Source organism: Sardina pilchardus, chromosome 23, assembly GCF_963854185.1.
Source record: "Sardina pilchardus chromosome 23, fSarPil1.1, whole genome shotgun sequence".
In the NCBI taxonomy this organism is placed as follows: Eukaryota; Metazoa; Chordata; class Actinopteri; order Clupeiformes; family Clupeidae; genus Sardina; species Sardina pilchardus.
In genome coordinates this window covers 1017279-1089367 of record NC_085016.1, presented here as the reverse complement: position 1 = coordinate 1089367, position 72089 = coordinate 1017279, and the positions used below count along the sequence as shown (strand labels likewise).

The window sequence follows — 72089 nt, the reverse complement described above, 5'->3', positions numbered from 1 at the left end:
CCTTGGAATTCACTGGTCCTTGTCTTTATTTGCGCACAAACATACAAAATAATTTATCAGACATAGTAAAATTTATCTATCAGTACAATAGTGCTATTTTATTTCTAAATTAATTGTCTAACTGCCCTAATAGTGTTAAGAGACCATGTAAGACAGTGACATGACAAAAAACTTCGTTTGGAAATAATTATTTATTTTACATCAACCGTTCATTTTATTTTTAACAAGATGGGCTTGTGCACCACTATGGATCATACACGTTCCTTTTCGATGACTTTTGTTTTAAACTTTATCGTTTAAAAGCATGTAATATGACATTATAAAAGATAGATATTCAATTTGTTTATCAGTACCATAGCAACGCTAACTTCCTTCGGATAGGAACCGTCCGTTGCTGTCGTACGAGTTCAATTTTTTTAACGCATGCGGATGACCAACGGACTCGATTTTTTTCGCACTGCACTGTTCGGACCCATTCGCATACGGTCTGCGAATCTCCATAGGAAATGAATGACTTCCGGCCGTTTCGCAGCCGTATCTACTGTGCCAATAGGCGCGTTCAAGTTGGCTGCGCAGCACAAAAACTGCGCAGCACAAGATGCACGTCTGTCCACGATGGTCTAGATGGGCGTGTTTTCGACTCGGCAGTCGGTATCACATGGCCTCAACTTATCGCGGGAGCAAGGCGTGGCCAGGCGGCTGCTCCGCAAAAGAGCAGCCGGTCTGGAGGTACTGCGGAGAGCAGCGGAGCCTAGACCCTGCCTTCATGACGTCAGGTCTTTGCCCTAATTGGCTTTTACATCCCTGACGTGTGTGCAGGTGTTAAGATGCCTCCCCATATCCACAAGAGTCCGTGCGGGTCCGTGCCTCGTGATTCGTCACATGGTCAAGTCTAGACCACGGGAAGTAGAGAGTGTACAACTTCATAGCAGCGTTTGTATCCCTGCCCCTGCTGCCGCCGGCAAATCTCGCTGCTGCAAAAGGTCAACTTGAACGCGCCTAATGTGAAGGCGGCTTTAGGCTGGCTTCATACGTCAACGAGAGCTGCAGAGTCTTAGCAGGAGGGGCGACTAGCACACGCAGCTCATCCCGGACAGTCTGACTGAGCTATACGTAGGCTACCTGAAGTTACTCGCGAGAGACCTGGCTGGAGACCTCGCGGTAGATATCGCGGGATTTTGTTGCATGCATTTCTTAGCCTGGATGCCAGACCGAAGTTTAGCCCTGCCTACATCCTTTTTCTCAGGGAAGTTCGGTCTGGCACTTCTCCGTTCGGCTGCTACTATTCGAGATACAGATCTGTTCGGACCAATCACATTGTCAGGGCGGGCTTTACGTGATGATTGACAGATGAACAGCAGTGACGTTCACGGCTGCATGTGTCCTCGTTTGACGAGTTGGGTGTGAGACCGTGTTGGCTTAGGTTGATTTTGATTGCAACAGAAACGCTATAGCTACGAATGCATAATTTGTTCATGCAGTTTGGCCTTTCATTTAGCTTAGCTATTGAAACGGAGGTTTTATCACGGATTCACACAACTATTTCTGAACACTTAGACCAACGTGGATATGTGGGAAAACTTCAGTTTCACTTTCACCAAGTTAAAACAGCATGTTTGCGTGATGTTGTTCCCGTTTGTTTAAAAATGTCTGTTTGCTCGTTGGGTTAACGACACACTTCCCCAGCTGTTCATTGCATACAGTTTAAAGGAATTATTTTTAAAAACGAAGGAGGATGTTTTCCATATAGCATACCCTGCTACATATTTCGTTGTCTTAGAATTCGCTATCAGGTGTTGTACAAGATATACTGACAGCTCAATAACTTGTTCTGTTTGGTTTGGTCTATCCAATGAGTGCAGAGCTATCCCCCCCGCCCTGTATCTGTTGAATCACGCCCCATAATCGCGGCTGTATGGAGCAGTTTCAGACTCATATTCTGACAAGAATTGAGTATGACGTCGTCAGGCTATGCATTTCTAGCACAAAAAGGGAAATGCAGTTCAGTTTAAAAAGGTGCCGACCTGTTCAATTTGTCGCATTACTTTCATTGGTTACAGAAAATGATGGTGGGTAGTGTAGTAAATATTCAAAAAGGCCTAATGTACAGAAAACGCCATTATGAAATAGACGCAACATGTAGTGTGTGTAGGTTGGTATACATGTATGTTCCAAAAACACATGAATGAGTTTAATTCCAACCTGTTACGCAGAGGAGAAAAGGTCAAGATTGTCCTCTCTGTAGAGAAGGGCCATCTGAACACAGCAAGTGTTTGTGGTCAGAGAAACGTGTCTGTCCATCAGCTATTTATTCTCCATAAATCAGGTTTTACTAACCTCAGCCTGTCCCATCAGCTATTTATTTACCAAAACTCAAGGTTTTTATTAACAGCAGTCTGTCAGTCAGCTCTTAATTTTGCTTATCTCAGGTTTTTACGTTTGTTTTGCTGATTGCTGCCATCTGAAGAATATAGCAGTTGTGGACAGTTATTGGGGTTGTGACCGTAACTTCATGGGTATATTTGGTTAACAACAACATTAAGCAAAGTAAGAGGGCAAAAGGATATCTGAAGATTTCCATGATACCCAACATTGATGTCACATTCCTGATTGGTTTGCCAAGTCAGCTAAGATTTTGCGCATCTCAAACGGTTAAATTGGGTTAAATATTCTGCAGAATATACATTCACTCTACTGCTCAGTGTTGCATTGACTGATAGACTTAGCCAAGCTGTGTGAAAAGTTCTACTTTTGTCTCAGAGTGTTTCCTTAGGTCAAGGTTCTTTCAAGAGTGCTAGTTTGGTCTCAAAGTAAAATGGTTGGTGTGAGTCTTTCAGACACAGTAGTTTACTTATTACACTTAATTCCACTGTTCCAAAGCCCGCTTGTTGTCTGTTCAATAATCATTTACATTGATATGGAAACACGCTGATTAATTTATTTTACCAGATCTACTTCATACCAGCCCCAATATACAGAATGAATAGCCCTCTGCCAGCCAATGAGAAAATATTATTTCTTGTTTCTTTGGGATATGTTTTCAATAATATGCTTTGTAGTTTTCTTTAAAAGTTGGTATACCATGATTATTGTGTGTGTATTTTTATATTTTCAAATTACTAATTAGTTGTATTTTAAGGAAATTCATTTTTTCACATCAGTATTTTGTATTTTATTTTGATACATTTTGAGTTCTTCTTAGTTTTTGATGTATTTGTGCTCACTTCTGCTCATGCTAAAGTTGACTAAAAAGAGGAATATGCCTAGAAAATCATCTTTTGGAAATTGATCTTAATGCCTCAATCAAAAAAAAAAAAAAAAATTCAACCTTGAAGGACACCAATTTTCTTTGTGAATGAATAATGTATCGTAAATAAATTAATGTTCTTCCTTAATTTTTTTTTATTCTTAAAGGCCAGTTATTTCATGGATCCAGGGTACTATGTATCCTGATAAAGTTCCCTCAGTGGCCTATGGAATTGAAATTGCCCCACATCACCACATGCCCTTCATCATATCTCACATCTGGCATGGGGTACAAAATAAAACAATACAGTCTCTAGTTATTAGAATTATTTATTTACAATACATTATTCATTCACAAAGAAAATTGGTGTCCTTAATGTTAGGATTGTTTAAATTAAGGAATTTTAGTCCTATTTTTAGCCAACTTTAGAATGTGCATGTATGAGGTATGTAAACGTATGAGCATAACTGTATTCACAGATTATGTTGACTTAGCTTTTTAATTACAAACCTGCATTATTGATGCATTTAAAAACAAAAAAGCTATATAGCCTATTTCTTTAACCTGTATAGGAATACATTGGGTTCCCTAAAATGCCACTTTGCCTCATGGCACCACTGAGTGCTACTGATTTACAGCGTGTGTGCCACATGTCACGTTACCAAGTTTTGTAGAAGTGAAAGAACTATGTGTTGGTGTCTTTGGTGATCTCTTACAACCACATTTTTTAGCATGCTTTTTACAATGTGACCAATTTGACATTGAAGTTGGTTTCTTTTTCCCCTTCTGTTTAACAGACTCCATTTACTAGGTCTCCTCTTTCTCCTGTTGGAGCCAGGTGAGCAGGCCTGTACAAATGTCAGCAAAGCTGAAGATAATCTGCCCTTTTGCATTGTTTGATGTGTCTATTCAGTGATGAAATGCTGACTCTGGTCTGTTCTTATCTTTTGCAGTCACCTTGGAAGTGTCTGTGGAGGGATATGTGGGAGGTGACGTTGTTCTGCCATGTTCACACAGTGACTCTAATGTCAGTGTTACTTTACCTGACAAGCACATCACATTTGATTGGCGTTTAGATTTTACTGCTAAGGTTATTGTGGTTGATGGAGGGGAAACTAAGTTTGACGAACAAGACAAACAGTTTGAAAACAGGGCAGCTCTCTTAGCTCCCCAGACAGACGACTTCTCAGTGAAACTGACCAATCTTAATGAGAAGGACTTCGGGAAATACACATGCACTGTTCCGGATCTCCTAATTGAGCATGCTGTAACTCTCAAAGGTTTGTTTTAATCCTAATTGACTCACGTTTTCTCACAAAGAGGAAAGAGTTCATGGAAAAATGTCTGTGTTTCCAGATCATACTTTGTTTTCTAAAACATTAAAATGGTCAACCTGTTCACCCATGTTGTTGGCTTTAAAGGAAGCAAGAGAAGACATGCAACAGTGTGATTTGTTTCTGTGTTGAATCTAGGCTGTAGTCTAGGCAAATGCCCTATCTACAGTGCCTATAGAAAGTCATCATACCCTTTTGAAATAGTTACTTTTTTTGTCTTACAGCCTGAAATCAAAACCCATTTAAAAATATATATATTTTTCCAGTATTATTTACAAATTTAGCTGTACAACATCAAAATAATGAAAAAAAGTCAAAAAGTCTGAAAATTAATAAAAAATTAAAAACTATAATAAAATGGTTGGAAAAGTCATCATACCCCTGACTTAAAACTTTGTAGAGCTTCCTTTTGCTTTCATTACAGCCATCAATCTGTTTGGATATGTCTCTATTATAGCTTTGCACACCTAGATTGGGGAATATTTGCAGACAAAAGACAAAAGAAACTAACTATTTCAAAAGTGTATGATGACTTTCTATAGACACTGTATCATTGTGTGCAGATACATGTGAACAGGCATGTCTGCATAGACCTGGTATCCGTTAAAACGTTTAGTAGATGTTTGTGTTTGTACAAGAATGCTAATTGTTTGGCCTTTTTTTCTGCTTAAATTTTGTACAAAAAACTTTTTTGACAAAATATTCCCCAACAATGGGCAATTGCAAGTTTTCTGAGTGCCGAATTAATACTAAATATAAAGCCTGGTTGGTAACAGACCCCAAACGGTGAAATGTGTGCAGCTCTAGGCAGAGTCTTCTTCAGCATAGCAAATATTATATGTATTGTACAATGTATTTACCTTGTGTGATGACTTAGTGTGGCTATCACCATACTAAACTCAATCTTTTAAGCTTGAACATTAATCTGGGGAGTCTGCGCTTTATTTCTACTGGACAAGAGGTGTGATCAATGGGCAGTAAAAGACTGTGCGCTTTTGAATAGTCCTTCAACCAATCAGACCAAGGATCTGGGTGCGCCTTTTGGATAAGCTATTTTGTGATTGGACCCAGCAAACGTGGACAGGAAGTAGGAGAGATATGTGCAGGGCTCCAGCCTGAGCTGCAGGGCCAAATCCAAATAGCCGGCAGATCAGGCAGGGTTTACCCAGCCTAGTGATGACTGGGAGTATTGGTCTAACACACTGATGTGTGTGCTTAGGATCTTCCAAATATTAAATGAGCAAATAGATGTTGCATCATCAGAGACTCAGCTTTGTTTAGATGTTAGACTTTGCTCTCCTGAATTGGCCAGAGGGTTTTTTTTAAATCTGATGTCAAACATATAGTACGGCAGGGTGGAAATTTGAGGATGGAAAAAGTATGGAATTTTGTAATGGAAAATGCGTAGGAATCCCAAACAATCAGTTACTACAGTGTAGTTATTTTGACCATGCCATTATATGCTAACATTTTGTCTTTTCCTTGGCAGAGAAACCGTCACCAGAGCCCAAGAAAAACTCTGGAAACAGCAGCATGACGATGGGTCCACAGAAAACTCTGTGCTTGTTGAATTTAGTGTTGTTGATGATCCTGTCTGTGTTTGATCTGTCTTGGGCACTATAACTTTACTTCACATGAGTATGAATCAAAATGATCCATACCTTATGTAATAAAGCAAATCAAAATGTGGGCATATCACTATAGCTGCCTACTGCTTAAATAGAGCCATCTTACATTTCCTCCTGCGCAGACTGGTTTCATGCCCTCTGGATCATTCACACTTGCCTAGTTTTTTGTCATGGTCATACATTTTGTCTGTTAAAGGGAGTTGTAGTAATTTATATGATCATTTTTAATATGTTTTTGCACTTGCCTTGCCTGTATCATTGTTGGAATATTATTTTCTTAACTGATTGTTGTGATTCATGTTTTTATTTATACCTTATCCTGCTGTATTTCCTCTTTTTCCCTCTGTATATTTCACCATCACTCAGACTCTGATCATTCAGCAGTTATGATATTGTTACATTCCGTAGGATGCTGCATGGGTATGTGTGTCTGGCATGCATCCTACTCTTCAGACTTGTGTTTCAGATAAGGGGATAATGCTCAGGGTGTCTCCCTTGATTTTTGCACTTGCTGTATTGATACAGATATAAATAGATTTTTTTTTTTTATCGCACCATGTATCTTACATTTGCAGTGCCTTATTCTATACTACCACTGAGATCAGCAATTGAAGTAAAGCTTATTTGATTGTCATTCCTCAACTTTGTGTGTGTTTTTTTTTTCTTCTAAATATTATTCCTAGTTCTGAATATGCGCACACTGGCTTTTATAAATAGACTTGATTTCAATCAGAGTACACTTGAGCTAGCTACAGTAATGTGGTACAATAAAACAGGAAGAATAGATTGGTACTGGGCCTGCTAGAAATAGGCTGCCTCCATGTTTCTTTGTCCACTGACGACAAGAAATAGCATGAAAACAGCAGCATCAATATAGGAATGGAATTTAGCCAGCTACCTTGTAGTTTCCTCCACAAGAGTCTATTGTAAACGAATAATGATTAAGGAAGTAAAGAGGAGGGAAGTATCACCAATAGCTGCCTACTACTCAAACAACACTTTGACATTTCCCCACCTGCCGAAACTGGCTTTAGAAATCATTCACGCATGCGTAGTTATCTGGCAGGATCTGATATTCAGTCATCTTTAAAAGTTGTAATAACTTATTGCAATATTGCAATTCTGATTGTTTTTGCATTTGTTATGTTGTTTTAGCTTGTGTCATTGTTGGAATATTTTGTTGAATTAGCTGTTTTATACACCATAATACTTTTATTTACTTCCTCCGTCCTTTGTACATCACCAGTGCCATAAGTGACACTAGGCATCCCATGTGTTCATTTGCCTTATGGCTCAGTAGCCTACTTAGGTGCTTCACATTGATCTAACATGATTCTGTTGGATGAATTCATTGCTGTGGCAACATTGTGTTTGAAAGAAAAAAACATGAGTTTGTTTAATTTAATGTTTTATGGTTTTGTAAAGGTGACAAACCTTCCTTTCCCCCCATATACACTTACAGTACTTGATTCAATTAGACAAAGAAGTGGATTACTCAATTGGAATGACTATTTTCACATAATAAGGATGTGTTTCATTCAGAACTTTCATTCAGAAATGTTTAGCCTAATTGACAGCCCTGACTTTTCCTTTTTTTTTTACAGAGTGTCTGATTTCTGTCTCCTGTGTTGTGTTTTTAACAAGTCTAAATAACCAATAACTGATATCATTTGACAATGTTTGGGACATGCTTTGATAATATCAATCACAACCTTAAATATTCACCATATAACATGGGCAGGTTAGCTAGGTGCATCTCCACTGAATCAGCATAACATTTCCAGTACAGGTAGCCTAAGCATTTCATTGGTGGTCCTATTGCATCTTTGTTGTTGTATGCCTATTTAACCCTTGTAGTTTTCTCATTCATTTTGACATAGGCAAGGCTATCTGCAACTACGTGTCACCTGACAGTGCGTTGAGGCAAGGATAGGCCTAATGGTCTCTTTTTACGTAAAAAAATGAAACGAAACTTAAATAAAGAAATACTGATGTCCTCTGTGGTAGATATGGCCATGTGACTGCAACTGCGTGACGGTGCGTTGAGGCGATGATAATGGTCTCGTCAGCTAGTTTTATTTAATAAATTAAGCGGAACTTGATGAAAGAAATACCGAGGCGTCCAGATACCGCCATGCTCGCAGTGTATAAATGGTAGTGACTCAAAAATCTCCTCTAGTCTTATCTTTGTTGCTTAAGACCGCCCCCCCCCCCCTCTCCCCCTGGGAGTTCCCTTGGGGATCAATAAAGTATCTATCTATTTATCTATCTATCTATATATATCACGTGCGCGCTTAAAATGCGCTCCTAATTGCATAACGTTGAAATGATAGGCTATCTGATGCGTGGAGATTGAGAGGACCCGCGTCATCATTGCCTGTAACATTGTATTGTAACATTGTAGAAATGTGCAATGTAAACGTTCGGAGGAATGAAAAGCAATCTGAGGTAAAGCTGCTCATATTTATTGACTAAATGTTGGTGCCCCCGAAACCCCTTGGTAGGCTACACAGTGCAGGGTGTGCGTGGTGGTTGCAGCGGCACTGAATATTATACAGTACAGCTCTTATTTTCATGCCAATCAGGAGAGTAATGATTTCAAAGATAGCCTACCTGAACAAATATGACAGCTTTCAAAAGTAGGCTACCGTTGTTTCTGTTTCTGTGAATATAATATAAAGAGAAATTGAAGAACATTGTTATCTTACCGTGCTGGTGCCTAAACGTTTTAAACAGACTCTTCTTGCTGTCTGTTTCCCCAACTGAACAAACAGGTCTGGTGTCCCTGGGAAAATTCACAAAGTGTCAATGTTGAGGTCAGCTGTTAGGATTCTGCATTCAATAAGATCTTGCACTGTCTGTACTTATCACGTATGCCCCACTATTCACACATGGTTTTCCCAACGTGTATAGCTTACATTGGCAGTGCCATAGGCTACTATTATCTTTTAAATAAATAGTTGAACTAAAACGTACTTGGTTGCCATTTCCTTGTATTTTTTTTTCCTGTGCCGTCCGTCCTCCCACGTTCTGAAGGTATGCACACACTGCACACTGATCAAAGTGCACAGACATGGAAGGGAGGGAATAATAAACAGGAAGTGTGTGACCAGAAGTAGACACAAATATATCAAAATGCTAATGCGAATAACTTCATTGAAATACAAGAAATTAGTCGTTTGAATCATATGAAAACCCCCAAGAGACAAGAAATACTATTTTCTGATTTGTTGACAGGGGTCTATTCCTTCTGTAGGCTACATTGGGGCTCCTATGAAGTAAATCTGGTAAAAAAAAAAATAATAATAAAAAAAATGTAATCACGTCCCCAGGGATGTAGTGGTAAAATACACCAAAATACTGAGGTGAAATATATTAAAATACAAAATTTTAATCATGGTATACCACCTTTTAAGAGACACTTTAAAGTATTATTGAAAATGTATCCCCAAGAAATACAAACACACACACGTGCATGTGTGTGACTGTGTGCATTCCTGCGTGTGTCTGTGTGTGACACTGAGTGCATGCATGTGTGTCTATGCTTGAGTGTTTGTATGTGTTTATGTGTGTGTGCACATTTGTGTGCATGTGTGCGTTTGTGCATGTGTGTCTTTACAGTATGTGTGTGCAAGTGTGTGCATGCCTGTGTGTGTGTGTGTGTGTGTGTGTGTGTGTGTGTGTGTGTGTGTGTGTGTGTGTGTGCATATGTGTGCGTACCTGCATGTGCATGTCTTTGTATTTCTGTACACATATGGGTGTGTGCATGCTTATGTGTATGTGATGTGTGTGTGTGTGCGTACCTGCATGTGTGTGTATACATATGGGTGTGTGTGTGTACCTGCATACTGTGTGTGTCTTAATGTGTGTGTGTGTGTGTGTGTGTGTGTGTGGTGTGTGTGAGAGTGTGTGTGCGCGCGCACGCGCATATGCCTAAGCCTGTGCGTGCTTGTAAAAATGTAGCAAGTACATCTCAATCATCCTCAGCTGTACCAGCAACCTTTCGTTCCACTGCACCATCTACAGGCTGATTGGTGTACTACAGTCACTAAATGTACACATGCCCAAGAATGGATTTCCACGACACTTACCATAACTATCATACACTTCATATTTCCAAAGATACCATTTAAAAGAAATAATAATAAACAGAATACCAGCTGAGATCAGTTGCATTGTTTTGGGCTGGAGTTTTCTGATTACATTAGTGCTTACATAATTGCAAAAGGGTTCTCTAATGGGGTTTTTTTTCGGTTAGCATTTTAAAATGATATCAGATTAGTAAACAGAATGTGCCTTTGGAACATTGGATGAATGGTTGCTGATAATGGACATCTGTATACTCCTGCAGCATCATGTGGGATGTTTTGGGGGTCGGGCCCATCCTGCAAGTCATCTGTGCCCGTCCTGGATGATTTTGGCCATTAGGGGGCAGTACAAAATCAAAAACTTTAGCAGTAACATCATCCACAACAGCCCTGGCCCCTGCAGATGGTTAGGTAAATTTGACCATCATTTCTGACAGCTTTTAGACCATTTAAAGCAGAATTAAGAAGAATATTAAGCAGAATAGAATGGAAAAACATAAAGGCATGTACTGTATGCTAATAACTAGTTGCAACATGTAGGCCTACACAGCATGGATTTAATCAATAGAACAGGCATAAGCACAATACTTGAATGAATAAAGTAAACATTTGAGGAGACAGATGGCCCTACTCCACAGTGACTATGAGTAAATCTGGAGTGGGAGTGGAGAGGATACAATGTGAGTGAAAAAGGATAAGTTCCTTCAAGAAAGGTTATCATAAGCATCACTTATCATGTAAAAAGGCATGGGGGCATCGCAACAACAGCAACTGTTGGCGGAGCTGCATAATTGCTCGATTTTGTGATAAACACTGCCACCCAATGGCCGGAATGTAATTTTTTAAGGTGGAATCAAAACGTAAGGACAACCAGAGGCGATGGAGCCAATTTCAGCATAGGGATTTCGGATTTGTCTGTGGATTTATTTTTGGCATTAATTTGAATATGACTCGCTCTAGTCTCAACAACATGTCTACTTTCTCCGTTTTAAACACACATACATTTATCTCTCCATCCCTGCGCACAGGGTTCTCTTAAAGGGTTCTCAATTGAAGTTCCCGCAACAGTGATCAATTTGTGCCCCCCTTGCAAAAATTCCAGTCTGTGGATTGGTGTCTGCTGCCAGGTCTGATTAAAGATCAGTAATTTCTTTCTACAACAATCATTTACAACATTAATGATGAAGACATGAATATTTCCAGTAACTCCAAATGTTTGAGCAGTAGTGTACCTGTGATTACGACTCCTGTTTACACCTAATTCTAACCTAATTGAATTTCTCCTTGGGGATCAATAAAGTATCTACAGTATCTATCTATCTATCTGTCTATCATCTTGCTTTATTTTTAACCTGGTGGCGCTATAGCAAATATTAATGGATATGCAGGGACACCAACATACAAAAAAAGTTAGGCTTCCTAGGCCCTACAGTTCTCAAGATATTCACAGAAAACTGTGTCTAGCCTACCCTCCTTTCGGGGGTCTAGTGCGGCGGGAGGGCGACGGATCAAACAAAAATCAATAATTCCATGTCATCCTTGTGGGGCTACATGCCCACCAAGTTTCATGCAGTCCAAATGTTCTGGAAAAAAAAGAAAAGCCGGAAGACTTATGACCGCCACTTCGCTACTCTGGTGACTGAGAAATAATACATGCAGACCAAGAGACATGGAGGATACCACAGGTGAAGAACAGACAACTCTGTTGCTTGGAGACACAAGTTGATGTTGAGGAGTATTCCAGACTAGAAATTATAATGTACTTTTAAAGAGCATCCAAGAATCCAAGGTTTACATCAGTCATTAATAAGTCATTAACCCATATAAATGTACTTGGTGTACATATTATATATTTCTTGAAAATATAACAAAGTTACAAATATTTCATGAGTCACATTCCAGACATTGTTCCATTCTGAGACTTGCCTGTCCCCTTCTAACTTGTTACACTGACTTGGAGGTATTAGCTGTAGGTTGTTGCACTTGCTCTTGTTGAAGTTGAATGCAATTTGTTTAGTAAATTAGGTGTTATGTCACATTGTGCCATTCATTTGGAAAATAAGGTACAACCACCAGTGCATTCCGCAATGAAATTGTGTTATACGCATTGGAGTCTGACAAACTATGCTTTACCGTAACAGCTTTGTTTTTGGTTGCTGGTCTAGGAAATACCCTGACACAAAATGACGAGGATGATGAAAGTCATCCTCAGTAACAGGAGCCACCCACTGCATGACACTGTGGTTGCCCAGCAATGCAGCCGCAGTGACAGACTCCTCTCTGTGGACTGCAGGACCGAGAGGTACAGGAGGTATTTAGTTTCAGCTGCCAATGGACCTGCTGACGCGCATTAATTTGAATTTACTGATAGTAGCCTTTTTTACTTTTCCTTTAACAACTGTTATTGTCTGTGTCTTTACTTGTGTTTTTATGAGTGTATTGCATGGTGAATGCTTCTTGATGGACAACACACTGTAGGCTGCTGGACACCTGAATTTCCCCTGTGGAGATAAATAAAGTACCTATCTATCCATCTATCTATCTAAAACATTTCCAGGTGTCACATCACAAAGGCAAAGTGTTAGGCCATGCACATCCTGGGTCAATGTTGGATGGATGCAGGACCCAGTTTGAAAGTATCACAAGAGGAAAAGAGATCCACACACCAGACAGACCTTTGTAGAAAAACAAAAACAAAATATCAATTACTCATGATTACAAATATTTAAGAAACATATTTCTCCACTGACCATTAAAGTTTTGTCACCTCACTTCCAAACTCCATAACTGAAGTCATGGAGGTTTTATATGGAGAGCGTGACTAAGTCCCGCCCTCCATTCAAATGAATGGCTGCGGAGGCTAGGCTAGTAAATCCGGCCAATTCATAGTCATATTGAACACTGGAGCTCCGATCCAGTGCCAGTCGGCTCTGACCACGCGCAATGTTCCAAAGCTGGAAATGACGCATAATTGGTGGTTGCTTTGCACAATTACATGGTTGCTAGGGTGGTTTCTAGGGTAATCATGTTGGTTGCTATGGAGGTTGCTAGGTAGTTGCTAGGGTAATGAAGATGGTTGCTAGGGTATGTATAGTGGTTGCTATGCAAAATAACATGGTTGCTATGCTGGTTGCAAGGGTAATCATAATGGTTGCTGTGCTGGTTGCTAGGATGACATTTTGGTGGTGGTAGGTTGTTGTTAGGGTAATAAGGATGGTTGCTAGGGTGTTGCTAGGGTAAATGTAATGGTTGCTAGGGTAACTGGTAGAGATCTCTATAATGTGTTTCCAATGGCATGGAACAAGCGGTCACATCCTTTTTACATGATCTGTATACACATGGATTGGCATCTTTTTTTCATTTTACGTGACCTTCATGCTGTGAAATCTATTTTAATTGTGTGTTTCCAAAGGCATTGAACTTGACTCAATAGTGCCTCATTTTAGAAAATTGGGTCGAAAGTTGTGGGTCAAAAGTTACATGCACCCATCTTCACATAGACATCCCAGCTCCATGATTAAGCAGCTGCCAGATGGCTTAGAACTCTGCCAGCTGTAAGCAATCAAGACAGCAGTTAGGGAGCTGTGATGTCACAATACCCGAGCATTCTGCCATTCATTTCAATGGGAGCAAAAAATGGCAAAACACGTGAGTATCGCAAAAATGACAAGAGGCAGCTACTTGAAATTTACAAGAAACATACACTGGTTCGGGCCTGAATTTTTAGAGTTGGAACCATGTTGATAGCTCAAACCCTCTAGCAGCAGTAGTTGCGCCAAAAATGGGAATAAATAAATACTAAGTAAAGTAAGTGAACTTAAGAAGAACAAGAGAGGGATTGCTTAATCAAGCCCACTAATTAAGCCAATGGCACAACCAAAATATAGACTTCTGCCAGTTACCCTAGTTTAGTGCCAGCACCTGTCCAGGAAGTTTAAAGCATGTGTTTGTGTGAAACAATAACAGTGTTAACAGTGGCTGGTCAGTGCATGTTTGTATCGTAGAAAAGTCAGCAAGCTTCATGTTCTGCAAGATCTGTGCAGCGTTGCACAAAGTCGAATGAGCCACATGACACATGCAGATGGCAGATTGAAAAATAACCGAAAAACCTACATGGTAGTCAAGAGCCAGCTGACCAACTCAAGTGGCCTATGGTGTTCAAGAAAGGGCTTGATGCTTTGAATGACTAAAACATATATCAAAATATGAAAAAAATCGGGGCGTCACATATTAGTAGCGTACTAAAAAAACAATGGCACAGAAAGCAGATTCACAAACAACACCCAAAACACCAAGTAAGTTATTCCATTGAGTCCTGTATACTTCAAAGTAGCAATGCTATGAATTTGATATTTTTTACATGAGGTTGACTGTAGTAACTCTCAATAAAATTAAGTAAAGATGATGTCATTTCCTGGCCTTTGTGATTTTTTTTTCTAAACTTCCTCTACTGTTGCCCCTGGGTGACACATTGTATGAACACAAAGACTTGCGCTTCACAAAGCAAAGTGGAGGCCAATGAAACAGGACGCTAGCATGGTCATCCATCAACGCCACAAAAGTCCACTTAATTCTGTCTGATGCAACAGGATAGCATTTCATTTTCATCAGATTATAACTCTACCTAAAGTATGCATTTCCTCTGGTTTCTGAGCTTGCTGTTCAGCTCTGGAGTATCAGAGAACTTGACCAAGATAGCAGTGGAGTTTGGACAAAATGTGACTCTATATTGTTCTCATACTGAAGAGATTTATTGGTTCATACAACGCCAGTCTGAGCCTCCTGTGAACATAATACGCTCGTTTGGGAAGACTAGTACATCTGTGTACAACCAGCAACACAAGGAATTCAGAGAGAAATACTCACAACAGACATTTGGTACGCTAGTTATACGCAATGTGACCAGAACTGAGCTTGGATCATACTATTGTGCCATACGAGAGAACCATATTAAATTCAGCAATGGGACCATGCTCATGATAACAGGTAAGTGTCCATGAACATGTATATGTTTAGAGCACTGGCTTTTGAAGGAAAAGATACATTTGTTAAAGAGTTATGGAAGGTTTCCATTTTCCATTTTAATGACCATGTTTGCATCAGTTTAATGCCACAGCTGGTAGTGAGCAGCTGCTACTGTATGTGCTGCTAAGCCTTGATATTGGTTCAGTTTATATGGATCAGAATTTAAACTGGACCTGCATCAAACCTGCACTGTAAAAAAAAATCAATTGTCTGATTTTAAAAGTTAACCTATTTCACTGTTTCCCTAATTCACTCTAACGTAAACTTGACAGTGATTCAAGTTGAATCATCAAATGTTTCCAAATTAAAATATCTATTATTATTCAATACAAGACAAAAAAATACCTTAAGTGTAGTTTCAGTATTCTTGAAATACAATAATTAAATTTTGCCAACCCGATTGATGTAATTTCTTTAATAATAATGATGGAAAAAGCAAATCCAAACCATACTGCATTGCAATACGATATATTATATTTCATGAAGGTTCAAGTTGGAAGCATTCAGTGACTCAACTTGAATATTTGAGTTTGTCACTGTCAAGTTGAAAACAAAATCATTTACTGTTTTTCTGTCTATAGAGGAGCGTCACTCTCCAGACAATTTCACGAGGATAGATCCTCAGCAACCTCAGCAATGTCCACAGGACTCTCTAAAATCATGGATGTGTTTTACTGTTGTTGTATCGTGTCTTCTCAACTGTATCTTCATCGCTCTACTGTCAGGTGAGTACCGTTTAATATAAACAAATGACACAGAGTGGCAAGATGCATGAACATCTGTAAAAGCTACTTTTTCTTCTGTACAAAAATAAATTAATCAGTGTTGGCGGTCAAGAGATGTTCGACTCAGAAGAAGAAGAGCACAAGTGTGGAGCCGCCTCAGGACTCTGACTCTCTTCACGTATGTTCTTATTAATCCTTATACATTATGTATGTACCTCAAGCCCTGCAGACATCTCTACACCTCCATTTAGGAAATACTATGGATGCAATTACAATATTCTGTGGTCATTACACGAGGACAGATACATTATTTTTTATTTTGTTTTCTGTAGTATTCTGCTATAGTGCTGCCCTCACGGCCAAGAGCATCTCAACCCAGAAACATCATCAGCAATTCCGCATCTCAGCCCAGTAACATCAACAGCACTTACTCTGAACTCCAGATTCAGCCTCCGGTCAGACTGGCACCTGGCAAAAATTAAATATGTTAAACACAATGTTACAGATGATATCACATTATATCACATAGGGCCCTATGAAACCCATTCATTTATTTTCCTAATTCTGTTTAATTTAAGATGTTTCAAATGTTTCTTTCTTTCTTTCTTTCTTTCTATTAAAAAAGGAAAAAAAAGCAGTCTTCACCTTTAGAAACTCAACGACAGACACAATGCAGCTTTTTAAATTTAAACTGATAATATTCAACAAAGCCAAACATTCAACAAATCTCTGCGCAAAAACAATAGTTAAGGACGTATCCTTATGCAGGATTATTATGTAATAGATTGCAAGTTTAGATCCCAATAAAAGGGCACTTTGTAACATTTTCCACAACTTAAAAGTATTACTTTTTTGTAGATTCATGTTTCATTTTAATAATATATTATTAATAGAGCATTTCGCCAACTACACTTCTCCATTTAAGTGTGGCTACATGATGGCAAGGCGCTCTCTCGTCAGTGAGAATCTGTTGCAGCACTTTTTGAATGGTCAAGAGCCACAGCAGGTGGGTCTGTGTCTGCTTGAGGCTGCTGATATTCGTGTCTGAGCTGTACTGCTAGCAATGTTTCAATGAAAAGACAGCTTCTGAACGCATTGCAACAGCCCCGTCAGCAGTCAAGCAGTTGAGTTTTTTTGCCACCGTTGTCCGGATCCACATGCTTATTTTCTTTGTCACGCACCTATCAAGAGCTATCAAACATGAATATTATTATGATTACTACGCAACGTGCTCAACAATGTATTTTGGCCATGGTTTAGGCACCTTCTTACACGCATTTTGTTTGAACATAAACTGAAATAAAAGAGAAGCAAGATTTGTGATTCCGTCGGCCTTTTCCACATGGTGGAAATCCTAGGGCCCTAAATCAGATCTCTATCAATGTAGGTTAAAGAAGTCTGTTGTAATCCATAACGTTTTGCCGACTGTAAAAACATCAATTGATTATAAGCTGTCGTTTTTACAACGAATAAAGTATGTCATTGTCTAAGAGTGTATTGGTCATACATGACATGTCTTAAAGTAAACAGAGTTTTTCAATAGACCGTAAAAAGTGAACATATTTGTCAATTCAGTGTCTTCTCTGTAAGACAGGATTAGAATGATGATTTGTGCAGTCAATTTATGATTTGTTTAAGTTAATTACACCAGTATGTAGGATAGATTACACAATTCATAATATTACAATTAATTGAGTGAATGTACATGTAATGACGAAGTGTGTATAGTTAGGTGTAAACACGATTTATCAACAGGAATTCAACCCTAACAGACACCAAGTGCTGCAACACAGTCCAAGGTGTGCACATTAGTGTGCAGTCATGAGCATAGCCCACAGAACATTGTTTAACTGAAGGCATGCGTGTATGGACTGAGCAGATAAGACTCCCAATCTGCTGTCACTCAAACCTACTTCAGGTTTTCTTCCAGTTGTGGCTTTTTATTAAGTTCAGTGGAGCTGATTACTGACTTCAGTTGACTTTGCTAACTGACATTTACATTGAAAATGTAGTGAATTTTTTAATCCTCTCTATATATTTTTTAAATTACTCTCAATGAAATTTGTTATTTCCTAATGAGTGAGGTGATGACCATCCATGTAATTTTGGCCAAAATGGAGATATTTTCTGTGAATATCTCGAGAATCATAGGATGAACAAATAATTCTTGTATGTTCGTATCCAGGGGCCATGTCAACACATCCCATATCCACCTAGTTAGAATTATAATCACATGTTTGGGGGGCCATATCAGCATATCAACACACACACACACACACACACACACACACACACACACACACACACATACATAAACACACTCACACACGCACACACACGAATGCACATATACAAACACACTCACATGCACGCACACATAAACACACTTACGCGGAGAGCAGGCACACACACACAAAAACACACACACACACACACACACACACACACACATATAAACAGACACACACCTTTGCCCCCCCACACACACACACAGAAGTATACACAACAACAAACACACACTATGTACACATTAATTTATATACTGTACACAAAAATAGGGGATCCTATACTACTGTAATAAAATACCGTATGCGCAACACCAAATGTTTTGAGGAAAAAAAACACTATTTTTGGTTTCAATATTACTTGCTTTTTTACTATGTATTTCATCCTCTCTCTGAAGATGACTTTCACTCTTGTATGTAATACATCAGCTTATAAAGCCTATGACAGACAAAAGAGCTTTAGGTTTTGAGCTATGAGTTGAGCTATTTGAGTTGATGTCATTTGCTGGAAAATGTGTACAAACAGTTATATATACAGTATACTGCACTTTAGGCCTACAGTACATAACACTATCCATTGTAACAGCTTCATGAAGAGCAATTGTCTTATGCGATCATTCCCCCTCCCCCACACTCGTCTAACCAGTTCTTCACCTATGCGCATTGAGGACGACTGCCTCCGTGTCACTGAGCCTGACACTAATTATGTAAATGTGAAAATGTGTGTGAATGCTGATGTGTGTGAATAACTTCCACAAAGGTGACTAATGTTAACTACCACTAAATTAAATTTGGCAGTGTTTGTTGACAGTGTACTTTTTAAATATCCAAACGCAGGAAATAATGTCATATGCTCTGGCTGCAGAGCAGATGCAACACCTCTCCAGCCACTAGGCATCCGGAAGAGAGATGAAGGGGACAAATGTGTGACCACGTGGCTGGGGACATTATTGTCTACCTTCTCTTCAGTTACTTCAGTTACAGGACACTTTTCAGAAGTTACACACACGGTCATTGTAGTATTTAGACGACAGTGAAGAAATTTGCAAGAAAAGAACTTTGAATTTACATCCAATTTGCTTATTTACATTCTGAATACAGCTCTGCATCCATGTCCCCATAGCTCACAAGAACTTCACTCAACACACAACCAACTGCATCAAACACATACATAATGGTATAACATGCTCACACTATTAAGTGCTCACGAGTAATCCAGTTTTGAAATCATCAGCTGGCTCTTTTGTGTGTCTGTCCTGAGGCAAAAGTATAGGTGTTCTATAAAATGTGTCATCTTGTTTGTTTTTCAGGGAGGTTTTTTGTATTTGCCAGTGTTAGCTAACAACTGATTCCTTGTATTGCACACCTTATGCAAAATGTTACATTACTTTCATCTCTGTATATATTATGTCAGTGAGTGCACACTGATAAAAGTTTCTCTCTCACGTTGCAGCCTGTTGGCAAGTGGAAGTGTGTAGGTGTAGTGGAATAAAGCTATCGGTTCTGGAAAGAGTGGTGGCTTCACAACTACACACCTTTCTTAACCACCACAATCTGTATGAGCCCTTGCAATCTGGCTTCCGCTCATGTCACAGCACAGAGACTGCCCTCCTTCACATAGTTAACAACCTCCTCCTGTCTGCTGACTCTGGAACCCTTTACGTTCTCATCCTCCTTGACCTCAGTGCTGCTTTTGATACTATGAAATACACTTACCTCTTTTCCACCAGGGCCGTGCCGGTGCCGGTGCTGGTGCTGACGTTGAGCTAGTTCTGGTAAAGCACCGGCACGCATTGTTCGGTCGAAACACGCAGAACCAGTTTGAAATTGGGCACCGGCACGGCACCGCTGCGGTGGAAACGAGGTTATAGTTCTCATTTCCTGTCTGTCTGCTATTGGTGTTTCTGGCACAGTCCTAAATTGGTCTCAGTCAAACCTAACCAACAAAAAGCAGTTTGTCACACTTGGTCCACATCAGTCCCCCATGTCCCCTGTCACTTCTGGTGTCCTCCAGGGTTCTGTACTTGGGCCCCTGCTCTTTCTCATATACATCCTCCCTCTTCGCTAGATCATTTGCAGCCACGGCCTTAACTTCCACTGCTATGCAGATGACCTCCAACTCTATCCTACCACCCCCTCTACCTCAGCCCCCCGCCACATGCCCTCACTGACTGCCTTTCTGATCTAACATTATGAATGCAAACAATTTTCTCAAACTCAACGCAGACCAAACTGAAATTCTGCTGACTTACCCTAAAAGCATGCTATCAAAATCTCAGTCTCACACTCAACATTGATGGTTCACCTGTTCACTCTACACCCGTTGTCAAAAACCTTGGCATACACCTTGACTCCACCCTTAGCTTGGATCCTCATATCAAAACACTCACTAAAACTGCCTTCTTTCACCTTCATAACACTGCACACCTCCACCCCTTCCTCTCTGTTAATGATGCACAGACACACACACACACTGGTTCACTCCTTCATTATGTCCCGACTAGATTACTGTAACTCACTTTTCCTTTGGTCTCCCCGCTAATTTGTAACTAGTAAATGGGCTCAGTGCACTAAAGTCACTTAGTAGGCCTACTGCCGTTTGACTTCCGGTGGAGCGTTAACTATATTGAAACGGCATCTTCTGTTTCATTCTGCTCCTTAAATATTCACTAAGACACGGAATATCTTGTTTTCCCAATAATAAAAATTTCAACGTGCTCAAATCCTTCTTTATCGTAACGTGTTGATTCGCTAGGTGCAACACTCAACTGGGTCCGAATAGACACGAATTACCCTAGCAACAGCTGCAGGTTCGAACACACCGGAAATCTAACGGCAGTACTAAAAACGTTTGTGCACATAGCCTATTACAACATTGTGAAAGATCGTAAGTCCAATGACTACAAACACATCAGTCACGTTAGTGACATTAGCCCACCGGCACCAGCAACAGGTCTTATATGAGCTATTCCCCCCTTGCCGGTGAAAATACCACGAGTCAGAGGATTAAACACTCCAAATAAGTTGTATTCGTCCGTAGACTGTTAAGTGACATAGTTGGCAGCAAGATGTAACCGCTAACTAGCATAACAGCTAGCTAACTAGCGAGCCTCTCGTTTCATTAAGTTGGTGACGTACATCGTTTGAGACGAGAGATGTAGTCCACTGGGCGGATTCGCACAAAACTAACATAACTTTTAAAGTCTATTGAATAACAGTACTTTATTGACGTGAGAAATTATCCTTTAAATTCACACACATCATATTTGAAATGCACAGTACAATTTGAACGGGACCAACAAATAGTTATCTCACTAAAAAAGTGAAGATTCTTTGCTCCCAGTGAAATTTAACAAGTCCACCGTTTCAACCACTCAGGTATTCATCAGATAGGCCTACACCATTGCCTACAATACATCCTTGTGCATTCCATTACATCTATTTATTTGATAGTTGAAGGGAAACTATGCAGTTTGGGAAATTGCTTTGTTTTTTTCTCGATTTTCGCTTGGAAAGCCCTAATGGGCAGCTGGTGGAATCTGGAATTGGTGAGGGGACCACTGCACTGTCTAGACCTCTGTAGACCATATTCATGGTGAGTGCGAATAATATCACTGAAATTGTGCATCAGTGATGAAACCCTTCTCAAACCTGTGCCAGTCTGATGTTGTAGACCCAGCAGACTCTCAGACTGAAACTGTCATAGTCCAGAATAGTTTATTGATACCCCAAGGGGAAATTCAAGATTCAATTAACAAAACAATACAATCGGCAGGCATCTGCCACACGAAAATCAGTTGTTGTGCTTGTTTCGTGCCGTGCTTGTTTGTTGATTGGAACTAAAAAAGATGAAAACACCAATCCGCTTTATGCTAAACAGACTTGTGGCTTTCAACTGAAATACCACAAGCCTATATAGCATGTGGCAGCTTTTGTATCTTTTTTTTCAGTTCCAACCAACAAACAAGTGCCACACAGCAAGCGCTAGACTTCACCCACAGGTCTCACTGTTCTCAGTCTTTGCATCCATACATGCAAGACCCATTTTCAAACCTTATGTGTGTTGATGTGAATAGTAGTCAACTTGCACCACACTGGCTTAGTTGTAAGTAAATGTTTAAGTCTACTCATAAATTATTGCTAAAAAGGACTTACTTACAGGCTGTCTGCAGTGAATGACCTTTGAAGTTGTGCAAGCAATCCATTCAAGTTAAAGTACAAATACAACACCTAATTACTTTTCATGTTCCCTAGTCTTATTGTTTAAGTTGGGGAGAAAATGAGAATCCATTTTCTTTCATTCTTCCCAAACACACATCAACATGTGCAATTACATGGAAATGTCCAGTCATTGCTTCAAAACGTTTATGCAGGAATGATCTGATGTCACATGACAAATAAGCCCAAATCAGACAAGAGTAAACAAAACAAAACAATAAATGCAATCAGCAAGCATCTGTCACATTTGTGCAAACATACGTTTGCAAAAATTACATTAAACACTCTTTAAGTAACGTACATCAAGTTTCAACAACATTCTATATGGCTGCAATATCTTGATACTTTTCATTACTTTACACCAATTGCTCTGTTGCTAGTTTGGAGTTTAATGCGGTTTCAAACTGGAGTTGGAGTTTAAACCGTGTTAAACTCCAACTAGCGACAGAGCAATTGCCCCATCATGACCGCCGCTCAGCGAAGCAGCGTTTTGATCTGTCGCTAAATACACACACACACACACACACACACACACACACGCAAAGTAGACAGGCAGGCATATGCACACATGCACCTGCATGGACACACATAAACATGTACGCACACGCATGCACAAAGACACCCACATGCATGCACACACACACCCACACACATGTACCCCCCCCTCCCACACACACACTCACAAGTGAGCATACACACGCACAGACACATAAAACACACACACACAAATGCAGGCAAGCACACACACACACACACACACACACACACCATTACCCCCACCACACACAATCACAAGCGAAAACTCATACACAGAGAAGTACACATACACAAAAGCAAGTACACTCATGCGCACACTCATTTACATACATAAAAGCAAGTACACTCATGCGCACACTCATTTACATACATAAAAGCAAGTGCACTCATGCGCACACTCATTTACATAAAAGTTGCAATGGGGGATGGAGTAGGAGATGGGAACAACAACATGATTCATTTTTGCGGAGAGAATCTAGTTAAAATATATTTCAGATTGGGAGGGAATCCCACTATACACAAGAGGGGAGAAGAGTCCTGAATAATGTGGGGAGAACGACAGGAGAAAACTAAACAAACATCAGCACAGGAAGTAGAATGAGGACATGTAGGTATGGGAACAGAGTGCTCAGTCCATGCGGATCTTCTGATTGGTCATCCTGTAGATGATGCTGTCGTAGCCGGGGTCCATGTTCCACAGGTTGTACGAGATGGCGATGACCGCCAGGGCCAGTAGGATCATAAGCCAGAGCACGATGTTGAAGATCACGGCGTACTCCAAGCTGTATTTGTAGGCCAGATTGTAGGGACTTCCTGGGTTGCTCTGTAGATGCACATCAAACACACACTGTGAGACACGAGATCTGGTGAGGAAACCACAATGAATAAACAACGTTTGCATGATCTACTCACAATCTGCTTTGACTCGAGAATGGAGCGAGACTTTCTGGTGAGAGGCGCTTCGAAGGTCTTGACTGTGACCACCTCAGCCACCGCATTGTTGCTGTAGACGCCATAGATGCTGTCAACAAACTGCAACAAAGACAACAGGTGTAGGTAAATACCAAAGTGAACCATATAAGGCAAAAAAAATAAACTTCCGGTAAATGCTCATCCACCGTCTTTTCTGAGATCGCTGTGCACTCAAGGTCACAGAGGTCATTTGGGACAACAACAACGGCTATGAGAATAGAAGAATAGAATATATACTTTTTTGATCCCGTGAGGGATTTAACCGAATTAGTGAACACACAGCACACAGTGAACACACAGTGAGGTGAATCACACAACCCAGAGCAGTGAGCTGCCTGCCCAACCAGCGGCGCTCGGGGAGCAGTGAGGGGTTAGGTGCCTTGCTCAAGGGCACTTCAGCCGTGGTGGACTGGTCGGGGATCGAACCGGCAACCCTCCGGTTACAAGCCCGATGCGCTAACCAGTACACCAGGGTTGTCCCTCTATTACAATAGTATAGGATTTGCCTACATGGACTAAATGGAAATAAACCAAAACACAGACAACATCTAACTTCAGAGAAATGAGACTCAGACTGGGGGTTCAGAGTGGCAGAACTAGAAATGAGATATTCAAGACGTTAGAGAAATGAGGCTCAGACTGTCAGCTCAGATCGTCAGCTTAGAGTGTCAGTTCTTGGTGGACGTGGGAAATGAAGTTCAGAGTTCCTGGTGGATGTGGGGAGATGATGTTCAGAGTGTCAGTTCTTGGTGGACGAGGGAAAATGCAAGATGTTAGACGAGAAATGAGGTTCAGGGTCATACACCCGGCACAAAGCCCAACACAAGACTTATTCTGCTCTTACACCCAATAAAGTCATGATTTTCTTACAATGTGCTCCACTTTTATTATTACCTCCGCCAAGGAGGTTACGTTTTCATCTGGGTTTGTTTGTCTGTTTGTTTGTTTGTTTGTTAGCAAGATAACACAAAAAGTTATGGATGGGATGGGAGTAATCCGGATCACCGTCTGGATCCAGGAGGTGCTTGGTGGAGGTCTGCGCTCTTGGAGGGCTTTTCTAGTTAAACCTTGCATCCACGGATGTGGCAATTACAGTTTTTTACGATTGTTTACACACTAAAATGGACATTTTCACACAATTTGCAAAATTTTACTCACCCTTTTTGCAAAACATTACACACGGTGATTTGTAAAACGCCCTGGATTGCCAATGACCACACTAATGAAGAAATTGAATAATCACATCCACCAGGTGTGTAAGCACACATGAGCAAAATTGAAAATGGAGCACTCAGGTGCATGTGCTATACAGTCTTGTTGCTTTTACAGTAGTTGTTCTTCAGAGTCAAAATACATGTCTCATGCGAATGCAAGCAGATCAAATGTGCTGACTGTCAAAATTCAAAGAACCGAAGTTGCTCTGCTTATTATTATATTATGCTCCAAAACACACCAAAGACTGAAACAGAAAAACAACTCTTTTGAACAGTGGCAGTCTCTGATCACAAAATCCTGCCTTTGAATTGGTGAATGTGGACACCTTAAACTTCGTGTCTCTGACCATGTTTCAGATCGGGAAAATAGCGCCCCTAGATCTTAGTGGACGGTGGAGGCACTGCCCTTCCACCGGCTGAAGCTGCCACATTCTATTTGTGGGCAAACAAAAACAGTTATAAACAAAGTATTAAGAAATGCTGCTAATTATATGCTGTTTAACGCATATGGTGCTGCTAATTATATGCTGTTTAACGCATATGGTGCTGCTAATTATATATGCTGTTTAACGCATATGGTGCTGCTAATTATATGCTGTTTAACGCATATGGTGCTGCTAATTATATGCTGTTTATTATATGCTGTTTAACGCATATGGTGCTGCTAATTATATATGCTGTTTAACGCATATGGTGCTGCTAATTATATGCTGTTTAACGCATATGGTGCTGCTAATTATATGCTGTTTAACGCATATGGTGCTGCTAATTATATATGCTGTTTAACGCATATGGTGCTGCTAATTATGCTGTTTAACGCATATGGTGCTGCTAATTATATGCTGTTTAACGCATATGGTGCTGCTAATTATGCTGTTTAACGCATATGGTGCTGCTAATTATATATGCTGTTTAACGCATATGGTGCTGCTAATTATATGCTGTTTAACGCATATGGTGCTGCTAATTATGCTGTTTAACGCATATGGTGCTGCTAATTATATGCTGTTTAACGCATATGGTGCTGCTAATTATATATGCTGTTTAACGCATATGGTGCTGCTAATTATATGCTGTTTAACGCATATGGTGCTGCTAATTATGCTGTTTAACGCATATGGTGCTGCTAATTATATATGCTGTTTAACGCATATGGTGCTGCTAATTATATGCTGTTTAACGCATATGGTGCTGCTAATTATATATGCTGTTTAACGCATATGGTGCTGCTAATTATGCTGTTTAACGCATATGGTGCTGCTAATTATGCTGTTTAACGCATATGGTGCTGCTAATTATATGCTGTTTAACGCATATGGTGCTGCTAATTATGCTGTTTAACGCATATGGTGCTGCTAATTATATGCTGTTTAACGCATACGGTGCTGCTAATTATGCTGTTTAACGCATACGGTGCTGCTAATTATATGCTGTTTAACGCATACGGTGCTGCTAATTATGCTGTTTAACGCATACGGTGCTGCTAATTATATGCTGTTTAACGCATACGGTGCTGCTAATTATATATGCTGTTTAACGCATACGGTGCTGCTAATTATATATGCTGTTTAACGCATACGGTGCTGCTAATTATATATGCTGTTTAACGCATATGGTGCATATTGTCACTTTACGGTCGCTGCAGTCAGTTCTCATGAAGCCCTTTCAGCAGCCCTGGCAAGATATAAGGCAATCCATAAACTCTTATATCCATAAACTCTTATATCCATAAACTCTTATAAGATATCCATAAACTCTTATAAGATATCCATAAACTCTTATATATCCATAAACTCTTATATCCATAAACTCTTATATATCCATAAACTCTTATATCCATAAACTCTTATATCCATAAACTCTTATAAGATATCCATAAACTCTTATATATCCATAAACTCTTATATCCATAAACTCTTATATATCCATAAACTCTTATATCCATAAACTCTTATATCCATAAACTCTTATATCCATAAACTCTTATAAGATATCCATAAACTCTTATATATCCATAAACTCTTATAAGATATCCATAAACTCTTATATCCATAAACTCTTATAAGATATCCATAAACTCTTATAAGATATCCATAAACTCTTATATCCATAAACTCTTATAAGATATCCATAAACTCTTATATATCCATAAACTCTTATAAGATATCCATAAACTCTTATATCCATAAACTCTTATAAGATATCCATAAACTCTTATATCCATAAACTCTTATAAGATATCCATAAACTCTTATATATCCATAAACTCTTATAAGATATCCATAAACTCTTATAAGATATCCATAAACTCTTGTAAGATATAAGGCTAATCCATAAACTCTTATAAGATATCCATAAACTCTTATAAGATATCCATAAACTCTTGTAAGATATAAGGCTAATCCATAAACTCTTATAAGATATCCATAAACTCTTATAAGATATAAGGCTAATCCATAAACTCTTCTAAGATATCCATAAACTCTTGTAAGATATAAGGCTACTCCATAAACTTTAGCCTTGTTCTTTTGTGCCACATTGATCACACAATATTAGTATTATGCATATTAAGCTGTTATAAGCAGTTATACGTTTCTTATATTAAAAAGGAGATATCAACATGACATGCCACCTGGAACCTGCCAGCCTTTCTCTCTCTCTGTATCCCCCCCCCCCCTCTCTCTCTCTCTCTCTCTCTCTGTATCTCTCTCTCAAGATGTGTTCCCAATTAATTGAAATAACATTCAAATGATCTGCTGCTTGATTGCCCTTATAACACTTTGAAATTGGGATTTTTTCAGGTTTTTTGTATAACTAAACTAACTAACTGACTAACTATGTCACTAAAATGAACAGCTGAAGTATCTATTCTATATGTCATTTCCTGACCCTTTCTAAACTTCCTCTGCCGTTGTCTCCCCCTGGTGGCACACTGTGTGAACAACACAAAGCAGAGCACACAAGCGTGAGCTTCACAGAGCAGAGTGGAGGGCAATGGAGCAGGACGTGAGGAGCAGTGGTGACCCGTCACACTCAGTCTAATACAACACATTAGCAGCTCATTTTCAGCAGGTCAAAACTATAACTTATGCATTTCCTCTGGTTTCTGAGCTTGCTGTTCAGCTGTGGAGTATCAGAGAACTTGACCAAGATAGCAGTGAAGTTTGGACAAAATGTGACTCTATATTGTTCTCATACTGAAGAGATTTATTGGTTCATACAACGCCAGTCTGAGCCTCCTGTGAACATATTGCGCTCATTTCGGAAGACTAGTAAAACTCTGTACAACCAGCAACACAAGGAATTCAGAGAGAAATACTCACAACAGACATTTGGTACGCTAGTTATACACAATGTGACCAGGACTGAGCTTGGATCATACTATTGTGCCATACGAGAGAACCATATTACATTCAGCAATGGCACCATGCTCATGATAACAGGTAAGTGTCCATGAACATGTATATGTTTAGAGCACTGGCTTTTGAAGGAAGAAAAACATTTTTGAAAGAGTTATGGATTTTAATGACCATGTTTGCATCAGTTTAATGCCACAGCTGGTAGTGAGCAGCTGCTACTGTATGTGCTGCTAAGCCTTGATATTGGTTCAGTTTATACATGTATCTGAATTTAAACTGGACCTGCATCAAACCTGCACTGTAAAAAAAAACAAACAAAAAAACCCCATCTGATTTTAAAAGTTAAGCTATTTCACTGTTTCACTAATTCACCCTAATTTAAACTTGACAGCAATTCAAGTTGAATCATCAAATGTCTCAAAATAAAAATGTCTATTATTATTCAATACAAGACAAAAAATATCTGTAATAATAGTTTCAGTAGTTCTTGAAATATATACAATATATACAATAATTACGTTTTGCCAACCCAATTGACGTAATTTCTTGAATAATAATAATAATAATAATAATAATAACAATAGAAAAAGCAAATCCAAACCATACTGCATTGCAATACGATGTATTATATTTCATAAAGGTTCAAGTTGGAAGCATTCAGTGATTCAACTTGAATATTTGCGTTTGTCACTGTCAAGTTAAAAAAAAAATTGACAAAGGCTGACTTTTCAAAAAGTAAAATCAGACATAATTTACTGTTTTTAAAAAATCTCTATAGAGGACCTTCACTCTCCAGACAATTTCACGAGGATAGATCCTCAGCAACCTCAGCAATGTCCACAGGACTCTCTAAAATCATGGATGTGTTTTACTGTTGTTGTACTGTGTCTTCTCAACTGTATCTTCATCGCTCTACTGTCAGGTGAGTATATGTAAACAAATGACACAGAGTGGCGAGATGCATGAACATCTGAAGTGTTTGATTCCAAAACGCTATATATCCATTTTTACATTAAAACATTAAAAAGTCATGTTATTTAATTGTGTATTTCAGGTAATATCAATAAAAATGCAGTTGTTTTGTTTTGATTGAGTAAAAATAAATCAACTAAACATAAACCAATACAGTTCCACTGTAATTACTCGCAAAACAAAATGTAGAAAATATATTTATGAAAATTCATTGGATATAGCGTTTTGGAACCAGACTCTTCATCTGTAAAAGCTACTTTTTTTTCTGTACAAAAATGAAATTCATCAGCACGGGCGGTCAAGAGATGTTCGACTCAGAAGAAGAAGAGCACAAGTGTGGAGCCGCCTCAGGACTCTGACTCTCTTCACGTATGTACTGTTAATCCTCATTACATTATGTACTGTACCTCAAGTCCTGCAGAAATCGCTATACACTTCCATTTATATGATACAATTGGATACAATTACAATACAATTACAATATTCTGTGGTCATTACACCAAGGACAGATACTTTATTTGCATTTTGTTTTCTGTAGTATTCTGCTGTAGTCCTGCCCTCACAACCAAGAACATCTCAGCCCAGAAACACCACCAGCACTTACTCTGAAGTCCAGTATACTCAAATCAGATCTCTAGTGATGTAAAGTCTAATGTAATTCACAAGGTTGTGCAGACTATAAAAACATCAAGTGATCAAGTTGTCATTTTTAGAACTTATAAAGTATTTCATTCTATAAGTTTGTATTTCTCGGACTGATGTGAGACGTCCCATTTCTTCAGTAAAAAGTGAACATATTTGTCAACTCAGTGTCTTTCCTGTAACGGTTTTTCAACGACACATGATTTGTGCAGTCAATATATAATTGGCATGCACAGTAGTTGATGTTGTTACACAGTAATGTGCATACCATAAAACAAATATTGAGTGAAGGTACATGGGTCATTCTATGAAATGGTTGCCTATTCTCCTATAAAATGTTCAACGTTTTTATCAAAAGTAAACTTTCGATTTATTGATTAAGATATGATCACCCTCCAAAAAATCATATTTGCCCACCTTTTGTTGAACACATGGAAAAATAATGGATTGAAATATAATAAATCTGATGGGGTGGTACATTTCATAATAAAATGGTTCTAGCTATCCAATAACGGTGAAGTTGTTGACATGCCTTCAATTGAAAATGCAATTTGTTTAGCAATGAAAGTGTTAAAACGTTAATGAAAAACAACTATTGGACTGCCTAATTTGCGTGACATTGGTTGGATGAGCTAAAGGGACCCTCTCATCGTAATGAAGAAACAAATAAAAGCATGTCCGGATTGTGCTAGTTCTGTGGGTGCTCTGGCAGACAATATTAAAATGTGAGTTCATTTCAAGTAGCAATATGTTAATAAAATGTTTTTATTCTGAATAAATATGTCTGTCTTCGCGTCGGGCTGTTTTACGGTCTAGGACGTGCATTTCTTCACTGATAGTGTTTGCTCAGCCACGGGTGCCCTGCAGAAGAGCTTGTATTGAAGAGTTAATGAAGACCGCTCATATAGTTGGTCAGCATCATCAGGTGTTGTGCTTGTTTCCTGTCTTGCTTGCTTGTTGATGGGAGCTAAAAAAAGATGAAACACCATTCCACCTGATGCTAAACTGACTTTCCATTGAAATACCACAAGACTGTTTAAGTATCTGGCAGTTTTCGCTTCTTTTTTTCAGTTCCAACCAACAAGCGCCACACAAAGCAAGTTCTACAACACCCACAGGTCTCACTCCTCTCAATCTTTATGTCCACATAGCTTTGCATGTGTGTGTGTGTGTGTGTGTGTGTGTGTGTATTTGAAGTGTAGCAGAAAGCAGCTTTACAAACAAATCACCAAAGCACAAAGAAAGTTAGTTTGTATCTCAAATTCACAATGCTCTCAATTTTAATAGGCTATGTTTTTCTACATGAGGTTGGCTGTATCAACAAAATGAAATGAACCGCTTGGTTCTCAATACCAATTTCAAGTTTTTGCCTGCCGAGAAATTAAGAATAACTGTGTGATGTACCGAAAAAAAAAACAAAAAAAACACAGAGGCTAGAATATTCTTTCTGATAACAAGCATCTCTGAACATTTCAGCCCTCTAGGTCACTTGATATGACTTAGAAACACAACTGAGCCCTCACACCAGGTCTTGTGAAGCTGTGTGCTAAAGTAGATCAATATAACATGAAACATGAGTACTACAGTAGACAATTTTTTGCCAAGGTGTGCTCGTGCATTTTTAAAATGCCCAAAACTCCCCATAGGACTTTTGGCTTCCAAAACTGACCATCTGAATCAAATGCTTACTGCACATGAACCCCTTTGTGTAGAAGCATAATCTTGGTCTCAAATGAAACTTGGGTTTCTTGTAGACTATTTGTATGTCAGGTATATAGCAAGTGTTCTGATATAGAATGACTTCTAAAAATATGGAATAATTACACAAAAGTCTATATTTTTGCATTTGTTTTGTTGGTTCAATGGTTGTGTATAAGATAGACTATACATCTGCACAACTAATATTGGATAAAGCAACATGAAGATTCAATTTCTATTGGTTCTTGTAAATATTTCTTTAGTTACCTCTACTCCCTAGACGCAGCTTGCGTACCACTGATGGTATGTGTACCACTTTGGGAACCCCTGGTTTAAGTTATTACACCAGTGTGCATAAGTAATATTATAAAATAATTGAGTGAAAGTACATACTTTTTTTTTTTGCCCAATTCAAGCATTTTTTTTTTTTTTTGGCAGAACTGAATCAGTCCAAAAAAAAAAAAAAGAAGAAGTAGTAAAAAGTCAGCAAGTGCAAGATGTCTGGATGATTATCATGTCTGACCTCAACAATAAAAGAGATGTGACATGTGGCATGGTTGAAGAATTAGTGAAAACGGAGTTCTCTTCAACATTCACCCGTCTTGGATTTTTAGTTTAAAGTTGGTCAACATCGTTGTGATGTCCAAATATGTCTATGCACTCTACCAGTTTTCCTTCTGTTCAAAATGACTAAATATTGACCTTAAATTCTTGACAACTTTGAATTGACAGATATAAAACAAATAATTCAGCACAGCATCTCAGTCACCCAAAAGGCAATATACTGTATATCTTTACATTGACAAATTGAATGTGAATAATGTATACCATGAAATGTCAATTGTGATTATGTTTCACACGTTTTCTCGATAATGCCGTGCTAAAAGAAGACCTGCCTGTCTGGGCATTCAAGGACACCTGACCCCATGTTACGGCTATATGCTACGATTGACCTGTTCAAGAAAACCGTGTTGCTGTTTAAAGTTGTTCAAAGTCAGTTCAGTCACCAATGCCCATTGCACATTTTTTTTTTTTTAAATGTGAAGCAACCATGGGTGTCTTAAAAGCCACTTTGTAAATACATTTACTTATTATGATTATTATTAGTATTGTTATCATTATCATTATTAAAAGAATATGGAAATGGCATTGCAGTATTCCTTTGGTCTTCCACAATGAAAATCAGTGCATTGTGATACAGATCATGTAGGTCTATCAAAATGAACTTGCAAAATCCATCTTAAATCTTAGAGTATAGTATTTCTGTGTAAACGCTGTCAAGGTTTCTTATCTGGGTTGCTCTTGGTGTTGTGGACGAGATCATTTCAGAATTCTAGAGAAACATAGAAAATAACAGAAATAATTATTCACATACAACATCTGGTGCAACATTAAATATAATTGTATTAAAATCAAAATAATATCAGGACAATATGAAGGATAATTGTATTAACACTAGTGATGCACTGAAGCATCAGTTTAGGGAAAATCATGGCAAACGTAGCTTCTTTTGGAATGATAATTAAAAAGGATAATATAATAAGTAGCCTATTTGAAGTACATACATGAGGAGAGTCATATTTATTCTTTTTCTTCTGACTTGAACATCTTTTGACTGCCAGTGCTGATGGTTTTCATTTTGTACAGAAGAAAACACATGTAGTTTTTACAGACATTCATTCATCTTGTCATTCTTTGTGATTTGTTTACATATTAAACAGTATACACTACTCACCTAAGAATAGAGTGATGAGAATACAGTTGAGAAGACACGATACAACAACAGTGTAAAACATCCATGAGTTTAGAGAGTGCTGTGGACATGGCTGAGGCTCTATTGTTAAATTGCTTGGAGAATGATGGTCCTCTACAAAAACATGTTTATTCACAAGAGTATGTAAATTACTCTAAGGTTTTGCAGTATATGCTCTACCATCTGTGGGCTGCCATTACTATTAGAAACATGATCATGAATGACAAATGGAAAACCCGTCCAAGCATACTGACATGTTTGCTGTCTCCATGAACACTTACCTACTATGAGTGTGGTGCCATTGCTGAATGTGAAAGGCTCCTTTGCTAGTCTACAATAGTATGAGCCAAGTTCATTCCTGGTCACATTGTGAATAAAAAGTCTACTAAATGTTTGTAGTGAGTATTTCTCTTCAAATTCCTTGTGTTGCCAGTTGAAGACAGAGTCTTCAGAAGTCTTCTCAAATGAACGCAGTATGTACACAGGAGGCTCAGACTGGCGTTGTAAGAACCAATAAATATCCTCTTCAGCAAGAGAACAGTTTAGAGTCACATCTTGTCCAAACTCCACTGCTATCTTGGTCAAGCTCTCTGATACTCCAGAGCTGAACAGCAAACTCAGAAACCAGAGGAAATGCATACTGTAGTTATAGTTCTGACCTACTGAAAATTAGATGCAATCCTGATGCATTAGACTGAATTAAGTGGACGTTTGTGGCGTTGATGGATCACTGCTCACGCTCTGTTCCACTGGCCTCCACTTTGCTCTGTGAAAAGGACGTTTACAAAAAGACCAGGAAGTGACTATTTCAGCTGTAAATGTTAGGAGCAGTTACATACAAACAACAAAGCATTGTGAAACAGAGATCAGTGGAACTTTCTTGACTCTGTGGGCTTTCCCCCCTCCCGCCCTTCTATTGCTCCCGTACCGCCCCCCCCACCCTTCTATTGCCCCCGTACCGCCTCCCCCCCCCCCCGCTACACTACATCCCTCCCTCGTTCCCAAGACCAAACTGGGCTTGAACCCGTGTAATTTATTTGGTGTAAAACTGCTTTTTGTATTCATCAGTGGTTTGTATCGATGATGATGATGATGATGATGATGATGATGATGATGATGTGTACAGTTTCCAAGTGAGGTACATGTGTATGTACATGTGTGCAAACGGTCTCAGTTGTTGTGGATATATAGGCCTGCCTAATATGGGAAGGACGCTTTGTGCAGCTGTTCCCACTCTCCTCCACTAGAGGGGGCTTGTGTGCCGGTTTTGACTGCTCCTGTCAGAACAGAGCAGCTTTTCTCTTGTAGAAGCGTGTAGGTTTCCTGACATCACTGTAAATAGACGCTACACGTACACTCACACACACTACACTATGTCACTGTGATGGGACGGTTTAACCTGTTTTTTCCATGCCTACTTCAGAGACACCATTTCAAGGTGCCGATTTATTTGTACCTTTTTTTTTTTCGTATTTCATAAATAGGCTACAAAACAGAAAATTCTGATCTAAGAAATATTCTCAGATGTGATGGACAGACAATAAATGGAATTTCAATTCTTTCTTTGTTAAAGAAATCAGTATAGAAATAGGCGAGTCAGTCTTGTGGGAATCTGGGATGAGCTGAAAGGAAGTTGATCTGTCCTCTGAGCTTGGCATGCACGACCTTTAACCTTTGGCTGACCTTTGATTGTCCAGGGTCAAGTATGTCTCCATGGCAATGTAGGAAGTCGGTCATGTGGCCCTCAGAATCATTTACTCGGTCCCTCTGACATATCTGTCCATACAGTGGGATGCAGCCCTCCAGACATCACAATTCAAGCTACAGTATACTGACGCCTCTAATTTTAGAAGTGTGTAGAGATATGGATATGCATTTTGTTTTGTTTTCAAGTGGATTACCCCTGCACTTTATATAGAAATGTATTATTCCATGTGTACATAATATATGACAGACTGATGTATAATGATAGTAGAGTTGCTCTCGGCGCTGTGTTCTCTGCAGCTGTAAGTGAAGAGTTCTGTACGAGCTTGTACTAAGACGATATACTTTTGTTTATTATTCCTTTTGCTGTCCTTTACTTCTGGCTTGTTGATTGAGCTCTTTCTTGTACGTTAGATAATAGAGATCTATCCAGAAAAAGCGCTCGTCCAATATTGAGGAGAGACATTTTTGTTTGTTTTCAGTTTTGCTTTTTTTGATTTTGAATAAAAAAAATTGTGAATGTATTAAAAATGTTGTCATCTTCTTTATTATTTCTCTATCAAAAGACATCCATAAAAAGGACCAGTTAGTACAGAATTAGAGGCCAAAACAGCTTTATTGATAACAGGAACCAAGGCTCTGCAAACAGTTATACATGCATACACACATACCTGTTGACATACATATTCATATGAGATTTGTAGCCTTACATTCGTGCCATTTCTGCAACTTCATGCACATCTGGCCTCTACCTTTGCAACCGCAGAGGAACCAAACAGTGTGGCCTTTATTTTGGCAATCAGAAACACGGCACAAAGCTTACTCTCATCTTACACCCAGTCTGGCAGAGTTTTGCGCCAGATTTGGTTGAAGTCTTGACCAGTGAGCAGCCCTTAGCATGCAGTCCCTGACGACCTCTCTGCAGGATAAAAATCCTTGAGGTTTTTATTCAGTCATTCAAACACTATTGGAGTAAGGCTTGCTTTTTTCAGGTGATGTTTTCGATTGTCACCACTTGTCAACCAATAGGGAAAGTAAATAAGTGTAGAACTGTTTTGCCTACGAGACCACAGTGATGATAGTTTCACTTTGCCTTCGAGCTTAAATAATAGGCCAGTGCAGAATGCATGTAGTCAAACAGGTTTCAGTAAAGCAGGTTCAGTGGAATCCCTGTGTACTATACACAATCTCGCGTGCAAGCACATTCCCTCAAATGCTCCACTGACTGGCAAAATACTGATGCCTTGTAGAAAGTGCGCTGCTTCCTGTTAAAGGGAATGGCAGATGTCACTCTCATTGGATGAAAGGATGTTACACCCTTATGACTGATTAAGAAACAGAAGAACAACCTTCTTGAACAATGCGCCTGATGTCTGGCCTGACACGGCCTGTTATCTGCAGACTTGAGCTTGAGTTCAAGACGGGCACAACATGAACGTACTGAAGAAATCGATGTGCATATGGCATAATTTTCTTTTTACCTTTTACCCACTCTCATCTTTCACCTGCAATGATGAAATCAGATCAGAGGTATCTTGTGTATCTTTTGTAATTCCCCCTCTGCAAAGCTCTGAAAAAAGCTCTGGCTATAAATACATTATGTAAAAAGACATCATCACCTATGATATAGAGTACTATAGAGTCCCTAAGCCACACCCTAGGCAAAATCTCTGTCTCTGACTAGTGATAGCAAAAACACACAAATTTACCAAATTTGGTTCATTTTCGTGAATGTTATTTGTGTCAACCACAACAGATAACGTGCTGCTAGGTGGCGCTATAGAGTCCCGAAGCCACACCTTAGGCCAGAGCTCTGTCTGTGACTAGCAGAAGCAATTCCACATGTAGCTGCCAAATAACATCCAATTTATTACCTTTTTTCTGCCTATAACACCAACTTCCTGTTTCTTAATAAGATGCCATAATTCAAACCTTCGCCATTTCAATATACTTTGAAAATTCAAAAATCTGGTCGCAATTCCTTTTGAGCAACCCCTCAAGATCCTTTTAGTGCTTATATGACATGATTTTGATAAACCGTCTAGGAGAGGTGTTTCAAAATATGTAATGTGCAAAAATCATATTCATAATCATAACTCAAATTCTTCTAAGATTCACTATATAGTTTAAATGTAAAACTTCAGATTCATACAACACATATGCTCACCAAATCTGGGCCATTTCCGTGAATGTATGTGTTAACCACAACAGACAACGTGCTAGGTGGCGCTTTAGAGTCCCTGAGCCACAACCTTGGCCAAAACTCTGTCGCTGAGTAGCGTTACCAATTCCAAGTCAAGTCAAGTCAAGTTTATATAAATATAGCGCATTTCATACACAGAGGTCATTCAATGTGCTTTACATAAACAAAAACCAAATAGTAATAGCAGATAAAAGCATAGATGAGCAGAGTAATAATAATAATAATAATAGTAATAATAATAAAATAAAAAATAAAAAGAAAGCAATAAAGAATAATTAACATAAAAGACTTAAGGTGGAATAACTAGAAGACAGGTCTGTTTTTAACAGACAGACTTTGCCAGAGTGTAATTTAGCAAACCAGTGCTGGTGATCCTTCTCAAACACCCAGAGCTGTTGCCACTCTTTGGAGATTCGTTCACGTAGGCCCATTTGTGTGCGCACACAATATTTCCTTTCTTACTGGGGAGACCTTAATGTCCAGGGCCGATAGCTCAGCCGTTCCTGACGCTGACTTCCACACATAGCTGCCAAATTTCAGGAGTTTTACAGTTGGTGAAAAAAGGCAAAACGTGGCCCAGAAGAAATTTAATCTGAGCAAAAACAATAGGGCCTTGCACCTATGGTGCAGCCACTTCAGTGGCCGCACCTCGGTGCTCGGGCCCTAATTATCTTGGGAATTGGGAATGTGTCCTGTGTACCACAGCTGTTCTCTGCAGATAAACCGGTTCAACATTAAGAGGGCACTGACTGTAGAGGGCGCAGTGGCACCAGTGGTGGTTTTTCAGCCCGGCCTCATCTAGGTTCCTGTAGTTCACTGTCCTCTCTGAGTAAAGCAGGGCTGCCAAGTCTCACGCTTTGAGCGTGACAGTCACGCAATTTGACCCATTCTCACACCACACGCCATACTTGACATTTCTCACGCAAAATATGTCCCCATTCAGTGCGCTATATATACAGTATATTTTTTTTTTCATGATGATAAACTTTGGTCATTGCCTTGCCGTAGTTCGAGCTCTGACTGACTGACAGCAATAACCAATCCATCAGTCCTTTGTGCCTAATAGTGCGTTCATGCAGCTCGGAACCTCGGAGGACCCGCCTTAAAAAAGTCCCGACCTCCAAGAAAAGTGTGCTCATGAGATCAGTTCGGAAAATAAATGCAGGAAACGCATAAATACGTTATTACAACTGCTTAGTATGGTTGAGCAAGAAGAAAAATGTCTTGGGGCGAATGTTTCTGTCTGTGCTGTTAATTTAGTGACAAATTACCTTGCCTATTCGTAATGACAGTGAAATTCACCTCTTGTGTTGTTGCAAGGGAGGCCGTCGTGGTTGGAGAATATGACAGTGACGTCAAGTCAGACACCTCGGGGCACAAAACTTCCGCACGAGTCTTTGAGCAAAACATCCAACCCGACCTAGCGTTCATGTCATTTTTCCGCTATCGGAGGTCAGAAATTTCCGAAGGTCCGATGTGCATGAACGCACTATAAATCTCACCAACCACTAAAGGCATCACGCAATATAAATCAATCAGAAGCAACGTAAGGCGGGGCTTGGCGCCTCTAACTTGTCTTTCAAACCATGGAGGTATTATAAGAACTGGAGAAAGTGAACAAGTCCCGCCCCCATTCATTTCAATGGGAATGCTAGGCTAGTGAAAATTGCCAAAATTTAACGATTTTTTCAGGCTTCAACATGGCGCTTCAAGGGGCTTGTTTCCGGTGCCGTTTTACTTAGCCAATTAAGTGCCAGGTTACTGATTGACGTAAGGTACAGAAGGAGAGCTCGTGCGGACACTAAGTTCGTGCATGAGCTGAGAGTGGAACAGCCACCAATCAGCATGAGGAAAACGCAGGGAAAACGGCACCGGACATGATGTATTTCTGGAAAATGGCGAAGCTAATCAGTCGGCGAAGCTAATCAGTCAAATCCTGACCCCCTGTTTCAAACACAACAGCGCCGACTCCGACAATTAGATTTAAAACGTTCTCCTTGCTAGTTTTTGTTCACAGTTGATTCGCTGTTTCTCCTTGATTTTCCAAGTTTACGTTAAGGCTGCTAAGTCTATCATTGTCCTGTACTTGTTGCAGAGCTGTGTAACATTTATTTGCCTCTTTCTTGATAAGTTCACACTTGAAAAATCGAGTCTAATCGGAGCTGCCAAATGTCACGCTTTTGAGTGTGACAGTCAAAAAAAATTTCGCCGCCAACCTCGGCGGACGGACTCTCACGCTTGCCATTTTCTGAAACTTGCCAGCCCTGGTAAAGGCAGAGAATGTCTAATAAGGGGAGAACGACCACTCGCTGAATACTTCCGAACTAGAGGGCGATCGCGAGCAAGTGGAAAATGAATGGAGGTGAATGGAGTTTCTCCTAAAATCCACTTTTCTCTGGATATAATTTTTTGTGTAAAAATCGGAATATTGCATGTGAAAGTGGGGTCAAGGAAAATACACACGGCTGAGTATTAGATTTTTTAAGTCCCTTAATTGCTCTAAAAAGCCTTTCAAACTTGTGTGGTGGTTTTCAGATTATATGTGATATTTTAGTCAGAATTCACAGGATGCATTCATGGTTCATAAGCTTTAAAATTGGGCCTACTGCCTTTGATCTTAGTGTGGTTCATAAGCTGTAACATGGGGCCTACTGCATACAGTACTGTATGTTCTTGTGTGTTCCTGTGTCTGGCATTTTTCTGCAAACATCAGCACCAGCATTAGCATCTGGTTTTGCTGAATGCACTTTCATCTAGAATATCTTAACTGACCATCTAAGCAAACCAAAGAGTTATATGGGACGGAAAGCAATATTAGGGCTGAACCCTCATGTTCAAGGGAGAGGGGAGGTCATCCGCTGGTCGGGTCCGAGAAAGGACCAGGTGAATCTTCATGATCAAGGGAGAGGGGATGTCATCCGCTGGCGGGGTCCGAGCTGGCGGGGTCCGATAGAGGACAATGGGAGGCACACTGTCTGAGGTACCAGAAAACTCGCCACACAACTAATTTGGAACAACCATCCATAATAGAAATGTCAAGAAGAAAGTGTCTGAGAGAGAGAGTCTATATCATCCCCTGGCATATCAAAGCAAAGCAACACAAGAACACAAGGTCCGAGGAAAATGACATAAACTTTACGCTGATTGGCTAAAAGAATATGGGGTGATGCGAGCGGGGACGCCAAGAAGTGTGCTTTAGGTATATAAGATGAGACCCCGCCATCTTAGGTAGGACGTTCATCGGGATCCCCAGCGGATGACACCTCACCTTCTCCCTATTGTCTTGACTGTCAGCCTGAAACTTTGTTTTCGCTGTACTATCATTGCAATATGGAGAATAAAGATCAACAGTCTACAGAAGTCTCCTGTCTGTATTGTCTCCTACGGACGCTTTGTTCCGGAGTGCTATTTAGTATATAGTTAGGTTTTAAGTATTAATTAGTGATAATGGATTCGCATAGTGGAACATTTTTTCCACGACACTTGTCAATGACGTCATTCATTAGCAGGGTGCTAGTGTGTTATGGGCAGGGGGTCAGGATTTGGCTGATTAGCTTCGCCGATTAGCAAGGCACTTCCTCGTCGCCATTTTCCAGAAATACATCATGTCCGGTGCCGTTTTTCCTGCGTTTTCCTCATGCTGATTGGTGGCTGTTCCACTCTCAGCTCTTGCACGAGCTTATGGTGCATTCCAGACCGCATTTAAACTAGTGGGATGTGGGATTTATCCTACCTCCAACTACGAAAGATGCACTGGAACGCCTGTCGAAGTGGGAGTTTCTACTCGCGAACTCGTATGAGCTCAACCTGCCCCGACCTCAACAAAATGAAGTGGGAGGATTATGGCGGCGCCCATGGAGACATATGCTCTGTTAGGGGTAACTTCAAGGAATACGCTATAAACTTTAGGTTAGGGTTGTTTTAGACACGGTAATTAACTTGTTCTTCATATTATGACTTAAAATTGTGTCAACAAAGAATACAACGTATTGTGAAAGTAACGTTATAAAGTTATACAGTTAGCCTAGCCTGATATGCTAACGTTACGACGGTATGCTAACGTTACGGCGGTCACCCATGTTTTCTAAACCTCCCACTCCAAAATGCTTGGAACGCTTTGAAGTGGGAGGTAGAACCTTTCAGGTAGGGTAGGTCCCACCTCCCACTCGTTTGGATGAGGTCTGGAATGCAGCATTAGTGTGGGCACGAGCTCTCCTTCAGTACCTTAATCAGTAACCTGGCACTTCATTGGCTAAGTAAAACGACACCGGAAACAAGACCCTTGAAACGCCATGTTGAAGCCTGAAAAAATTGTTCAATTTTGGCACTTTTCACTTGCCTAGCATTCGCATTGAAATGAATGGGGGCGGGACTTGTTCACTTTCTCCAGTTCTTATAATACCTCCATGGTTATGGGCAACAACGACCAAGCCTGTGAGAAACCAAAGGGCCATAAGTAATTGTTCATTCAACTTTCGACCTATAACCCATATTGAGCTTGCAGAAACTAAAATCCAATCTTCGATTTTTTAATGACAATCAGGTGAAACAGACCAATTTAGCCGACTAGCCCATAGACCACCATTGTTTGATCACTTGCTTGTGATCGCCCCTAGTGGAACTGCAACAGGAACTGCAGGTACAATGCAGGTACAATGGAGTTAATAGCGAGTGGACCGGCTCTCCATAAATGGGCTCTGTTAAAGGCCTCATCTAGCTTCCTGTGGTTCACTGTCCTCTCTGAGTAAAGGCAAAGATCCTTAAGGCGGAGCAAGATACAGTACGTCGTCGTAGTTCATGTCTATGGGCGCAAAACGGGGATCACTTCCTCTGCATAAAGGGGGTGTGTCATGCGTGTCATGTTCATAGACTTCAATGGAACAGCTCTGCATAAAGGGGGATTTTGCCCCCCCCTCCCTATTGCGATTCGGGTTCCAGGAAGTGGCTCCTCATGAAGTATCTTGCTCCGCCCTTAATGATCTTTGTTAGTTCACTGTCCTCTCTGAGTAAAGGCAAAATCTTCTTAAAGAGTCACTTCACCCCATAACTCCACCCACTTCACATTTCTGAAAAAGGCTTTCAAAATGGGCAGGACATTCTGAAATTTGGAAGGGAGTGCAGCCCTGCTGCAGCCAATCAACCATGGTGATTTCTTGTCAATCTGGGAATGATACTGCGTTCATGCACCTCGGACCTTCGGAAATTTCTGACCTCCGACAGCGGAAAAATGACATGAACGCTAGGTCGGGTTGGATTTTTTGCTCGGAGACTCGTGCGGAAGTTTTGTGCCCCGAGGTGTCCGACTTGACGTCACTATCATATTCTCCAACCACGACGGCCTCCCTTGCAACAACACAAGAGGTGAATTTCACTGTCATTACGAATAGGCAAGGTAATTTGTCACTAAATTAACAACACAGATAGAAACACTCTCCCAAGACATTTTCCTTCTTGCTCAACCATACTAAGCAGTTGTAATAACGTATTTATGCGTTTCCTGTATTTATTTTCTGAACTGATCTCATGAACACAATTTTTTCGGAGGTCGGGACTTTTTAAAGGCAGGTCCTCCGAGGTTCCGAGCTGCATGAACGCAGTATGAGTGCTACAGACATCACAGGTAGGCTAATCAGGGCAGCAGGTGTTGGGGCGTTTCATTCCTAATTTGTAACGACCCGGTGACGTAGTGTTGGACGAGAAGTGCAGGACAACGTCAGCATTCCAATAGTATTTTGGAACAACATGCCATGGCATGTTTCAATCTGTAGAAGGCGCGGAGAGCAATATCTCCCATAGCCTACAAAATCATACAAAATGTTACTTTTGTCGAGAAACACGATTTTTGTCAATGTTAACCCTGGTAATAGTATAGTTCACCACTTATGAGTATTTTCAATCAATCAACAGCTCAAAAAACATATTTTAGGGTGCAGTTACCCTTTAAAGGCCGTAGTGCAAGTAAATTTTCCAACAAATTTGCATTATTAGCTTGTTGGTACTACTCATTCAAACTGATATCCATTGTTTTTGATGTTGTTGGGTATCACAAAATGGAATATAATACACAAAAGTATACTATTTTACATAGGTTTGCAATGATTCCTCTTTTCCCCCTCAATGCACTCTCTATCGTCACACTGGGACAGAACAAGCCCCCTTCACTGTCTGTAGCTTGACTTGCTAGCTTGGGAAGTTTCGAAACGGTAGGACATCAACTCTCCACTCGTTCCGCTTGGACTATGTATTTAATTACCTTTCACTGCCATCACGTCTGCCAGGCCCCAAACTGTCTTCATAACAGTAGTTGCAATCAGTATTAAGACAGCTCTGCAAAGTTAAAACCAAAGAAACCAACTAGCGAAATGGTAATCGTGATTAGCATGCCATTTGAACTGCAGTTAGTTAGCCTACCCTCATAACGATACCTAAAATTCTGGGCAGCAGAAACAGCCAAGTAAAGAGGGTAGCACCGTAAATCGATAAGGACATTTGATGGGGTCTAGCATAAGCTAAAACTGCTGGACAAGCCCCTTAACCTCTACATAGTAGGCAACACAAACATTTAATGAAATAGATCAGCACGCACGTAGCACAAACGATCGCAACTATTTTGAGGATATTTGGACGCTGAATGGGACTGAACAACGTCACGCCTGTAACAAAGCGTGATAACTTAAAAAGCATAGCTGAACAAATGTTATTTTTTTACGGCACAAATCAGCACAAACGTAGCACAAACGATTGAGACCATTTTGGGGAGTTTTGGACATTGATAGGGGGCTGGTGACGTCACGCGAGTAATAAATAAACCATAATAACGTAGAAAACATAGTAGCACAAATGTTTCTTTTAACGGCACAAATCAGCACAAATGTAGCACAAACAATTGAGACCATTTTTGGAAGATTTGGACATTGATGGGGGGCTGGGTGACGTCACACGTGTAACAAATGAAGTGGAATAGCTTAAAAAACATAGCATCACAAATGTTACTTTTAACGGCACAAACCAGCACAAACGATTGAGACCATTTTGGGGAAATTTGGACATGTATGGGGGGCTGAGTGACGTCACTGGCCAGAAAATGTAAAGTTGAATTACTTAAAAACCCTTAACAGCACAAACGATAATTTTTACGGCACCAACCGGCACAAACGTAGCACAAACGAATAGCAGTGTTTTTAATCATTTTTGAATAACATGGGGGGCCAGCTTCACGCAGGTTCAAAACCATCAACCTTTAGGCATCACCATGAAAATGACTGAGTTCATAACATTACTGTAAGACAAACAAAAAATATAAGTGTTTTCTTAATTTCTTTTGATAATGTGACCAGTGCATATTAATGTATGCGCTAATTTGTATAAATACCACCAACACTGACACCACAACATATCTAAACACTGGAAAATGCCTTGTAGAGTAGAGAGCTACATACATTAAACAAACTTATCTCCACATCCTGTTTTCAACGAATACCAGGAATTTGAAGAGAAATGCTCACTACAAACATTTATTAGACTGTTTACACAATGTGACTGAGCTTGGATCATATTGTAGATAGAGGACTAAAGGACCCTCACATTCAGCAATGGCACCACACTCACAGTAGAAGGTAAGTGTTCATCATATATGTGAATATTCAGAGCTCTGGCATTTGACAGAATAAACTGACAGCAAAATGCAAAACCTTGACTTTGTATCAATTTATATATTATTTGGATCAAAGCTTAAACTGAACCAGTCATTTATATTAAAACACTTTTTCTCTATAAAGGACCATCATCCTCCAAGCAGTATGAGCCTCAGCAACTTCAGTCATGTCTACAGGACTCTCTGAAATCATGGATGTTTTTCACTGTTGTTGTCTTGTGCCTTCTCAACTGTACATTCAACACTCTACTGTTATGTGAGTACTGTTGTTAGTACATACTGTTTAATATGTAAACAAATGACAAGACAAACGGATGTCTATAAAAGCTTTTCTTTTATCTTTTAAAAATCAAAACCGTCAGTGGCGGTCAAGACATTAGATTCAACTTTATTGTCAGTTAGCACTTAGTACATCCAACCAGCAGTGCAAAGAAGCATTACAGTTTGTGCCTATTGCTTACAGACATTTTGCAGAATGGCTCATTATGTCAAAACTCTACACACAGCACTTGGGGATAAACAACTCACATCTATGCCAAAATGAAACACTGCAATCAAAACTTAACACTCCTTTCTAAAAACTAAATTCTTGCCACAAAACTAAACACACAAGCACCATTTGAATTACCCTACATATCACCAGTAACACACTGATGCACTTTATATGAAACACTGCAGTCTTTTTATTTCTATTTTTGCATTTTATTTGGTCCTTTTTTCTCAGACCTCATCTTCTGTAAAAACTCAAAAATTGAGCGTCAGCGTCAGTTCTGGCAGGCAAGTAGTCAAGACGCTGATAACCGCTGTGGGCGTCAGCACATCAGCTGGTCAACTCCCCTCGCTTCTAAATGGCTACATCCAAACAGTTTTTCTCAATTGTTTACACACAATTTCTGGTACTTGAGACACAATTCCCATAATATGTAGCTCATGCACCAACCTCCTGAATCGATTCTGCTGTACTATAAGCACAATTTCTGCTTTACACTCAAATTGCAGTTCTATAACACACTGTTTTCATGAAGAAAATCTCTTGTTTTCACACTGCCATTCAAATTCTAAAGCTAACTGCTAGACTCATCAGATGGGCAAACTCCTGTCACACAGTCTTACAATCAGCAATCAGAGCTGTAGTACAGGCAGAGGCAGAGCCAGAGGAGTGAGAGTAAGAGGAGGAGGATGGGGAGGCCAAGGGTTCCGTATCATTGGTCCGACATCCCATAAGTCCGACATCTCATTAGTCCGAAAATGAACCATTGACCAGAAATCCCATTAGTCCGACATCCCATTGTTCCGAAAAAAAGAAGCCCATTGGTCCGACATCTCATTAGTCCGACCATACAATACATAAACAAATCCAGACTTTGGTCTATTTCCTAAAAACTCCGTCTACCACTGTTTACAGTTAGAGTGATCTGACGCTATTTGTAGTATGATTTCAATAGCAGGGACATAGGCTAGTGGATGGGTGCGTGACTGTCATGCAGGTGACCCAGGCTCACATCCCGCGATGAACTTCATCTAGCATGAGATGTGTTTTATATTTTTGCAAACGAACATCGAAGCAAACGTGTTTCAGTCGTATACAAAACCACAAATTACACTCTCAGAAATGGAAGTACCAGTGTGTACCTAAAACGGTACAAATGCTTGTCGCTGGGGCAGTACCCTTTTGAAGTACAATAATGTACCCCTAATGCAGGTACCGTTTGGTACCCTAGCCATTTGTACCCATCAAGGTACACTTGTGTACCTGCAATGACCGAAATGTACCTGTGTATATCATTACAGCATAGCAGCCTTAAAAGGTACTAATCTGTACTTTAAGGGTACAACCCCAGTGAAAATTTAAGGTGGTATAATTGAAATGTATTCACACAACCAGTAAGTAAATTAAAATGTTTATTCTGAGAGAAAAATCACTTTGTGATATTACACACAATACTCCACATGAATACAGGTACATAAAAGTTAACACATTCATATCAAAACATCAAAGTATCTTACATTAATCAATATGCATATTAACGTAAAACATGTTGTAACTCTTTATGTAAGTGTAAATATAAAACAGTTTGATCTCCAATATTTTGCTTCCACATTGTGTTTATATGCAGAGGGAAAAAAATGATTAACTTGCACCATAGGTGATCAACATTAATAACCTTGATCTATATTATACCAATATTTGAGTTAACCACTTCACACAAAAAAACCTTGCATGCTTTTAAGTTCATGTTAATACTAACATATGAGATGAAAATGTAGTATCTGCTTACCGTCACCATTACAAATGCATTAAAATGTTACAAGAGAAAAGCTCCCAGCACTATCGCATCTTGTGCTTGTCACTTAAGGTTTTTACAAAACTAACATTGTCCTTGCAGTAACTTTGCAGTTGCTATAATCTTAGAATTCTCATGTTTGGATTCACAGTGCATACACTAATTGAGTAAAAGATACGCGTCTTGAAGTGTGATACAATGAGTCACAATGACATCATTGAGTAGTATCTCAGAAAACAATGTGAAAGCCTAAGCAAATATTAGCAAGCCTATAAACATATACAATATAAACACACTCCAATCCTTCCATTTGGGTAGAATGAGGCGTGCCATTAAAAAGCCAAGAGTCTCAAAAGGCACTAAAGTTCAATATCAAAAACTGGCAGAAATCCAACAAATTCTTCAGGAGGACTTCGACTGGAACCTTACTTGATCTACAGGACGTTGACATATTTTCAAGCAGTGGTATCACCAATGACAGCAGGGGTTGTACGTCTGTTGAAAGCAAAATGTAAACACAAACCTCAGAATTAGATATTTTCAACCACACAAATAAATAGCCTCAGACAGATTGTGTAAAATACACATGTATGCAACTACAGTATGTCAATCCACTCACCTGGCATAGATCATTGCTAAGTCATTGCAAGTTCCGTGGACTGTCTGACTCTCCCAAAACTTCTCCATACATCCTTTTCACCTTATATTCATAAAGCTGCCCGCTCCGCTATGCGTTTGAGAGAGAAATGGCATATGCAATACATTAATATAAATTAAAAAAAATGACACAATGAAACAGCACAAGATAACCCTAAGCAATAATTTCTCCTGGACAAACTAAACAATCTAAAAATTGTCTGTATTATTTTCATTTCTATGTGTATTTAACATCAATAAGAAAAATACTATCAATACACTAAGAAAAACGACCAAGTTGTGTTACTTACGTAGCCATTCCTTCAGTAAAAGCAGAGCCATAGTTTTCTCTATCACTCTGAGTAGAGGTACTTCCACACGCCAACATTCTGCCTTGGTGGTTATCTGTGTGAGAGGGATTAACGTTAGCAGCTAGCAGAACCATAAGGTTGGTTCATAAGGTTAGGTTACTAGCGAGTGCTAATGTTAGCCTTTAAGCCAATTTGACTCAACAGTATTCACTAACTTCACATTAAAATGGGAAACAGTGATAAAACACACACAAAATACCTTTCCTTAACATCTATCATGATAGTCATGCATTACCGAAGGCGTTTGAACACCGTTTAAAAATATTCATAGCTAACATAGGCTACGTTGCTAGCGAATGCTAATGTCAGCCTATTATGCCAACAATTTGACTCAGTTAACAGTATTCAATATTTACAAACCCGAATTTCGACAAATTGCAACTATACCTTACCTCATGCATTACTGAAGGCATTTGAACACCGTTTCAAAATATCTGAATATAGCTAACATGACATGGGCTACGTAGCTAGCGAATGCTAATATGTTAGCCTTTAAGCGAACAATTCGATTCCGTTAACAGTATTCAACATTTACAAACTGAATTTCGATAAATTGCAACTACATCTTACCTCTGAATAGCGTTGCCTCCTGTTCCATAAAGATTATGCCAGCACCACAGCACGTTTCCCCACACCAAGCTCCTCTGCTGAAAACTGCTCCTCCATTACTTTGAGTGAGACGAAAAAATAACGGTTGCTCCCGAATCTCCTCCCCTATCAACTTCTGAGTGACAGTCCATGGGCTTTTTGTACCCATAGGTACAATATGGTCCCTTGGTGAAAAGGTACATTATTTATGTACCCGAAATGGTAGCCTACCTATTAGTACCAATACAAGGTACAGGGTCAAAATTGTACTTGAAAGAACGAAAATGTACCCCAACAGTAGGGGAGAGCAGGGTCAATTGAAACACTTTTCAGTTTAACGTCTTTTTCAAAACAGGTGAAAGGGATACAAATAATGTTGTCATATGATCAACAACTCACATGTGTCCTCTCTTAGTTACCAGTGTAATTTCATATACACCTTGAGTGATCGCGTTGTTTTTTAACTTTGAACGTAAGTTGTCATTTGTTTCAATTGACCCACCCAGTCGGGTCAATTGAAACACATGTGCGGGACGAATGAAACAGCATATTGTAAACAGAAACCATTCACTTTACTCTCGTTTTTATGAAACATACCTAACAACATACTTCTGTACTTGTCATGGCTAAAATTTCACCTGATTCTTCAAAATATAAGTAGGTCAAAAAATTTATTTTTCCATGTGCGTCAATGTCGAGATACGCGTTTCGATTAAACTCACATTTCTTCATTTTATACCATGCTGATGACTACATTTCCATCTAATTTACTTATTTCCCGTTGTAAGCCTTGTTGAGGGATTCACAATTGATCTTCCTCTTTTATTTTGAAACATTTTTTTTTTTTTTGCATTGATAGTTCGGGTCGATTGAAACAACTGTTTCAATCGTCCCGACAGTGCTAACTAACACTTAAACATATTTTGCTTCTAAACCTCAAAATGCTGACATTTAACACTTTCAGACATGTTTAAGTAATGATTCATCTCTCGTATGGTCATGTGATCATTGCATGAAACAATAAACACGAGTTGTGATCACAAAAAAATTACCGCACATAAGATTTTACTTGCCGGTGTCAAAAACAGGTTTGCGGGGATAACGGTGGAATTCGATGACGTCATGGCACGAGATTTTCCGTGGTTGGCAAGTCTTGTGTGTTGAACAAACTGACGACATATGACATTTCAGATGTGCATGGTTTTCGAGGAAATCGCTGTGTTACTTTCGTCCCGCGTTTCAATCGACCCGGCTCTCCCCTACCCCTATTTTTGAGAGTGTAGCCTACATTCCAACATAGCTAAACGTATAGGACAATGAACTCTTACCTTTATGTTCTAGGCTACAAGTTATCCACAGTTAGTCACAGTTATTTCCATCGTGCGTTCTTCTCGATATGAGCTAGAAATAGAGCCTTGCCATATTCTTCTATCACACAGGTCTGACTAAATTCAAAGTTTCACTCCAGAAACTCGTTTTAATTTGTGCATAGTCCTGGCTTCCCAAAATGTCGCACAACACACTGCCACATTGGTTTAGGTGCCATTTCTTAAATATTACATTGTTTAATTGCATATAATAACTCTGTTCTCATGTAATATCATTATATGTAGCCTACTTATTTCTATGTATTTTTTTTATATGCACGCGCACCCGCGCACCTTACCCGAATGCGCTATGATGGGGGCGGTCTGAAGAGGGTAGCAAGTGCGTGTGAGATTTTGAATCTGTGGCGCCAGTAGGCCTAGCCCACTCAGTGCTGCGGCAACGAGTGTTTGTAAATGTTTTCCTTCGAGTTTGAAACTAACAACAATACCGAGGAAACATACTTTCACATTAGTTAAACGCTGTGCGCAGTTTGGACCGTTGCGTTACCAAACAGAGGGCGCACGAAGAGAAAAAGCCGAATTCGGGGACTGCTGGGGCATTCACCAGATTTGGTGAGATCGATTGCTTTTCTGTGTTTTCATATTGCTTGGTCTAGCAGAGAGACAGCAATCGCGTTTTCCCTTTTTTCTGAGCATTATATTTTTTTGATTGCTGTGGGACGTTTTGTCGGCAGCGGCCCTTTAGTTTTCCTGGATTGGATTATTGACTCTTGTGCGCGGTCCTGGCAAAATACAGGACATCTTTCGTTTAGTTTGGACTTTTAGGTTTATTTTCGGGACTGAATGAAAGGGGGAATTGCAACGCTTGGGATTGTTTGGGACATTTAATTGTGTGTGAATATAAAGCGCCGCTGTGCACGACCTGGGTTATTGTTTGGTGTGTGTCTTCCTTTACTGTTAAACCGAAGAAAGCGACATTGTTTCATTGTTATAATCAAGAGACGCACTCAGATGTGTAGTCTACGTTGTAGCCTACTTCATTCTCAGAATTATCTGTTTATTGCCATTCATATTTAGTCATTCAAAAAAACCCTTCTGCGTTTAATTAACACAGCCGAAGGTAAACGGTTGATTGTTACAACAGGCTAGCACATTTCCACCTGTTGTTAGACACACAATGCTGCAAAAAAAGATGTCTCCTCTTTTCTGCGAATTTTGCATCTTTCAGTTTCAAGTCATCCATGCATCTCTACTGTGTATGGTCGGACTAATGGGACGTCGGACCAATGGTTCTCTTTTTTTCGGAGTAATGAGATGTCGGACTAATGGTATCTCTATTGAATGGTTCATTTTCGGACGAATGGGATGTCGGACTAATGGGATGTCGGACCAATGGTCCGGCCCCATCGAAAATAACGTTAACTAAGAGAGAAAACAATTAACTAGACAAATAACTACAAAAAACGAACAGAATAAAACATAAAATTACGAAAATGACATAAAAACAAACAAAAACATGATGCCAGACGGAGCGGCGTGTCTTGCCAGCGTCCCCGTGAGTTGAGCCCTAACATGTCTCTGTTCCTCTACATAATAAAGGATGTGTATTTGCAAATGCAAACATATAAAAAGTGCTTCCACCAAAAGAAATACTACCGCTACCTGGGCTGCTTCCATTTTACTAGACTCTGACAGCTGTGTACACAAAAGGTCGCACTTTTGGCGCGTAGATTGCATTAAACTTTTTTTCCCTCCGTTTTCCTCAGTGTACATTCAAACGCGAAAGCAGAGTTTTCCTAGATCTCCACTTTTGCCGGAGTTTTTAGAAAGAATCGTATTCAGAGGCAAAATCGCCGTTTGTGTGTACACGAAAGGTGCAAACGAAGGGAAAAGTCTCTGTTTTTCAAGATACCCGTGTATGTGGAAACGGGGTCTAACACCCACATTTTCGCCTGATGTTGGTAACCAATCACAGAACATCCGAGAAGTTTACGTTGCCTTCTTGTGTCTACATTCGACGCCAAAGGATTTACACTGATGTCATTGGCAGCCCTTAGCGTTGCATATGAACGCGCGGGGGCACCTCATGCGTCCTCGTTCGACGAGTTGGGTGAGCTATGCGCATTTGATAGACATCCGTGGCGCCCAATGAACGGATCTGGACATTTTTTCAAATACGAGAAAATGAACGTCTGGTTGCTAGACCACGTCTCATTTGAGAAGTGGTAGGCGTTAGCCAGGCTAGGGGGAGTTAGGACCCCCTCCTTGTTTTAGGCCAAAAAAAAAACATTAAAAGGTCCTGAATGTCTGCAGCAAGCTCCTCTGGATGTTCTACCAGTCTGTTGTTGCCAGCGTCCTCTTCTATGCTGTGGCATGCTGGGGAGGAAGCACTAAGAGGGATGCTGGGCGACTGGACAGGCTGGTAAGGAAGGCTGGCTCTGTTGTGGGAGCTGATCTGGAGTGCGTCACTTCAGTATCAGACAAAAGGACCCTGAACAAGCTACACAGCATTCTGTACAATGACTGTCATCCACTCTACAGCACTATCATCAGAGACACTTATATATGAGGAGACACTGCACTGGAAAAATCGCCCATTGAAAAGCATGGGGTAACTTCGTAAGGCGAAAGATGGTGGTTGTTTACACCGGTTTGCTATGGTTTGCACATGTCCCGCCTCTTCCAGTGCCGTTGCTCCAATCATTTGGCCGATCCTTGGCGGTCACGCTTTTTGAAAGCTGCGTCGTCAAGAATAGAGCATGCGCAGTCCAAAATTACCAGTAAGAAAAAGGCTTTTTAAGTGTTAATTTGATACAAAACCACCAAACCTTTTCAGCAATTTTAGTCTGATTTTCATCGTGATTTCAAACATGTGATTTTTATGTCTCTTACACCTCGGAACATGGACATCCAGCTCTCTGCCCATTCATTTAGATAGGGCCTGGTCTTGTTCCGGTCAAAGTCGCTGCCCGACCCCATGGCCAATATGGCTGCCGAGTGACGTGACTTGCTTTAAAAAGACTTTGCTATCATACAGCAGAAGAGCTTGATCAGCTGGAGACTACGCTCCATGACATGCACAACGGACAGACTGAGGAAGTCATTTGTACCCAGAGCCATACAACTGTACAATGCTTCACTGAAGGGAAAAGGAGAGTTGGACTTCTAGTATATCTGCACCTCCACACTCTAAATACACTTACATGGCATGGCTTACATGTCTAGGCTACCCTCTCTTTTTGTCCATATATTTGACCAGTGACTAATGTCTGCTAGCCTGACGACGTCATACTCAATTCTTGTCGAAGTTCCCTGCAGAAAAAGGATGTAGGCGGGGCTAAACTTCGGTCTGGCATCCAGGCTAAATGTCTGCACCCATTAGCCTGACGAGCCAGACCCACATCAAGATGTAGGGTCTGGACACTCACCGTAGACAGGGCTCAATCGGAGGGGTGGGATAAACAGTTGTCTTTCAAATTCCCTCCCCGCAATAGAATAACGCTAAACGAATCATCTTCTTGTTTTCAAGTAGCAGGATGCGTAACCTTCCCTCTCCACGCACAGGGTATCTGCAGGAATCATCAAGATGAATTTACTACCTTTTACTACCTTTTTTACTACCATCAAAATAATTTTTACTACCAACACATCGCGACCGCGAACTTACATTTCCCCATTTTGACTACCTAGTGTTACCAACCAATGTTTAAGCAGACTCCCTAAATATGCCTGAAATATGTAGGCTATCATGATCATTTTGCCAACAATGATGTAGAACCATGGATTTTCTCAGTTCATACCATGTTTTGTTTGAACTTAAACCAACATAAAGTTATCATTTTGACTACATAATTTAGTATAGGCCTACTTGATAACATATAGCCTGCCCCCTTACAGTCCTGTACAATATAGTGAACCATAGACCTAGATTGATATTGATGCTGATTGAAGAGGTTGCTTGAAGGTTGTGATATTTAAGTTCCAAAAAAAAGAAAAGAAATTGCACCACTCCCTCTCCTTCCAAAGTAGCCTAACATGTCCCCTCTCCTCCTAAAATAAATGGCAGGCCCTACTGTTATAAGCTACATCACTAGTGCACACACTAAAAGGAGAGCTAGGATTAAAATTCAGACTGTGCCTCTTTTTTTCATCTATCAGCACAATGCTAGGCTACTGTAGGCCATTTCCAATAAGAAATCAGCTCAATATTATGTGCAAGACTGATGTTTACCAAGCATGCCAAAGTGTTAATATCTTAGCACTATCGTCATACGTTTTCTCATAGTGAGATGGCTATCCGTCCCGAATATGTTTTGAATGACATGGGGCGGGCGCACGGAGGTGAACGGCTGGACAAATGCGAAATGACAAGGTGTTTGCTAACTAAACAATAGTAGACCTAAGGTAGACAGGCTTTGTGGCTAAAACGATGAAAACCAGTAGGCTAGTCTGTCACAGCTAACTTCAAGCACAGTAGCCTAGACTAGGTTACACGCACAGAAATTAAAAGTCAGTATCAGCATCACGAGATTGCTGTCATTATCGGAAAATCCAGACACGTTAAAACTGGACGCGAACGCGTGGCAAAGCCAACAACAACAAAAAACAACGTCATAAATTATGTCTTTTTAAATAAATACTGTAATTTGACCTTTACCGTGTCATGGCTTCAGCTACAAATAGTTCACCACACACATCGAACTTGCATCAAACATTCATCAACATGACTGCTTTCACTTTCAATGACATCCCTGGCGGTGTCGCTATCTATGGCAACCATTGAACGCTGACGGCTACTCCGTTGAGGTCCTGTAATCATCGGCTACTTTATTTATAAGCTAGAATTTTTATTTTTCCCCCCCCTTTTTAAGTACAAATATTACGCAAACAATGGAAACTCATATAGAGGTGGTAAAAAAAAAAATACTACCAAGTGAAATTACATTTACTACCTTTTACTACCTTTCAAGGGCCTTAATTCTGAATTTTTTTTTTACTACCCCGCGGGGACCCTGCACGCAATAGGATAACGCTAAGCGAATCATCTTCTTGTTTTCAAATAACAGGATGCGTTACCGTCGCAACTTCTGGTTGCATGTCAGTCACCATTATGTTAAGCCCTGTGATTGGATCGCTGGTGCTTCGGGTTCTCAGTTCCCTGGCTCAATGGATCGTGCCTAGACTGCCCCGCCAGCCAAATTACATTTGCTGCCGCTAGGGGCGTCTGGATTTCTAGGCTATGCACCCATATCTAACTATCCTTGCACTGCTGCTATAACTCTTCTATTACTATGTTATGTTTATTTTAATTGTCCATATATTTCTACTAGTACTGTTATTATTATGCTTACGTTTTTGTACTGTACATATTTATTGCTGGTCACAAGATATTTAATCTTGCACTGTTGCACTGTTGGACTTATTTGCACTACCAACTTGACACACACCTCATACTGGATCACAGTACCAATCCTCAGTACATTCATGCACATCTTTGTATTATCTATAGTATTTTACTGCTCCTTTAGTCATGTCGATTTGTTGATTTGCTTTGTATTTTCCTGTTTACATTGTATTGTATGTTGTGTGTGGTGTCTTAAGCTGCTGGGACCTTGAATTTCCCCATGGGGATCAATAAACTATTTATCTATCTAGCTATCGAATTGCTATTGTAAGCTATTACATATTGGTATTTTGAGTTTTTAGGTGTACCCTTCAAACTGTCAGAGTTTCATAATGGTAGCACCACAGACAGTAGGGTAGCACCCCGCCTGGTCCTTTATGCGGCCTCCGTAGCTACGTAGACACTAAATAAAGCTACGTCACCAGGCGGCACAGCTCATCAGTAGCCTTAAACAATTATAATTCATCCCAGATTTTCTAGATGAATTATGCGTATGGATGTGAGGTAATGTTGTTGACTGTTTTATAATGTTGTATAAGAATGTATACAAGTTTAATCTTTCCAAAACTGAGCTCTTGGTGTTTCCAGCAAAAACAGCTATTCCCCAACAGATCAATATCCAGCTTGATTCATCCTCACTGACTCCAACCAGATCGGCACGTAACTTGGGTGTCATAATTGATGACCAACTTACTTTCTCTGAGCATGTTGCCTCAATTGCAAAGTCATGTCGGTATACCCTGTACAACATTAGGAAGATCAGACCTTATCTGACACAAGATTCCACTCAGCTTCTTGTACAGGCAATGGTTATCTCCAAGCTGGACTACTGTAATTCTCTGTTAGCTGGCCTACCTGCTTGTGTATTAAGACCACTACAGTTGATTCAGAATGCTTCAGCACGACTGGTCTTCAATCAGCCAAAGAGGACACATGTAACCCCTCTCCTAGTTACTCTCCACTGGCTCCCTATAGTAGCCAGAATTAAATTTAAATCTCTCACTCTGGCCTATAGGACACTGACTGGATCTGCTCCCAGCTACTTCAGTTCTTTAATCACGATGTACATTCCCAACCGCCCATTGCGATCTTCTGAGGAGCGTCTGTTATGTCGACCAACCATACATGCTAGGTCAAATTGTAGATCCTATTCTTCAGTGGTTCCATGTTGGTGGAATGAGTTGCCCAGTGCTCTCCGTTCCAGCAACAGCTTTGGATCTTTTAAGAGGGGTCTTAAGGCATATTTATTTAATATGCACTTAGTCCTTTGAGTTTGTGATGTGTTATGGTTTGTATAATAGTATTGTTTTGTTATAATTTGTCTATTGATAGAATTTGAAATTTATTTTGCTATTGTCCTTAAATTTAGCCATACCATGCTTTAGTTATTATTATCATATATAATTAACTGAGTGACTTATTTGATTGCTATTCTCATTTCACTGTTTTATTTCTCATTAGGTTAGTGCTTAAAATTATTGTTCTACTTACAGTGCCTATAGAAAGTCATCATACCCTTTTGAAATAGTTACTTTTTTTGTCTTACAGCCTGAAATCAAAACCCATTTTAAAAAATATATTTTCCAGTTTCATCAACAAATTTAGCTGTACAACATCAAAATAATGAAAAAAAAGTCAGCAGTTCTGAAAATTAATAAAAAATTAAAAAGTAGAATAACAGGGTTGGAAAAGTCATCATACCCCTGACTTAATACTTTGTAAAGCTTCCTTTTGCTTTCATTACAGCCATCAATCTGTTTGGATATGTCTCTATTATAGCTTTGCACACCTAGATAGGGGAATATTTGCCCAATTTTCCGTGCAGAAATGTTAAAATTTAGTCAAATTCTGTAGGGAATGGCGATGGACTGCTCTCTTCAAGTCAATCCACAGATTTTCTATAGGTTTTAAGTCAGGGCTCTGACTTTGCCACTCAAGGATATTCACCATCCTATCCTTAAGCCACTACTTTGTTCTTTTGGCAGTATGTTTAGGACCATTGCCGTGTTGGAAGGCGAATGACCTGCCCATATTCAGCTGTCTAGCATGGGGGCTGCAGGTTTTCCTCAATCATTTGGGTGTACTTGGCAGCATCCATTTTCCCTCCTATTCTGACCAATTGCCCAGTCCCCACTGAAGAGAAACATCCCCACAACATAATGTTGCCCCCACCATGCTTCGCAGTAGGTATGGTGTGTTTTGGGTGTGTTTGGGTGTGTATACTGTGTTTGGTTAGCGCCTGGAGCTCAGTCCAAAAACTTCAATCTTAGTCTCCAAAAAGTTCGATCTTAGTCTCATCTGACCATAAAAGCTTTTTCCACATGGTAGCAGAATATTCCAGATGTGTTTTTGCACTGAACTCCAAGCGCAATGTTTGGCGAAAACCAACACAGTACACCACCCAAAACACACCATATCTAGTGTGAAGCATGGTGGGGGCAACATTATGTTGTGGGGATGTTTCTTTTCAGCGGGAACTGGGCAATTGGTCAGGATAGAAGGGAAAGTGGATGCTGCCAAGTACACCCAAATTCTTAAGGGAAACCTGCGTCCCTCTCCTAGACAGCTGAGGATGGGGAGGTCATTCGCCTTCCAACACAACAATAATCCTAAACATATACTTCCAAAAGAACAAAGCAGTGGCCTAAGAATAGGATGGTAAATATCCTTGAGTGGCAAAGTCAGAGCCCTGACTTAAATCCTATAGAAAATCTGTGGATTGACTTGAAGAGAGCAGTCCATCGCCATTCCCTACAGAATTTGACTAAATTCGAACATTTCTGCATGGAAAATTGGGCAAATATTCCCCTATCTAGGTGTGCAAAGCTATAATAGAGACATATCCACACAGATTTATGGCTGTAATGAAAGCAAAAGGAAGCTTTACAAAGTATTAAGTCAGGGGTATGATGACTTTTCCAACCCTGTTATTCTAGTTTTTATTTTTTTATTAATTTTCAGAACTGTTTACTTTTTTTTCATTATTTTGATGTTGTACAGCTAAATTTGTTAATAAAACTGGAAAAGATTTTTTTTAAAATGGGTTTTGATTTCAGGCTGTAAGACAAAAAAAGTAACTATTTCAAAAGGGTATGATGACTTTCTATAGGCACTGTATAATATTACTATTCTCCCTAGTTTGTAATTGTTCACTGTTAATTTAATTTGTATTGTTATTTATTTGTATGTCGCTTTGGACAAAGGCGTCTGCTAAATAACCATAGCCATAGCCATAGCCATAGCCATAGCCATAGCCATAGCCAAAATTATCCTGTGTACATCTAATTGGAATAGTTTAATGAGACAGTCCCCTAGCCGCCCTATGGCGGAAGTAATGGGCGTAAGTGCTAGCTAGCTAGCTAGCTGGTTTTGATGGCCAGCCTGTTATCCTATTTAGTTGTTTATGTCATTTTTATTTGACAAATTATGCTGAGGTTGAACATTTCTAAAAGTCTGTTACATAGGCATATTACTGTAGCATTAGCCTATTTATAAAGTAGCAGACTTGAGTATTTGGCGGCTAACGTCGTGGTCCAAATACTCAAGTCAGCATAATTTGTCAAATAAAAATGACAGAGCAGCAAGCCCGTGATAAGTTAAAGAGAGGAATGTACAGTAGGCCGTATGCTAGATGCAATCCGAGTTGTTATGATCCATTATCACAGGGTTTGATAAGCTCAGGTGTGTATCTCTTGCAGTAGGTCAGAGGTGCTCCCTCAAGTCTGCTATGTGCAGCATGTCACGTCACGTTATAACTGCAGCATGTCACGTTATGAATGCTGGAAAAGAAGGCCCCAGGGCTTGTGGTGCACCAAGTTCTGTAGAAGTGAAACTACGAATTGCTCAACCACATCTTCAGCATGCTTTTACTATGTGACCAATGTGACATTAAAGTTTGTTTTCTTTCTTTTTGTTTAACAGACTCCTTTTCATAGTACTCCTGTTGTTCCTGATTGAACAAGGTGAGTAGACATACACATAATCTACCCTTTGGCATTGTTTTGTGTGTTTATTCAGTGGTGAAATGCTGACTCTGGTCTGTTCTTATCTTTTGTAGTCACCCTGGATGTGTCTGTTGAGGGATATGTGGGAGGTGACGTTGTTCTGCCATGTTCACACGGTGGCCCTGATGCCAGTGATACATTTGTGTGGGATTTTGAAGGTAGCAAGAATGTATACAAGTTTATTGAGGGGAAACCTGTCACGTCTGGCCAAGACGAACAGTTCAAAAACAGAGCAACTCTCTCAGCTCCCCCGAATGGCAACTTCTCTCTCAAGTTGACAAATTTGAGTATGGGTGACGGTGGGAAATACACATGCTCTGTTCCTCCTGAGTTTTCAAAAGATGTACTGCTAACTGTCAAAGGTTTGTTGTTAATCCTGTTTTGATGTGAATCATGTGTTCTTACAAAATACTGCAATATTTATATTACTCATACATTACAGTAAAATCTTAACCACACACATTTGGCTTCATACACACACACACACACACACACACACAGACTATGGGTGTAATGTTACACAAAAGTCAAGGTTTAGTGTGTACCTTGGTTCAATTCATTTTCGGTACAGTAAGCCTGGTAGGTAACTGCTACCCTAAAATTCACTGACAATATTTTTTATGCGCAGTTGGACTAGTATTGTGAAAAGGGTCATATGTTTTTCATGTTAATTGACTAAGCTGACATATGGTCCACTACTTAATACACTATATTGCCAAGATTGGGTCACTTGCCCTGACCCCCCTAATGACTTAAGTGACCTCCCATTCTTAATCCATAGGGCTTAATATGACGTTGGTCCACCCTTTGCAGCTATAACAGCTTTGACTCTTCTGGGTAGGCTTTCCATAAGGTTTAGGAGTGTGTTTATGGGAATTTTTGTCCATTCTTCTAGAAGTGCATTTGTGAGGTCACACACTGATATTGGTCGAAGGAGACTGGCTCTCAGTTTACGCTCTAATTCATCCCAATTTAGGTGTTCTAACGTGGCTCAAAAAAGGTTGAAAATACTGACCTACTCTTTTCACTGAATGCTTAGACAGTGCTGTGCAAAGAATTACACAAATAGGCCTAGGATAAATTTGCTTTATTTGCTTTTTTTCTCCATCTTAGAAGATAACATAATGTAATGTTACGTTCATCCTATATAGCACTGTAAACGGGTGCACTAAGCTATATAGCCAAAACGCCTCATCTGGGAATTGAACCTCGCTGTTTGGCCCCAGCTTGATAAAAACAAATGTAAACTCTGATTTAGCCTAGTCTACGTTATGACTTAAACAAGGTTGTCTTTATCGTTCTGCAGCTTACAGTAGGAGTAGTCACTGTATCAGTCACACTGCCGCAATGCTACAGCCAACTGTACTGCCACCTTGTGGCGATAAGTTGCAACGCATTTCACGCAGCTGCGTGAATCAAAGAAAGCGCGAGTGAAATGGCCACTTCTAAATGGGGTCCACTGTACATTCAATAGACTTGTAACTAGCTTCGTAGTTAATTATGGCATTAGCCAGCAACCCACCAACACCATAGCCTAAAGCTTAATGATCTCATAATCTTACCATAATAATTTTCGGTGACATTTATCTATTCATCAAGTAAATGTTACTTTTGCCCCTTGCTTCAGCGGAAACCAGTCCCATTGGTGTACAGTATCTGATATAGGCGGGCCAGAGGCGAGCTAAACTGATGATGACAGTGCTGCAACGTTCAAAGTCAGTAATCGTTGGTCGTAGTGTTGTGTCGAAGTCTGGAATCGGTCATCATTATTCCTGACCAGACCCTTAATCTATAAGATTAGGGTGTGGATTTCCCAGGCTAATTGAACCTTACGTCCTGTACCTAAACAGTTCAGTAGGAATATGTGCACCACTACACCCCTCAGACACACAATTATGTGGTTATGTCTTCACTCCGATTATTCATTCATTAATAAACTATCAGTCACAGTGTATAACTTACATACTGTTACACTACAGTGTAGTGACTTTGTCCAAATACAGAGATATGCTAACATTGTTTTTTATTTTTCCTAAGCAGTGCAACCGACACCTAAGCCCAAGATAGACCCTGGCAATAGCAGCATCAAGATAGGTCCACAGAAAACTGTTTTCTTATTGATTGTGATGTTGATCCTGTCTGTGTGAAGTTTTATCTGTCTTGTTCTATCTAACTGATCTTCACATGAGTGATCGTAATGTTGATATCAATCCTGTCTATATGAAGTTGTATCTGTCTTGTCCTGTATAACTCTCACGAGTCTTCATGAGTGAATCAGCATGATTTCCATAATGCAATGAAGTCAAGAAGAAATGTTGTCTCAATAACAGCTGCCTGCTGCTCAAATAGAGCCATCTTATATCTCCTCAACTGCCCAAACTGGACACACACACACACACACACACACACACTCTCTCTCTCTCTCTCTCTCTCTCTCTCTCTCTCTCACACACACACACGCACAGTATAGTTTTGTGGCAATCGAGAGAGTGAGATTACACCAACACCAATACCACAGAGACATGTAAATATAAATAAAAAGCTAACTTCACATCCACACACATGAAGCCAAAAAACCCCCCACCACCCCACACATACTAACCCCCCGCCCCCCCCACACAGTTACTATCTTTATTAGGATCACAGAATATTTTACTGAAAGGTCTCTGCCATCATCAGTATCAAACCTTTTCTAAAACACAAAGTCTTTCACTCTCTCGTTCGTTTCACACATTTAGTTCACTTTTCCCCCTGTTCAGGTTAGATGAGGATATTATGACTGAAAATGCGTTTGCACTGTTTTGTTCTGTTTGCTTCATTGTTGAAATATGAATTTCTTATTGTGTTGAGTTTGTTCTGTTACCATTTGCATTAATGCTTTTATTTATCCCTCTGTATCTCCTCTGTGTCACTCTACATGTATATTAATTTCACCATCACTCACACTCTGAATGACCATGTAATTTCTGATATGATCAGAGATTACTGTGTGCCTTAGGTACAGTTAGGCCTTAATAACCAAGTTGTTACAGGATAAAGTTGTTACATGACAGACCATTAAATGAAATAAACATGTTTATGCAAGACATGCAGTTCCATCACCTTAGAAAAATATTGTTCCTGAGACTTTGAATGACCAAAGCCAATACCAAATATTACTGAAATCAGTGTCAAATATATTGTATAGGCATTGTATGAAGGGAGAATTCACCAGCAATTCGAAGGAAGATGTACATTGATTCCTGTATTTCAGATTTGTAATGCTTTGAAGGGGACCATTCTTTCACCATGAGTTTTTTTGTAAGGGCAGAACAAGATACTTCATGAGAAGCCACTTCCTAGAACCCGAATCGCAAGAGGGAGGTGGGCAAAATCCCCCTTTATGCAGAGCTGTTCCGTTGAAGTCTGGACATGACACGCATGACACCCCCCCTTTATGCAGAGGAAGTGATCCCCGTTTTAACTGTCACCAAAATTATCAGCTGAAGTATTTACATGTCATTTCCTGGTCTTTGTGATTTTTTTCTAAACTTCCTCTACCGTTGTCTCCCCCTGGTGGCACACTGTGTGAACAACACAAAGCAGAGCACACAAGCCTGAGCTTCACAGAGCAGAGTGGAGGGCAATGGAACAGGACGTGAGCAGCAGTGGTGACCCGTCACACTCAGTCTAATGCAACAGAGTAGCAGCTCATTTTCAGGAGGTAATAACCATAACTACAGTATGCATTTCCTCTGGTTTCTGAGCTTGCTGTTCAGCTGTGGAGTATCAGAGAGCTCGACCAAGATAGTGGAGTTTGGACAAAATGTGACTCTAAACTGTTCTCTTGCTGAAGAGGATATTTATTGGTTCATACAACGCCAGTCAGAGCCTCCTGTGCACATACTGCGCTCTTTAGTGAGAACTAGTACTCGCGCTGTCTTCAACAAGCAAAAACACAAGGAATTTATGAGGAAATACTCACTACAACCATTTGGTAGGCTAGTTATACACAATGTGACCAGTTCTGAGCTTGGACTGTACTATTGTAGAGGAGCAAAGGATCATCTCACATTCAGCAATGGCACCACACTCATGATAACAGGTAAGTGTTCATCATGTGTTTAGATCATTGAAGAAGTTCATTTTTGAAAGTTATGGAAGGTTTTTACATTTTAATAACCATGTTTGTAACATGTAGCAGCTGTTAAGTGCTGCTAAGCCTGGATTTTCAGATTTTGGAGTTTCAGGTTATATATGGATCTGAATTTAAACTGAACCTGCATCAAACCTCACTTTGTACATGTTTATATATACTGTACTAGGCTACTGTATATGTGAATAAACATGTATTTACAGAGGACCATCATTCTGTGTGCAATGTAACGAGGATAAAGCCTCAGCAACCTCAGCCATGGCCACAGGACTCTCTGAACTCATGGACATCTTTTCCCTTTATTGTATCGTGTCTTCTCAACTGTATCCTCATCATTCTACTGTTAGGTGAGTATTTTAAAAATGACACAGAGCAGCAAGATGTCTGAATGTTCTATATCTTTACTTCTGTACAAAATGAAACCCCATCAGTGTTGGCGGTCAAGAGATGTTCAACTCAGAAGAAGAAGAGCACAAGAGTGGAGCCGCCGCATGACTCTGACTCTCTTCACGTATGTACTGTTAATCCTTATTACATTACGTATGTACCTCAAGCCCTGCAGACATCTCTACACCTCCATTTATATTAAATACTATGGATGCAATTACACTATTCTGGTCATAATACGGAGGACAGATACAGTACATTATTTCCATTTTGTTTTCTAGTATTTGGCTATAGTCCTGCCCTCACGGCCAAGATCATCTCAGCCCAGAAACACCAGCACTTACTCTGAAGTCCAGTATACTCAAATCAGATCTCTAGCAATGTAAAGTCTATTGTAATACACAAAGTTTTGCAGACTATAAAAACATCAAGTGATCAAGTCGTCATTTTTATAACTTATGAAGTATTTCATTGTGTAAGTTTGTAATTCTCGGACTGATGTGAGACGTCCCATTTCTTCAGTAAAAAGTGAACGTATTTGTCAACTCAGTGTCTTTCCTGTGACGGTTTTTCAACGACACATGATTTGTGCAGTCAATATATAATTTGCATGCATATAGTTGAAGTTGTTACACAGTAATGCGCATAATATAAAAAAAATATTGAGTGAATGTACATGGGTCATTCTATGAAACGGTTGCCTTTTCTACTATAAAATCTTCAACGTTTTTATCAAAGTAAACTTCTTTTCGATTTATTATATGATCACCCTCCAAAAAATCATATTTGCCCACATTTTGTTGAACACATGGAAATGTAATGGATTGAAATATAATAAATCTGACGGGGTGGTAAATTTCATAATAAAATGGTTCTAGCTATCCGATAACGGTGAAGTTGTTTACCTCCTATGAAGAAACAATATATGAAAGAATGTCAGAATTGCTCTGCTTAGTTCCGTGCGTGCTCTACAGGCAGACATTATTATTTAAGTTTATATACTTTTTTGATCCTGTGAGGGAAATTCGGTCTACATTTAACCCAATCCGTGAATTAGTGAACACACAAGGCACACAGTGAATACACAGTGAGGTGAAGCACACATTAACCCAGAGCAGTCAGCTGCCTGCCCAACAGCGGCGCTCGGGGAGCAGTGAGGGGTTGGGTGCCTTGCTCTGTATGCCTTATGCATTTACCTTTTTACAAATGGGTAAACAGGATTTTCCCGTCTTGAGGGGCTATCAAGGCCATCCCCTGATGATGAAATGGGATATCAAATGCTAGATCCCTCACTGTCTGTACAAACCTCATCGAAGACACATCTTCTAAAAAAAACAACAACTTGCTGAACTTGCCTAACATGGCTGACTCGTGCTTACAGTATGATTGCATTTGTCATATTGAGTAGATTTAGTGTGTCACAAGGTCTCCTTATAAACCAAAGCCCTTTCATTGTTTGTTGTGCCCTCTCTGTTGCTGTTTACCAAGAAAATATACTCTTCACAAACCCACTGCCTTCTTCAAGTGTCAGTTCTAACCAGGCTAGCTAACACTATAAGGCTAGCTATCTCTCTATAAGTATATTTACCACACATGCAGAATAGCTGGTGTACTATACAGGTGGTCATGAGTCCATTATGCAATGGAAGACTTTTGAAGTTCCAAAAACTAAATCCTCCATGGTACAAATCGAGTCCTATATGACACTACCATTTTACTAATTATATTAGGCTACTGTTTGACTATATTTATTGTAGGAAGGGACATGAAGTTAGTGGCGATGTTCCTTCTCTGTTAATTCTTCGATGTGAGTTTTTATTATTATGGCTTATGTTATGGCTTGTCATTACTCATGCATGCTAGTTACAGAGGTGTCACAAAAAAAGTGTCACATTCTCACAGGAAAAAGAGGCCAAATCACATGAACGCACAAGACCAAAAACACAACAGACACCAAGGTGCTGCAACACAGTCCAAGGTGTGCACATTAGTGTGCAGTCATGAGCACGGCCCACAGAACAATGTTTACTGTAACTGCTTAAAGGCATGCGTGTATGGAGCAGACAAGACTCCCAATCTGCTGTCACTCAAACCTACTTCAGGTTCTCTTCCAGTTGGGGCTTTTATTAAGTTCATTCAGTTGATTTTACTGACAGAATCCTCAATGGTCTTCTGAGAATAAATACAGTAAAGGTTGAATGAATGACTTCATGGTTTTAGTAATGCTTTTACAGTTTGATTTCCAGCTGGCTATTATGCTATTCAGAAATGATATGTGGTGTGTGTCCACTGTATTCAATCATATATTGTCTTTACACATACTGGAATACGTAGAATATGCGCAATATACACAATTCATAACTGGAATGACAAACATCTTAACTTATTCACTGATAGTGTTTGCTCAGCCACAGGTGCTTGAGAGCTTGCGGCATGGTAGTTATAAAGACAGCTCTCTTAAACATTCTGTACCCGTCTTGGATATTTAGTTTATACTTGGTCAGCATCATCAGGTGTTGTGCTTGTTTCCTGTCGTGCTTGCTTGTTGATAGCTAAAAAAAAGATGAAATACCAATCCATCTCTTGCTAAACTGACTTTCCATTGAAATACCACAAGTGTTTAGTATGTGGCCATTTTTGCATCTTTTTTTTTTTTTCAGTTCCAACCAACAAGCGCCACACAAAGCAAGCGCTACAACACCCACAGGTCTCACTGCTCTCAAACTTGATGTCCATACATATATATAGCTTTACACACACACACACACACACACACACACACACACACACACACAGTGAGTGTGTATGTGTATCAGAAAGCAGCGGTTTCTTGTAGACTATTTGTATGTCAGGTGTATGTCAGGTGTTCTGATATAGAATGACATCTCAAAATATGGAATAATTACACAAAAGTCTCTATTTTTGCATTTGCTTTGTTGGTTCAATGGTTGTGTATAAGATATACTATACATCTGCACAACTAATATTGGATAGAAAACAACATGAACATTCAATTTCTATGGGTTCTTGTGAATATTACAGTACCCAAGATGTGGCATTTACTTGTTGTAGTGCCATGTCAGGGTGGCACCAAAAGCGGAGGAGGGGGAGGAGGGCATTTAAAAAAAATAATAATAATAATTAAGACATAGCTAGATTAATCTGACAATGTAAAGCACTACACATATTTTACAAGACCAAGATTGTCATGTATTGATTCCCAGGAGTCCAAACCTTTAAATTACGTATATGACTATGCTACATAACAATCTGGTGTATGAAAATGATCTAGAATGTTTGGGGGAGGTGGGGAAGGGGGTAAATGACGTGGCACTGGAACAAGGTATGCGTAACAGGTTTTAAAAAGGAGATATCAACAATGACAAGCCACCTGGAGCCTGCCAGCCTCTCTCTCAATCAAGTTATATCTGCTGCATGATCATCCTTACATGTAACACTATGTGATTTATCTTTTTTTTGCCATGAGGTTGTTTGTAATATGTAACTGTCACTAAAATAAACAGCTGAAGTATCTACATGTCATTTTCTGGCCCTTGTGATTTTTTTCTGAACTTCCTCTACCGTTGTCACCCCCTGGTGTGAACTTCCTCGTTGTCACCCCCTGGTGGCACACTGTGTGAACAACACAAAGCAGAGACCACAAGCGTGAGCTTCACAGAGCAGAGTGGAGGGCAATGGAACAGGACGTGAGGAGCAGTGGTGACCCGTCACACTCAGTCTAATGCAACACAACAGCAGCTCATTTCCAGCAGGTCAGAACTATAACTACAGTATGCATTTCCTCTGGATTCTGAGCTTGCTGTTCAGCTCTGGAGTATCACCGTTTTTTTTTTTTTTTTTTTTTACATATTACTGTCTCTCCCTAAATCTATATTATCACACAAAAAATTTTAGAGATTTCTTAGTTTTAGGGCTTTTTTAGCTCATAATACCTGCCCACACCTTATTCACTTCTATTCATTCACGGGAAGTGTTGTCCCCACCAATATGGCGGCCGCGTTGACGCATTCCACCTAATAGAACTCGACTGGGGTATCTAGGGTTCTATATACAGGTATATGGCCTCAGCAACCTCATGAATGGCCACAGGACTGTATCAAGAAAGTTGATTTCTGTACTTCAATTTCACAATGATTTGAAAATCATATTTCTTTCACATGACATCATTAACAGCCGAAGTGAAGAGTATTTACATGTCCTTTCCTGGCCTTTTCTATACTTCCTCTAACGTTGTCGCCCCCTGGGTGATGCACTGGGTGAACACAGAGACCTGCACTTCACAAAGCAAAGCAGAGGGCCATGGGACAGGACGTGAGCAGTGATCCAATACAAACTTCCTCTTGATTCAGTCTAATGCAACAAGATAGCATCTCATCTTCAGCAGTTACAACTATAGGCATGCATTACTCCTTCTGGTTTCTGAGCTTGCTGTTCAGCTCTGGAGTATCAGAGAACTTGACCAAGATAGCAGTGGAGTTTGGACAGAATGTGACTCTATATTGTTCTCTTGCTGAAGAGGAGATTTATTGGTTCATACAACACCAGTCTGAGCCTCCTGTGAACATACTGCGCTCTTTTCCACAGAGTTATAATATTCCTCCTGTTTTCCACCCGCAACAGGAATTTGAGGAGAAATACTCACTACAAACATTTAATAGACTTTTTATTCACAATGTGACCAGGAATGAGCTTGGTTCATACTATTGTAGAGGAACGAAGGACCCTCTCACATTCAGCAATGGCACCAAACTCATGGTAGAAGGTAACTGTTCATGAACATTGTGGAGATTTACAGCTTTGGCATTTGAAAGAACAAACTGACAGCAAATATTTGATTTGAATGAGCTTGGAGAGGTTTTCCATTTGTAATTTTCATGTCATGTTTCTAATAGTTTAACGACAGCCCACAGGTGGTATTGCATGGACAGCTTATGCTACTAAACCTTGATTTTGTTTCAATTGAAATATCATTGGGATAAGAGTTTAAACAGAACTTGCATCACACCTGTTTTTGTTTTATTTGGAGTTATTTTATATACTCAGGTCAGGTGAATAAACATGTATTTATAATTTATAACGAGGATAGAGCCTCAGCACCCTCAGCAATGGCCACAGGACTCTCTGAAGTCATGGACATCTTTACCCTTTATTGTATCCTGTCTTCTCAACTGTATCCTCATCACTCTACTGTTAGGTGAGTACTGTTTTATTTGTAAACAAATGACACAGAGCAGCAAGATGCATGAATGTCTGTAAAAACTATGTTTTTTTCTGTACAAAATGAAACCCCATCAGTGTTGGCGGTCAAGAGATGTTCGACTCAGAAGATGAAGAGCACAAGAGTGGAGCCGCATCAGGACTCTGACTCTCTTCACGTATGTACTTCAAATATTTATTATATTATCATTGATGAAATTATTGTTATTATTACTATTTTTTATGTAAGCTTTCCAACTTTACTTACTGTAAGTTTACCAAAAAAACCTTTAATTTGAACTATATTGCAATGTTCATATTCTATTTGGCTGAATATGAATTTGAATACCAAATACTTGCTGTGATGGATGAATGCAGTAATGCAGCTGTAGATGAATAAATATTACAATACAATGATAATCAACCTCAGATGTAACCTCAATGTTTGTTGTGATATAGATAGATAGATACTTTATTGATCCCCAAGGGGAAATTCAAGTGCATTTTCCTTTATAATTATATAATTATAAAGGATAATTCCAAAAAGTGACGTTTGCTAGTTTGGCACTGAACTGATGCTTATATAAGCTGATATTGTTCAGACTTTAATATTTAATGTTGCATCAGATGTTGCATCATGTGAATGATTGTTTCTGTTATTTTTCCCTAGAACTCTGAAATGATCTCGTCCACAACACCAAGAACAACCCAGATAAGAAACCTTGACAGCGTTTATACAGAGATACTATACTCTACTATACTATAATATAAGATTTAGGATGGGTTCTGCACCTCTTCCTGTGCAAGTTCATTTTGATAGATCTACATGATCTACATTGTACTGATTTTCATTGTGGAAGACCAAAGTATCACTGCAATTACATTTCCATATTATTAGATGATTGTAATGATGATGATGATGATGGTGATAATTATTATTATTATGAAGTGCCTTTCAAGACTACCATAGTAGCTTCATTTGAAAAAAAAAAAATGCAAACAATTCACAGAACACAAGAAATAATAGGTTGTGGGCATTGGTGACTGGTATTCAACAACTTTAAACAGTAGCATGTTTTCTTGAACAGCCCAATCATATTAGACTGTATGGGGTTAGTTGTCCTTGAACATCCAACCAGGCAGGCCATCTTTTAGCAAGGCATTATCTTATTATTATTTTTGTGAAAACAAGAATCAATTTCCTGAAACACTGGACGTATATATGTTGAATGTGTGACAGATGCTTGCTGATTGTATTTGTTGTTTTGTGTTTGTTTACTCTTGTCTGATTTGGGCTTATTTGTTTTGTTTGTTGACATCAGATCATTCCTGTGTATAAACTTTTTGGATGCTGACATTGTAAACAATTGTGTACTATTTCCATCTTAAGCACTCTATTTTAAATATGAGTATATCATATGTTGTGGATGTGTTGTTCTAAAACAGTTATTGAAAGCCTCTAAAGAGTTAGAGCTGTGGGTTTAGTGAGGTGGTCTGGTGCTTGCTTCCGCTGTATGCTAAACATACCTTTCAGTGAAAAGCCACAAGCCTGTTTTGCATGAACCAGATACAGCCGGATTGGTGTTGGTCACCAGCCAAGGGCCAATGAACTTGAATAACCAAAGGAATCCCACTTACACCACAACACGAAGTGAAGTTCTATTTGTAAAAGCAATACAAATGTATTAACATATAATTACACAGACATTACCACTCTAAGCAGGGAGCAAGCTTATAGTTGGCCACTCAGATTATTAGTGGGCTTGCTGCAAGGCAAGGCAAGCCCATCTATTGTTTTTGAGAACACCTCTTCTACTAGAGCGTTTGAGATATCGACACGGTTAAACACTTAAAAATCAGGCCTGATCCGGTGTAGGTTGCTTGTTAATGTCGGATGGCTGCCGGTTGTCGTTTTTCCGGTATTCCCTTGTTTTCAGACCCTTGTAGTTCCGCCATGCTCCACCAGAGGCGTTTCCCCATTGAAATGAATGGGGGACTGTTCAGGCGTTTACATCACTGCCCCCTGGTGAGCAAGCCCACTCTTGCAGCTCCTCCACAGAGATGTACATTCTAGTTTGTGCAATAAAACCCATCCCACTACACAAGACACTTCATGAATCATAAGTGCAATTCACCACATTTCATTATCATAATCCATATAGACACGGCACTCAGCAATGATGTGACATAAGCCCACACACTAGAAAGGCCCTCTACAATTACCCCTTATAGCTCCGCCCCCAACTTAGCTGGCTGCAGCCCATAAGCACAAAGACCCAACATACAAAAACACACAACAAGGACAAAAAAGTACCGTCCATTGGCTAGGGCCGCTAGCCTGGCTCCACCTGACTATGCACCTCCGCTCAATTTCTCTTCATACTCTGGTAAAGCTTGATTCAGCTTGGTTTACTGCGGCAAGTGCATCTCCGCCCAATCAGCGAACAGAGGGCGTTCCCAAGAGTGATTACATTTA

At 39.7% G+C, this 72089-nt stretch overlaps 2 protein-coding genes and 1 long non-coding RNA gene across 3 annotated transcripts; 1 reads left to right on the top strand and 2 right to left on the bottom strand.

Moving 5' to 3' along the window:
* Nucleotides 1-14869: 14869 nt before the first annotated feature.
* On the top strand, nt 14870-16573 carry LOC134070784 (uncharacterized). Its single transcript, XM_062527225.1, has 4 exons — nt 14870-15283; nt 15904-16047; nt 16146-16225; nt 16380-16573. Exons 1-4 carry the CDS (start codon nt 14929-14931, stop codon nt 16527-16529), a joined length of 729 nt encoding a protein of 242 aa, XP_062383209.1. The 5' UTR covers nt 14870-14928; the 3' UTR covers nt 16530-16573.
* Nucleotides 16574-23644: 7071 nt separating this feature from the next.
* LOC134071704 (renin receptor-like) lies at nt 23645-24164 on the bottom strand. Its single transcript, XM_062528532.1, has 2 exons — nt 24000-24164; nt 23645-23910 (listed from the first exon to the last, which is right to left on the bottom strand). The coding sequence occupies exons 1-2, from the start codon at nt 24162-24164 to the stop codon at nt 23716-23718; spliced, it is 360 nt and encodes a 119-aa protein (XP_062384516.1). The 3' UTR covers nt 23645-23715.
* Nucleotides 24165-47147: 22983 nt separating this feature from the next.
* Nucleotides 47148-49323, bottom strand: LOC134071656 (uncharacterized). The gene is made up of 4 exons (XR_009937105.1): nt 49121-49323; nt 48491-48584; nt 48163-48270; nt 47148-48038 (listed from the first exon to the last, which is right to left on the bottom strand). It is a non-coding gene; the product is annotated as an uncharacterized LOC134071656 (long non-coding RNA).
* Nucleotides 49324-72089: the final 22766 nt, after the last annotated feature.

Bases quoted from the DNA above. Each gene is read 5' to 3' on its own strand.
- LOC134070784 (XM_062527225.1), top strand. From the start codon at position 14,929: ATGCATTTCCTCTGGTTTCTGAGCTTGCTGTTCAGCTCTGGAGTATCA. The intron at 15,284-15,903 runs GTAAGTGTCCAT...TTCTGTCTATAG, and splicing joins GACCATGCTCATGATAACAG to AGGAGCGTCACTCTCCAGAC. The intron at 16,048-16,145 runs GTGAGTACCGTT...TAAATTAATCAG, and splicing joins CTTCATCGCTCTACTGTCAG to TGTTGGCGGTCAAGAGATGT.
- LOC134071704 (XM_062528532.1), bottom strand. From the start codon at position 24,164: ATGGTTCACTTTGGTATTTACCTACACCTGTTGTCTTTGTTGCAGTTT. The intron at 23,911-23,999 runs GTGAGTAGATCA...GTGCATCTACAG, and splicing joins TTCTCGAGTCAAAGCAGATT to AGCAACCCAGGAAGTCCCTA.